Genomic DNA, 71432 nt, shown 5'->3' with positions numbered 1-71432 from the left:
CCATGAACCTCAAAATAATAATAAAATAAATTTTTTTCTACCTCGAATTTGTGGTTTCGCAACCACTGTTCCGTTTAGGCCCTATTTCAGAATGTTACATTTCTCCCCCCCTTTAGGGATTTTCGTCCCGAAAATCATACCTGTGAAGAGATATGGGTACTGTTTTCGCATAGCCTCTTCGGGTTCCCATGTAGCCTCGTCTACCCCATGTCTATTCCATAGTACTTTCACAAGTACAATACTTTTGTTCCTTAATTGCTTTACCTCTCGAGCTAGAATCTTTACCGGTTCTTCACCGTAAGTCATGTCTGGCTGAATCTCAACCTCTGTCTGAGAAATCACATGTGACGGATCTGAACGATAACGACGTAGCATAGACACATGAAATACATTATGAATCTTCTCTAACTCAATCGACAAAGCTAACCGATATGCTAATGGTCCGACTCTATCAATCACTACAAACGGTCCAATAAAACGTGGACTTAGTTTTCCTTTCTTGCCAAATCTGAGAACTTTCTTCCACGGGGATACTTTCAAAAAAACTTTGTCACCAACTTGATATTCGATCTCTTTTCTTTTTAAATCTGCATACGACTTCTGCCTGTCTGAAGCTGCTTTTAAACAATTTCTGATAACTTTCACTTTTTCTTCTGTTTCTTTAACTAGATCAACCCCGTAAATCTGGCTTTCTTTAAGCTCTGTCCAATATAAAGGTGTGGGGCATTTACGTCCATACAAAGCTTCATAAGGTGCCATATTCAAACTTGACTGATAACTATTATTGTAGGCAAACTCTACCAATGGTAAGTATTTTTCCCAACTACCTTGAAATTCTAATACACAACATCTAAGCATATCTTCAAGTACCTGAATAACTCTCTCTGACTGACCATCGGTCTGAGGGTGAAAAGCCGTACTAAAACTCAACTTCGTACCTAAAGCCTCTTGTAACTTCTTCCAGAACCGTGAAGTAAATCTTGGATCTCTGTCTGAAATGATCGATAATGGCACTCCATGTAGTCTAACTATCTCTGAAATGTATAACTCGGCCAACTTGTCAAGTGAATAATCCATACGGATTGGGATAAAATGAGCCGACTTATTTAGCTTATCAATCACAACCCAAACTGCATCTTTCTTTTTCAGTGTTAACGGCAATCCTGTCACAAAATCCATAGTAACTCTGTCCCATTTCCATTCCGGAACTAGCACAGGTTGCAATAATCCTGAGGGTACCTGATGTTCGGCCTTTACTTGTTGACAAATCAAGCATCTAGAAACAAACTCTGAAATATCTCTTTTCATTCCTACCCACCAATACAATTTCTTCAAATCATTATACATTTTTGTACTGCCTAGATGAATAGATAAAGAACTGCTATGTGCTTCCTGTAAAATCTTTCGAATAAGCTCATCATTCTTTGGTACACAAATTCTGTCTCTAAACATCAAACAACCATCAGAACCAATCCAGAAATCTGATTCTATGCCTGACTCACATTGAACTCTTTTAGCTTGTAACTCATTATCATCTTTCTGAGCTTCACAAATCTCTTCAAGAAATACCAGTTTAGCTCTAAATTCAGCTAAAATAGAACCATCATCTGACATGCCTAAATTGGTATTCAAAGCTCACAATGTAAATAAAAGTTTCCTGCTTAAAGCGTCAGCAACTACATTTGCCTTACCTGGGTGATAATCAATCACTAACTCATAATCTTTAAGCAATTCCAACCATCTTCTTTGCCTCAAATTCAAGTCTTTTTGAGTCATCAAGTATTTCAAGCTTTTATGATCGGTAAATATCCGGCACCTTTCACCATACAAATAATGTCTCCAAATCTTCAATGCAAATACAATAGCAGCTAGCTTTAAATCATGTGTCGGATAATTTTTCTCATGTGGCTTCAATTGTCTAGAGGCATAAGCAATTACCTTTCCTTCCTGCATGAGTACACAACCGAGCCCATTCAAGGATGCATCACTGTAAATCATAAATTCTTTACCCGGTTCCGGCTGTACTAAGATAGGAGCTTCCGTCAACAATGCCTTTAACTTGTCAAAACTTTGTTGGCACTTCTTAGTCCATTCAAACTTAACATCCTTCCGTAGCAGTCTCGTCAACGGGGTAGCTATCATGGAAAATCCCTCCACAAATTGTCTATAATATCCGGCAAGACCAAGAAAACTTCTAACTTCTGATACATTTCTAGGAGGCTTCCAATCAACAATGGCTGAAATCTTACTCGTATTAACCTTAATACCTTCACCTGAGACAATATGTCCAAGAAATCTAACTTCTCGTAACCAGAACTCACTTTTACTGAACTTGGCATACAACTGATTATCTCTCAGAATTTGTAAAACTGTTCTCAAATGCTCTGCTTGCTCAGTCTCATCATGAGAATAAATCAAAATATCATCAATGAACACAACTACAAACTTATCTAAGTATGGTCTAAAAATTCGGTTCATTAAGTCCATGAAAATGGCAGGAGCATTAGTCAAGCCAAATGGCATCACAAGGAACTCATAATGACCATACCTAGTCCGGAAAGCAGTCTTCAGGACATCTGACTCTTTAACTCGCAACTGATAGTATCCGGATCTCAAATCTATCTTGGAAAACACAGTAGATCCCTTCAATTGATCAAACAAATCATCAATTCTAGGCAATGGATACTTGTTCTTTACTGTTACCTTGTTAAGTTGCCGATAATCTATGCACAATCTCATCGATCCGTCTTTTTTTTTCACAAATAGCACTAGTGCACCCCATGGTGAACTACTGGGTCTTACAAAGCCTTTATCTGTTAATTCCTGCAACTGAGCTTTCAATTCTTTCAATTCCAATAGAGCCATTCTATAAGGAGTAATAGAAATGGGCGTGGTACCTGGAATCAACTCAATACCAAACTCAACTTCTCTAACAGGAGGCAAACCTGGTAGTTCTTCCGGAAACACATCGGGAAACTCACATACCACAGGCACTGATTCAATTTTCAATCCTGGATCTTTAGTGTTCAACACAAAAGCAAGATAAGCTTCATACCCTTTTCTCAAGTATTTCCGAGCAGACATAACAGAAATTATGGGAAATGAACTATCTGACTCTTCTGAATTAACCCGAAGAATTTCACCATTTTCACACTTCAACTCAATAAATTTCTTTCCACAATTCACTATCACATCATGAGTAGTCAACCAATCCATACCAAGAATCACATCAAACTCATCAAATGGCAATAGCATGAGATCGGCCGGAAAACAGTAGCCTCTAATCATTAAAGGACAATTTCTACATACTTTATCTACTAATACATACTTGCCTAATGGATTCGATACTTTAATCACAAATTTTGTAGATTCTATAGGCATACTTATACTAGGCATCAATTTCATACAAACATAAGAATGAGTCAAACCCGGATCAATCAGAGCAATGACATTAATATCATGTAGAGAAAATGTACCCGTAATCACATCGGGGGAGGATGCCTCTTCGCGTGCACGAATAGCATAAGTCCTTGCAGGGGCTCTAACATCTAGTCTCACAGCCGAATCTCTAGAGGTACCTTTGTTACTTGCTCCTACTCCTAGTTGCCTCGGTGATCTGCCTCTAGTAGGAGCATTTCCGGATCTAGCACTCTGTGTTACCTCTCGGCTAGCCACTTCTGGACATTCTCGTACAAAATTATCTGGAGCACCACATTTATAGCAAACATTTTCGTCTGCCCGACAAGGACCATAATGAAGTCTACCACACCGTGGACACCCTGATCTACGCTGTCTGACATTACCTACACTCGTAGTCGAGGTGGACTGAGCCTTCGGATCCTTAAATCTGCTACCTCTATTCTGACTAGATTGCCCTGCCGAAAAGCTAGATCTGGTAGAAAACTCTTTGGGCCTCTTGGATGTAGCCTGAAATGATCTGCTCATCTGTCTCTTATTTGTATCTTGTATCTCTGTCTCAACTTTGCCTTTTCTTTTTAATAGCTCCTCTGCCTTACAGGCTCTCTCAACTAAAATAACGAACTCTTTTATTTCTAGGACACCCACTGACAGTCGGATATCATCATTTAACCCATCCTAAAACCTTTTACACATGATAGCCTCTATGGACACACATTCTTGAGCATATTTACTGAGCCTGACAAATTCACGCTCATAATCGGTCACCGTCATATTGCCTTGTTTCAATTCCAGGAATTCCTTTCTTTTCTGGTCAATAAACCTCTGACTGATGTACTTTTTATGAAATTCTTACTGAAAGAAATCCCAAGTGACCCTCTCTTTCGGTACAACTGATATAAGTGTCTTCCACCAGTAGTAGGCTGAGTCTCTAAGAAGTGATACTACACATTTCATACACTCCTCGGGTGTACAAGATAATTCGTCAAAGACTCTGATAGTATTTTCTAACCAAAATTCTGCTCTTTCTGCATCATCATCTTTTGTTGCTCGGAACTCTTCTGCCCCTTGTTTCCTGATTCTATCAACTGGTGGCTTTTCTCTTACCACTGTACCTGTGACTGGGGAAGCTTGAGCTGCATGGGTAGCCTGAGAATCATGAGGGGGTGGAGGTCTAACTGCCGGATTCGTACGAACGAACTCGGCAAACAAATCATTCAAAGCTCGGAAGAGAGCTTCTTGAGTCACTCCTCCCTGATCAACTATTACTGGCCTATTCTCAGATGGCGCTGCCCCTTCTGTGGAAGCAGGCGCATTACTTTCTACATCATCATCACTAGCTCGCCCGGGATCCATTACTATAAAACAAAATGTTTATTAAAAAAATTGTCAGGAGTCGTCACACTATCAAAATACAAGTATGGCATGTATAGCTAGACTTTTTCTCACACTAACTGTTCCGAGAACTGACTAAACCTGCTCTGATACCAATAAATGTAACACTCCTTACCCGAGACTGTTGCCAGAATCGAGCACGAGGCATTACTAAACTTAATCTATCACTTAAATAGTTTTAAATTGTTTATTTAAGCTTTTCGAAATGTGCTGCCATTCTGCGTCGTAGTCGCCTAAAAATTCATATCTTGAGTTCCAAAACTCAAAATTAAGATCCGTAAATTTTCCCTGAAACTAGACTCATATATCTATCCACTAATTTTTTTCATAGATTTTTGACTTGGCCAATTAGTACAGTTTATTAGTTAAAGTTTTCCTTGTTTCAAAACTCGACTGCACTAACCTCTTCTTGCTACAAACCATGTTTCTTCCTGTACAAAATTCATATCACTAAGCCGTTTGTTCTCTTAAAACTAGACTCAACAAGGATTATAACCATATAAAGTAAACCTTCTAATTAGTTTTTTACAATTTATGGTGAATTTCCAAAGTTGAAATAGGGGATCCAGAAATCGCTCTGACCCTGTTTCACTAAAACTCAGATATATCATATAATATAATACCTTTACCTATTTTTCTTATTCCATAAGAAAATAGACATAATAAGATTTAATTTAATATATTATTCATCTTCAAACTATATTTCTACAATTTTTAGTGATTTTTCAAAGTTACGTCATTTCTGTTACTTGAATCTGTTTTTAGGTTACTTTCACATTTTTCATAATTTTCATGTGATAATCACCATTCAATCATACATATTAATAAACATGCATATCATCGGCCATTTTTATTAGCTAATCTCTAGCAAGTATTTACACATCATTCATTGTTCATATTATACCAAAAGTAGCTAAGTTTCTATACATGCCATACACAAAACAAAACGTCTAATTATACCAAGTTATTTCTTTGATAGTGTGATCGGCCTCCGACGTTTCCTTCGATCCCCGAGTGGCTAGATAAGTACTATAAGAAGAAGAAAATAAAGAGATTAAGCACTAGGCTTAGTAAGCTTACAAGCAAATAAATCACAACATTCAACATAATGGATAATTATGCATAATATCATCTAACATCATAAATTTCTTTACTTCTCAATTTCTATCTTCTTCTTTATTCCCTTACCTTCTTTCTTACTTGACCTTTCCTTTTTCATAAATATAATCTACTTTTCCTTTGCTGTTAATTCACTGTAATTTAACTCGTATTTTGACCCGTTGAACCACTCGGAATACTAAGGATACTAGGGTCATTCCTGTCTATCAATACCCTGCCAATGCCATGTCTTTGACATGGACTTACATGAATTATTCCTGTCTCCAATGCCATATATAATATGGACTTACATGGCTCAATCCTGTCTCCAAAGCCATATTTCTAATATGGACTTACATGGCTCATTTCTGTTCTGTCCTGTCAACCCTAATATCCTAACATTCCTAGGGTTCAACCGGGGCTTTCTAACACTTTTCCTCTATCACTTCACCTTAAATTCGACTTTAAATATTATCATAACATAAATATATAAATGCTGGAAATTGACAATAATAATGTAAAATAAAAGAATATTGCATTTATTTACTGTAAACTTACCTCGATACAAAATGTGACTAAAGTTTACAATTTAGTCCTTTACTTTTTCTTTTCCCCGATCTACTCCCAAATTTCGCTCTTCTTGATCTATAATAGCAAATTTAGCTTATTTAATATCAACAATTATCAAAACAACCCTTTACTCAAACTTTGGAAAAATCACATTTTTGCCCCTAAACTTTAACATATTTGCACTTTTGCCCCAAGGCTCGTAAATTAAACTTCATCCTATTTTCTTATGTTTTATTACATACTGATCATTTTTCCCTTCTATGACAACATCAAATTCACACACTAACATGTACTTATGACTATTAGGTATTTTTACCGATTAAGCCTTTTTACTCGTTTTCACTTAAAACCAAGTAGCACAAGTTGTCTAACATAATTTAAAGCCTCATATTCCATCATAAAACATCAAAATACACAAATTTCACCTATGGGTATTTTTCCAAATTTGATTCCTAACTTAAATTATTGCTAGCATAAGCTTTATCGAGCTACCGGGACTTAAAAAACGTAAAGATCATTAAAAACGGGGCTTGGAATCACTTACTATAAAGCTTGAAAGTTGAAGAAACCCCAGCTATGGAGAGAGGTAAGGTTCGGCTGGTAACTTGAAGAAGATGATACAATTTTATCATCTTTTACCTTTTTTATTAATGTTAATAACCAAATGACCAAAATACCCCTCTTTACTAAACTTTCAAAAATTCCTTCCATGTCCTAATTTTGTCCATGAACTTAAAATTGGTCAAATTACCATTTAAGATCTCCTAATTAATATTCCAAAATAATTTCATACTAAAAACTTCTAGAATGCAAGTTTTGCAAATTATTCGATTTAGTCCCTAACCTCAACTTAAGCACTTTATGCATAGAATTTTATCACGAAATTTTCGCACAATCATGTAATCATACCATGAACCTCAAAATAATAATAAAATAAATTTTTTTCTACCTCGAATTTGTGGTTTCGCAACCACTATTCCGTTTAGGCCCTATTTCGGAATGTTACAGTGGAGGTGCAACCAGAGGTTCTATAGGCGGTGTAATACCCCCTACTCGTATTCGTCGCCGGGATAAGGTATGAGGCATTACCAGATTTTATCGAATTAATTTTCCATTATTACAAGTTAAATACTATTCATTTATCAAAACATGTCATGACGTCTTTTGGTTAGGCCGAAGCCCAAAACATACATCGGGACCAAATCGGGATTAAATCGAAACCATAAGAAATTTTTTTGCAAAATTCCAAAGTTTTTTTTTGAACTCAATATAACCCCTTTATAAATTTCTAACCTTCCCTGCAATTTTAAACCGAGACTAATCCAACACAACCCATCCATTTCAACATATTTTCAAGATAGATTTAACATATTGATAAGATAACCTCATCACATACCAAAACCAAAATTTGTTAGCCATACCAATGGCTAACCATACATTCAATTCAATTCACATTTACATTTACATTTACTTTACTAGCTTATGCATGCCATTGATTTCCAAAATAAAGTTTCTTTATATACCGAGATCTTGAGGTTGATAGTGTGATACGTCTCTGACCGAATCTGACCTCCGAGCTCTTAACACTACAAAACAGGGGAAAAAGAAACAGGGTAAGCACTTTGTGCTTTGTAAGCTCACGTAACAAGAATTATACTTACCTAATATTTTCAATACAATGCAATAAACATCCATACATCCATTCAATGCATTATTCCCTTAACATGCACAAACTCAACATTCAAGTTAGTTCAACAATTTCCATGTATCAATAATATATATACCATGATTGATGAGCTCATCAATTCCATGATTTCCATTCCCTTGTTATTTTTCCATATTTATCCCGTTGAACTTCTCAGAATTTCGATGGATTTTCACGGGTACACTTTAGTGTACAAATCCGGATCCGTCAATTCATATTCATGTGCGCACATTTCCATTTTAGAGAACACACTCCCACGAACCTCATCCTTACAGCAGAATTACCAGTCTAGGCTAAATCCCTTGTAATATAAACTCATAGAGTATTGTCGGGATTACCAGTCCAGGCTAAATCCCCTGCAATGACAAATACTCTAATGAGCTTGGATCTAAATTACCAGTTGAGGCTAAATTTAGACCGTAATTCGGATTACCCGTCAGGGCAAAATCCATTTTTCACATATTCTTCGGGAGGGCTATAACAGGATAGGTTCACCCGTCCGGGCTAGATCCTTTTTACCGTAAATTCCTTTTCAGAGATCCATCGAATTTTCCTTCCATTCAATCGGGATTTCTTCCCCTTTTTATCAAATATATCAATGTTTCATCAATTTTCATACGATGAACATTCAAATCATATTCACATCAATAACAAACATTTCAAGCATTTAAGAATATAATTCAAGTTACACGAACTTACCTCGATACTTGTTCGTAAACAAAAAAATCTACTAATTCTGAACTTTTTCTTTTCCTCGATCTAGCTTCGTATTTGAATTTTCTAGATCTAAATAAATGAATTTAATCATTAATCTAATACATTTCATGTTCATATGTAACATTCTCTATAATTTCATTATTATTTATAGTGCATTCAAAGCTATCTCACTGAGTCATAGTCACTAAATTATTTATATCTTGAGCTACGGAACTCCAAATAAAGATCCAATAATTTTCCCCAAAACTATACTCACATATCTTCTTACCATAAAATTTTAAAAACTTTTAGTTTAGCCAATAAGTAAAATTTATTCTTTAAAGTTTCCCCTGTTTCACTATTTGACAGTTCCGACCTCTCTTCACTTAAAATTAATTATCTTATTGTACAAAATTCGGATGATGTTCTTGCTTGTTTCTTTTGAAAATATACTCATTAAGGATTTTAAAAATATAAATTTAAGCCCATAATTATCTTTTTCCAATTTTTTATGATTTTCCAAAGTCAGAACAGGAGAACCCGAATTCATTCTGACCTTGTCTCACAAAATCTATTATATCTCATGATTTACAATTCCATTGCTTACATTGTTTCTTTTATAAGAAACTAGACTAAATAATATTTAATTTCATATTTTATTTATCCTCTAATTATATCTCTATAATTTCTGGTGATTTTTCAAAGTTAGACTACTGCTGCTGTCCAAAACTGTTTTAGTGCATGATGTTAATTACCATTTTCCCCTAAGCTTTCAATAAATGATAATTTTCATCCCTGCTCAATTAACCTTTCAATTGAGCTTATTTTTCTAAATTAACACTTTCTTCTATCACTTTAAACTACTTTATAACCTTTAGAAATCAGAATTTTAGCACTAGATTTTAATTCCAAACCTTTTCACAATTAGGTCCTACAAATCAATTTCTTTTGAAATTACCTAATAAAATCATCTAATAAACAAATTAAAGCTTCAATTTCATGCTATTTTATCATAAAATTATAGCACTCAACCATGGTGACTTTCAATTTTATTCATAAAATCAAAAACTAATGAATTTAGTAATAGGACCTAGTTGTAAAAGTATTAGAAACATAAAAATTACAAGAAAAATGTAAGGATTAACTCACTTGGTGCAAAAATTATGAAAAAACAGCTTGAATAAACCTTAGGACATTTTTGGCTGATGAGAATGCAGAAAAATAAAGAGAATTCTAGATATTCCAATTTGGACTCATTTTTATGTTAGTAAAATTTATTATTTTCCCATTTTACCCTTATTTCACCAATTCTCCTGATTTTTCTCAGCTTATGCCGCGCAAAATATCTATTTTTGGGATTATTTGCAATTTATGTCCCTCTTTATTTAACAATTGAGCTATTTAATCCTTCTAGTAACTTTTACATCTTCTTCAATTTAGTCCTTTTCACTTAATTGATTACCCAAACATTAAAATTTTCTAACGAAATTTTAATACCATATTACTAACATTTCATAAATATTTATAAAAATATTTTTGACTCGGTTTTACAAGATCGAGGTCTCGATACCTTGTTTTTACCCAATTTTTTCAATAATTTCTTTTTCTAACTAACCACTAAATCGGTAAAATTTTTCTATCAATATTTTCATACTATTTTCCTATCATATCAATATTCATGCAAAAATATTAAAATAAATTTCTCTTTAAATCGGATTTGTGGTTACGAAACCACTGTTCCGATAACCTTGAATTTAGGCCATTACAGGTGGTACAGTAGGGGGATGAGGTTGTTGAGCATGATTTCTCTCTTGCATAAATTCGTTAAACCATTAATTCATAAACCCAAAAAACATGTTTTTAAGTTCTTGAGCCGAAAGAATTGAGACGTTACTACTTGTCCCGTGTGTAACACCCCTAACCCATATTCGTCGCCGGAATAAGGTTACGGAGTATTACTAGAGTTTACAAAATAATTACAATTAATTCATGTCATTTACTATTCATATATGAAATTAATTATATTTTATTATATAGTATCTTTAAATGGGCCCTCAAGGCCTAAAATAGGCATTAGAAACAAATCAGGACTAAACCAGAAACTCAGAGAATTTTTCACAAAATTTTAAAATTTTTCCTAGGTGCAGGGGACACACACCTGTATGGCCAAGCCGTGTGGCTCACACAGCCAGGAGATACGCCTGTGTCTTAGGTCGTGTGAGCATTTGATGTGGGACACATGGTCGTGTCTCAGCCCGTGTCCTTACACGTGTAACTCTTTGACTTGGGTCACACGTCCAACCACACGCTCTTGTGTTAGGCAGTGTGAAAGGTGCAGGGGTCACATGACTAAGCCACACTCCCGTGTGCTATGCCGTGTGCAAATACCTGGGCATTCTGTTTTGAAATTTCAAGGTTCAGGAGACACACAGCCAGACTACACGCCCATGTGCATGGTCGTGAGTCATACTTGGCTGAGACACATGTCCGTGTGTCTGCCCGTGTGGACAAAAATAGGTCATTTTAAGGCCACTTTTCTCACATTTTTTGACATAAACTTACACACAACTTTAAATACACTAATATATCCCAACCAAGCAATCAAAACCAATCAATACATGTTCTAAACATAATATAACATTACATATACATCAATTACTTATACTTATCCATTTAACTCATTTCATTGATTTATCAAATTCTACTACTAATTACGCACATATAAACATTTAAGATTCACAACCATAATTCAAACTATTTCATTGCCAAACCAACCCTATACATGCCATATAAACCAAAATTTACATTTTAAAAACTACCAGATTAAACTGGATAATGTGGCTTGATGTGTTTATCTGATCTCTAGATTACACGTTAATCTACAAGAACATAAAACAACACGAGTAAGCTTAATGAAGCTTAGTAAGTTCAATAGATTAAACATTGATCTTACCGAACTTAATATAATAAACTAAATTGTAAATAAATCATACATTCTCTCTGTCAAATACAACATAGTCAGTGAACACACTTTTTTCAAATCAATATCATTAATAATTAATATATCTTTCAATTCATTCACATTGGTCTTTTACCAATTCTTACTGAATCGAGGAACGACTTACGGATATGAGTACACCTTTTTCTTTGTGCCATAGTCCAACTATGGTCTTACACATGCATTGCCATGACCTAGCCATGGTCTTACATTCGTAGTGCCATAACTCAGTTATGGTCTTATCATCAGAATGCCACATCCCAGCTATGGTCTTACTTATAAATACTGTCATGGTCCAACTATGGTCTTATGTTCAAAATGCCATAACCCAGTTATGATTTTTTCATTAAAATGTCATATCCCAGCTATGGTCTTACATATAAAAATTGCCACAGTCCAACCATGGTCTTATCCGTCAATTCATCCTTTGCTATAAAACGATTGTACACTATCCCGCGTTCTACTTGTTTTAAACATTCATTTCAATTTCATATTTTAACAATAAATTTTAATTTTAATAACAAAAATATGAATAAATACATTATATCATTCATAAATCAATAAATAATCATAAAATTTTAACCATACGAACTTACCTGGATTGAATTGTAAAATTGGTAGTAGTTCAAGGATTATTCAGCTAATTTCCCTTTTTTCTCATTGATCTATAGGATCTTGATCTAAAATGTAAAATTTTTTATTCATTAGCATATATTTCAATTTCAGTCCACTTCACAATTTATACCCTTCAAATTTTGAAATTACACAATTACCCTAACTTTTACAATTTTTACAATATAGTCCCTCACCAATTAACTTATTAAATGAGATAATTTTTCTCAATCAACACTTTATCTAAATGTTATAAGCTATTACACAACCTTTGATAAACAAAATTTAATACCAAACCCTAAGATTTAATCTCTTCCACAATTTTGTCCTAAAATCAATTTCTATTGAAATTACTTGATAAAATCATCATATAACAAAATTAAAACTTAAAATCCATGTTAATTCATCTTAAACATCCAGCACTCATCAATGGTAACTTTCAAAATTACCCATAGAATCAAAAACTAATAAAATAGATAGTTGGACCTAGTTGTAAAAATCTCAAAAACACAAAAATTTCAAGAAATAAACAAAAATTGAACTTACATGAAGAAAAATTATGAATAATTAGCTATTAGAAACCCTCCTTTGGCGTTTTGGGACAGCAATTTGGGGAAGAAATGTCTAGATTGTCCTACTTACTCCTTTATTTTATTTTTATTAATTTTCCTCAAATGACCAATTTTGCCCATCACTCACTTGATTTTTGTTTTTCTTTTCTACTTAAGCCATTTAAACCTTTTCAATTAGGCAAATTTACACTTTAAGTCCTCCCATATTTATATTTTAAGCTATTTAATCACTATTTCATCAATTAGCTAGTTTTGCACCTTTTCAATTTAGTCCTTTTTACTAAATTAACTATCAAAACGTTAAAATTTTCTAACGATATTTTAATACTAACTCAATGACACTCCGTAAATATTTATAAAAATATTTACGACTCGTTTTATAAAATCGAGGTCTCAATACTTCGATTTAGAAACTAATTAATTTAATAAATATTTCTAAAGCACAAATTACTAATTCATAAGCCTTCCTAAACTCATAATTTGTTCACAAGCACTAAATAATAAAATTTTTGAACTCATTCATCGGATTTAGTGGTCTTGAACCACTGTTTCTGACACCACTGAAAATTAAGTCATTACACCGTGTTCAGATGTCTGTACTCTACTATTAGCCTCATCATGTTTAGCATGTTCAGATCTATCTGACATCTTTACAATCTATAAGAAAAAACAAGGGTTAGATCGGATCATACACATCACACTATCACATATTTATATGACATGTATTTTTAAAAATTTTACACACTACGTTTGTTCTGAGAATCAGCTAAACTGAGCTTTGATACCACTAAATGTAACACTTCTAACTCTTATTCATCGCTGAAACAGGGTTACGAAACATTACTAGACTTTACGAATTAAATACGAACATTTCACAACATTTAATAAACATATCCGAAACCAATAATAAATTATTCATATTGTCCCTTATATGAGCCCTCGATGCCTAATATACACCTTAGAACTGAATCGGGACTAAACCAGATACTTAGGAAAATTTTCCCAAATTTAAAAAAAAAATTCTTAGGAGTAGGGGACACACGGTCGTGTGGCCGGCTATGTGACTCACATGGCCAGAAGACACGCCTGTGACTTAGGCCATGTGGGCATTCGATGTGAGGCATACGGTCGTGTCCCAGCCCATGTCCATACCCGTGTAACTCTCTGATTTGGGCCACACGGCCAACCACATGCCTGTGTGATAGGCAGTGTGTAAGGTGCAGGGGTCACACGGCCAAGTCACACGCCCGTGTGCTAGGCTGTGTGCAAAAACCTGGGCATTCTGTTTCAAAATTTCAAGGTGCAGGGGACACACGGCCAGACTGTATGCCCATGTGTCAGGCCGTGTGTCACACACGGCTGAGACACACGCCCATGTCACTGCCCGTGTGGACGAAAATATGTCATTTTAAGGTCACTTTTCTCACCCAATCTTGGTATCAACCTATGCATAATAAATTTTACACTCACAAACCATACAAGACCCTCAATTCAATCCAATACCAAGTTCTTATAACTAACATATCCACATATAATCAAATATCTTAACTTACCAAATTAACAACTTACACCTAGGTGTATATGTAACCATGCCTCAATAGACCTATTAATTGTCCATCATCTAAATATTTCAAACATGCTTCATACATTATTTATCTTTACTCATATAAGTTGGGTTGAAATGTAAACAAAATATAACTCTTGATATTTACACAAATCATTATCACCCTATACATGCCATATAAACTAAAATATACATTGCAAAAACTACCAGAATAAATTGGATAGTGTGGCTTGATGTGTTGATCCAATTCCTCGACCTCAGGTTAATTTACAAAGACATTAAACAAACACAAGTAAACTTAACGAAGCTTAGTAAGTTCGTTGGTTTTAAACATAAATCTTACCGAACATTGAACATACTATAATCAAATCAAGTAAGTAAATAATTCAAATTACATTTCCTGCGAACAACAACTTCAATTTATGAATTCTCTTAATTCATACCAAGATCATCAATAACTTTAAGTTCTCATATACTAATTTCATATGTCACTTATTAACCTTACTGAATCTGAGAACGACTTATGAATATGAGTACATCGTATACAGAATCCCGAAGGTTGCAAGAAGCACACAAGTGCTAAACGGAAACCCATAAGGGTTGAACGGAAGCTCATAAGAGCTAAACGGAAACCCATAAGGGTTAAAGTGCAGCTCAAAAGAACTGAACTAAAACCCATTAGGGTTAAACAGAAACTCATATGAGTTAACTGAAGCTCATAAGAGCTAAACGAAAAGTAAACACGAAAGTTTGCAACAAATGCTGAACCTCGATTTACTTGGGTAAATTGCTGTCAATTCTTCCTTTGCCACAGAACGATCATACTCAATCCCGCGTTCCACTTTAGCCGGATGTTCATCCCAATTCATAATATAACAATATTTCATTTTTATCCAATAATATATTAAATACATAATAAATTTAACAACATTCCATTTTTTAACAATATATTAAATATGTAACATCATTCATCAATTTCCATATAATTATTAAACTTTAACCATACAAACTTACCTGGTTTAAATTGTGGAATTTGTAGTAGTTCAAGGACTATTCTGCTAATTTCTCTTTTTCACAATTATTTACGGGCTCTTGATCTAAAATATAAAATTATTCATCCATTAGCATAGAATTTAGTTTCAATTCATTTCACAATTAATACCCCTCAATTTTTTAAATTACACAATTACCCCAAATTTTATAGTTTTTTGTAATTTAGTCCCTCACCAATTATCCTATCAATTGAACTAATTTTTCTCAATTGATAATTTATCTAATTATTCTAAGCTATCATATAGCCTTTGATAAATATAATTTATTAACAAACCCTAATATCTAACATTTTTCACAATTTGGTCCTAAAATAAATTTTCTATTGAAATCACTTGATAAAATTATCATATAATAAAATTAAAGCTCCAAGTCTCCAAATCCATGTTAATTCATCACAAACATCCAACACTCATCAATGGTAACTTTCAAAATTACCCATAAAATCAAAAACTAATGATACAAATAGTTGGACCTAATTGTAAAAGTCTTAAAACACAAGAATTTCAAGAAAATAGCAAGAATTAAACTCACATGAAGTAAAAACATGAAAACCCAGCTTTGAGGACCTTCAATGACGTTTTTGGACTGCAATTGGAAGAAGAAATGTCTAGAAATTTCTAGAAATTCAATTTAGTCTTTGTTTTAATTTTTACCTTAATTCCAAAATGACCATTTTGCCCTTAAGTCATCCAATTTTAAGAAAAGAGTAAGAATTGAACTCACATGAAGTAAAAATATGAAAACCCAGCTTTGAGGACTTTCAATGGCATTTTTGGACTGAAATTGGAAGAAGAAATGTCTAGAAATTCAATTTAGTCTCTGCACATGCCGTCTTACCCTTCTAATAGGTGTCTAATTGCCTTTTTGGTCCTCCCTTATTCACCACTTAAGCTATTTAATCACTATTTCTTTAATTAGCAAGTTTTTTCACCTTTTTCAATTTAGTCCTTTTTACTTAATTAACTATCAAAACGTTAAAATTTTCTAAAGAAAATTTAATACCGACTTAATGAAATCCGTAAATATTTATAAAAATATTTACAGCACAGTTTATAAAATCGAGGTCTCGATACTCCGTTTTCAAAATCAATTTACCTAATAAATTCTTCTAAAACACAAATCACTAATTCAAAAGTCTTCCTAAAATCACATTTAACTCATAAATACTAAATAATAAAATTTTTGAACTCACTCGTCAGATTTAGCGGTCTCAAACCACTATTTCCGACACCACTAAAAATTGGGTTGTTACATTAGTTGTGTTCTTCATTATATCCATTATGATGACAGAACCACCTCCCTCAAATTAGAAAAAAAAAAGGCAAATTGTTGAAGATGCACAGTTTTGGAGAATAATGCATGTATTATTGAATCCCTTCATCAATGCAGGTTGTTAAATGAAATGAATGTTGTACAAAATAGAAAGAGATGGAAGAAACGTGCAGGAAGCATTAGTTTTGGTTTCTCCAACCGCCTAGTCACTAATCAATGATCAACATCAAAGGAGAAGCAGCCAGACAGAGAGAAAGACTGTTTGCTTGAAAATAATTACGAATTAAAAAATTGGGGTATATTTACTAGATAATTGATTATTCTATGTCCGTGATATCATTAAATATCATATCTATTTTGGCGTAAATCAAGCATCAATTATCCAAGTAACAAGTTGAAAATGAAGGTCTGTTTAAAGGGTGGAGTGCGAATGGATTTCTTTTTTCTGCCTCAAAATTGTTGCCCCTTATAGAAAAATGTCAGTAATTGGAATTGTAAGCTGTGTGTGAAGCCATGGAAAAGACTTTGACAAGTTATGCCCAGAACCACCCACTTGGAGACTCAAAACAAGTTAGAATTAGCGTACCCTCATTGTCCACCTCCATATATGGTGTCAAGTAAGACAAAGGGTTGATAGCGGTCAACTTAGGCTATTTAGCATATCATAAATGTTAAGTCTTTTTATTTTTAAAATTTTAAAATTTAGGTTTAATTATTAATATATTTTAAAATTAAAAAATTATTTAATAACAATGTAATTAAAATAAATTGAATTTAATAAAATATTTTACCTGTGTTAATAATTGAAAATTTAAAATTATGAAGATTATATATACTTGTAAGCAAAAGGAAAGGAAAACAAATGGAAAGCAAAATCCTTCATTTCCTTAAACTAAGAAAAAGAAAGTAATTTTTTAAAATTGTAATGTATAATTATTCTTTCATAAATTATTCAAATAAAAATCATGAAAACTATATGCTTTCCTTTAGGAAATTATATAATTTTCTTCCCTTAACCATACTTTGATTTCCCCCTCTCTACTTTCTTTTTCCTTAGTTTAGCGCGTAAACATCTTTCCTTTTCACCCTTTATTCCAATCATTAACATCAGTGTTTGAGGAAATGTGAAAAAGGCATATATACATTAAACAAAGGGGTGAGGGCTGTCTAGGCTGTATATCTCTGCCCTCCAACTTTGTGTTCCCTGTTAAATCAGAGATTTTTAAAATCCAAAAGCCCCCCTCCTCGAATCGTGCTCTGCGTGGAAGCTAGTGCAGGAGTGAGTGACCTTCACGATCTCCCCACCTCTTCCCCCTCTCTCTTATATTTTTTTTTCTTTTTTTGTTTCATTTTATGATGTTACATATTATCTGATCGCCATCTCCTTCTTTTGCTATCCGTTCCCTCTATTTTCTTTTTTTCTTTGTGTCTTTTCTTGTTTGAAGGGTTATCCTATTCCTTCCTCGGTATTTGTTTTCCGTTTACTTTTCTGGGATTCTTTGACCCAATATACTTCTTTTAATACTAATATTATATATATATATTTTTTTTGAATTAGGTTTCCCTCATCTTTTGTTGTTTTCTTCTGAGATTCTTCCTAGTGTTTTTTCTTCTTTTTTTTTCTTTGGCTTATCTTTTCTGTTCTTTTGTGCTTTGGGGCAAACTCTGTTAGTTACTACTATTGTATATATCTTCGGTGAGTGTGTTTAGCCTCCTTTTCTCTTTGTTCCTGTTTGATGGGCTGTTGATGTCTTTGGCGGTTGGTGAGAATCCAAGTCCCAAAACCATGGGGTTTGATAAGGAGGGAAGTGCTACTGATAGTGAAGCTTCAGAGACAAAAACACCATCAAAGATTCCTCCCAACGAAGATGCCGTTGACGGACATCATCCCCCTGGAATCAATAGAAAAGCAAGCGAGAGTTCTCTTTGTCCAACTGAAGACGAAGACGATGATGATGAAGAAGAGAGGGAGATTGAGTTAGGCCCGAAGTGCACCCTTAAAGAACAACTCGAAAAAGATAAGGTTCGTTCCTTTGTTCCATCTCTTCCTTCATATACTAATCTTTCTTTTGTTTGAAACATTTTTAACGTTTAATCTTATCTGTATTTTGGTGGGAATTTGAGGGTTCAGGATGATGAGAGCTTGAGGAGGTGGAAGGAACAACTTCTTGGGACTGTGGATTTCGAGTCCGTTGGAGGTTTGACTTTCTCTTACTACATCTCTCTCTCTCTCTCTCTCTCTCTCTCTCTCTCTCTCTCTCTCTCGTCTTTCATTTTCTATTCTTTCAAACTTGAGGATTTCTTTCACTGTTGATGAAATTTATATTGTGTGTAAAATATCTGGAATATAATCCCTTGATCTCAAATGTTGCAATACTTGGTAGACCATTATTAAAAGGTAAGAGATGGGATGCAAGATCAATTTGTTTGCATATTGAATTTCAGCTTCTTTTAATGTAACTTTTTTGTTGGTGGACAGTTTATCTTAACATTGTAGGCCTAGAGTATAGCTTCATACCTTCTTTTTGTCTATGATTTCATCAATAGTTTCCATGCTCTGTAACGTGTCCTTTCTTTGTATCCTGACATTTTCTTCTATTGTTTATGATGTTATAGAAAAGCTAGAACCTGAAGTGAAGATACTGAGCCTTGCGATCAAATCACATGGTAGACCTGATATGGTACTTCCAATTCCGGAGAACGGAAAGCCTAAAGGCTTGTGGTTTACCCTAAAAGAAGGAAGCAAATACAGCCTGCAATTCACTTTCCAAGTGAGCAACAACATTGTGTCCGGCCTCAAGTACACTAATATGGTTTGGAAAACTGGTGTCAAGGGTAATTCCTCTTTCTCTTTCTCTGTTGTTCATATGGAAGAATTGTACCCTCTCATGTTAACCATTGGATTTGATATTCTTCACCATGAACTCTTGTACCAGTTGATAGCACGAAAGAGATGATTGGAACCTTCAGTCCCCAGGCAGAGCCTTACACACATGAAATTTGTGAAGAAACAACTCCATCTGGAATGTTTGCTAGAGGATCTTATTCAGCTAGAAGTAAGGTAAAATCAATGATAAAATAAAAAACCATTTAAGCTTGTTCATTAATGTCCATAGTGGTTTGTATGATTCTGGTTCTCTGTTGCTTTTATTACTTGATTTTCTTGTTAGATGGTGTCTCCGAATTAATATACTGATTAACATCCCATTAATGAGTTGTCAGGATCCATGTGAAACAGGCTTTTGAGATTCAAATTTGTGGGTCATTCTCATGTTATAGATAATGAAATCATAGTTGAAATTTTGTACCATCTTGATAGTGTGCATTCATACAAAGGCTTACTGATATTGTTTCCATTAACTTATTTCTCTCCTTACAGTTTGTGGACGATGACAACAAGTGCTACTTGGAGATCAACTACACTTTCGATATCCGTAAAGAATGGCAATCGTAGACTACATACGAAGGAATCATTGTCAGCGAATTGGTTTGCTTTGTGTCCATTGTTTGTCAAGTCTCCTTTAGGTGTGACCATAGTTCATTCATTTACTTTGTTCTTATTTTGCCACCCATATCCTGTGTGAGAGTGAGACTAAGAATGGTCTACACAATGAAGAGAGTTTAGTCGAATAGCTTTCTGTTTTGCTCCGAGTCCGAGTTGCAGTTAGACATTCATTTCTTTAGGAATGGATTAATAAAAAAAAGTTAAAGCTTTTGCTTTTTAACCTTCCTTCACGGGAACCACGGCGTTAATCTTGCACTGTGTTAAGCTTTATTATATCTGCCATTCGGAGTAATTTGATCTGTAATGGAAAACAATGAAAAAGTTGAAAACTTTTTAAGGGGGGTCGGTACATAATTGTATGGTCTCAGTTGTTTTCCTTCACCGTGGAAAGTAAAAGTTAGCCAAAGCATGTGTAAACGCTTTTGTCCCTTTAACTTTATTTGGTCCTTGTTCATTTTTGTTGTCACAAGCCAATTTACCTTGTTTCTTTTCTGTCCCAATCAAAACCCACTATTAAATGACTGTTCAAGATCCAGTTTTTGTATTTGGAAAACGGACTGAGATTCTAACTATGCTGAGATGTGCAATGTCTAATTTCTTTTTAGGGTAAAAGCACATTTTATATATTAAAACAAATGCTAGAACAAAAGAAAAGCATGCAAGGGTTTGTACACCCAAATTTATGTGACTAATATTTAGAGGAATTTAAAAAGCACTTAAGATAAAGCTATATCTTAATCCGCTATTGAGTTACTTTGTTAATCTTTTTTCTCATCCAATGGAAGGATAAATTGAAAAAGAACGAACTGAGATAATAAATATATTGAATTCAAATACATCAATTTTTATTTGAATCAAAGCTATGATAAAATTCTTGCCATGCCTAATTTTTCTTTAAATTTTTCTCCTAACGTATGGAATGGAGATCAAGAAACTAGCTTTGCCATATCTAAGGCCCTCTATATGATAAATCCTCATCCACATGTATGAACACAAATATTTTTAAATATTGAAAGAGCCCCCCCACTATATTTGATCATATTTGCAGTGGACTTGACATGCATGTACGTGTTCTCTCTTTCTTCTTCCAGCGTAAGGGAAGGGCAAAGAGACTGAAAGCTACAAACATGGCAAGCTTGTGTTGTGATCAATTGGTATTTGCACTGATTATTACAATATATTTCCGTGATTAATACCCCAGAGCTTCGCCATTCCCAACGATTAGTGCCCTTTTCCTCGGCATTTAAAGCTAAATATTGCAGTGGTTCCTAGAGTCGGATGTTACGTGATTAACACCATTCCATGCAATTTTAGTGGTGGAATTTGTTGTCATAAATCTTCAATTTTGAACAATCCATATCAAGAAAATAAGCATTGACCGTCGATTTCACTCTAGAAAAAACAATCTTTCTAGTGACGGTCTCATGGATTAATCTCCATACCATACGTCCTTGACTTTTAAGGAGCTAGTTGGAGATTTCTAACATGAAAATGATGATGAGAAAATAGTCTTCAGTTATCAGCCTTGTAAATAGAAGGGTCTTCCAGGTAGGTATTAGGTAGTCTCAGTGTCTCACAACTCAGCCTGAGTTAACTCGTATCATTCGTTAAGCAAATAATGGCCTACTTACTGAAACGCTTATCATTTTTACTGCTCTCTCTGGCATGTAAGAGCAGTGGAGCTGTTGGAAGCAAAAGCTCTTCTTAGATGGAAAGAGAGTCTCCCAAATCAATCCTCTCCCCAAACATGGACACTTGCAGTAAACAACGAAAACCTTACCAGTCCATGTAACTGGTTTGGAATTTCATGCGACAATGCTGGAAGCATAATAGGAATTAACCTTGCAAGCTCACGTATTAGAGGTAATCTTAGTAACTTGGATTTCTCGTACTTCCCCAACCTCGCTTGTCTAAATCTCAGTTCCAATGTTCTCTCTGGTCCAATCCCATCCGAGCTAGGCTCACTTTCAAAACTAACCCACCTCAATCTCTCCATGAATTATCTTTCTGGTTTTCTTCCTCTTTCGTTAGCCAACCTCACTCAAATTTCACTGCTTTATGTGGGCAATAACTTGATCAGCGGCGAGCTAGACCCACGATTATTCTCCAACTGGAACAGGCTCCGATTTCTTGAGCTCCACAACAACAACTTCACTGGGATGATTCCTTCGGAAATTGGCCTGCTTGTTAATCTCGTGGAGCTAGCTTTGTCTAGCAATCATTTCCATGCCTTGGCTTTACATCGAAACCATCTTTCAGGTCCTTATCCCTTCATCTTTTGGTAACTTGACCGAATTAACAATGTTGTTTTTACACCAGAATGAGTGTTCTGGAACCTTCCCTCATAGTTTACTCAACTGTAATCTTCTTGTTGAATTGCTGCTGTTCACGAATCGGCTTTCGGGTTTTGTACCTCAAGGATTAGCAAACCTCACTTCTTTAAGAGAATTGCATTTGAGTGAAAACAACTTTTCAGGTCCCTTACCACAAGTCTGTCAAGGTGCAAAGGTTCAGCTTTTCACTGCAGCGTTCAACAACATTACAGGTCCCATCCCGAAGAAACTTGCGTGTACCAGCCTCGTCCGAGTACGGCTCCACAACAACCAGCTTTCGGGATCTTTGGACCGAGACTTTGGAGTTTATCCGAATCTGAATTACTGTAAGTTGAGCCACAATAGATTGGAAGGGTTGCTTAGCAGAAACCTGGAACAATTAAAAGTTGCTGGTAATATGATCAAAGGAGAGATACCTGAAGAATTCGGCAAGTTGAATCGACTAGCGGTACTCGATCTTTCTTCGAACCAACTTGTTGGAAAGATACCAAAAGTATTGGGCAGATTAACCTCTGTACTTCCTCAACTTGAGCAATAACCAATTATCACATGTGGTGCCACTTGAGATTGGAAAGCTCTCGAGTCTTGAGGATCTTGATCTTTCAGAAAACAAGCTGAATGGGCAAATTCCAGGACAACTTGGTGAATGCTCGAAGCTACATAATTTGTGCTTGAGAAAGAGCTATTTCAATGGGTCAATCCCATTCCAGCTTGGCTATCTAACTTTGCAGGGTTCACTTGATCTTAGTCAAAATTTGCTCACACAGCAGATACTTCCCGAGCTAGCAAAGTTCACCATGTTGGAGCATTTAAACGTCTCACACAACATGCTGTCAGGTTCAATCCCCTCTTTATTCGGTACAATGACTGGCTTAACGTCGATTGACTTCTCGTACAATGACTTGGAAGGACCGGTTCCTGACAGTGGATTCTTTCACCGTGCTTCACCTGCCGCATTCAGCAACAACAAAAACCTATGCGGTGAAGTCCTAGGTTTGAAGCCCTGCAGTAATACATCAGTGGAGAAGGAAACTCGTAAGAAAAATCACAATGTTCCGATAATCATTGTCAGTGCTTCTTTATCATGGTTGATACTTTCTTTAGCCCTGTTTATTCTGTATGCACTCTCCCGAAGAGCAAAAAGGAGCAGAGAGTCGAAGGAAGCTATGGTATCGGAGGCCAGAAATCCACTTTCGGTTGTGAACTACGACGGGAAGATTGTGTATGAAGATATAATCGAAGCTACCGAGAGTTTTGATGAAAAGTATTGTATTGGATCTGGTGGAAGTGGAAGAGTGTATAAAGCAAAGTTAACACTAGGACCTATTCTGGCCATCAAGAAACTATTGTGTCTGGACGGGGAACAGATGGAGAAACTGAGAAGTTTTACCAACGAGATCCGAGCATTAACAGAAATAAGCCACAAAAACATAGTCAAGTTTTACGGATTTTGTTGCCACGGGCCGCACAAGTTCCTGGTTTATGATTATATCGAGAGAGGAAACCTAGCTGATGTGCCAAGGGATGATATGAAAGCCAAATAATTGGAGTGGAGCAAAAGGATCAAACTTGTGAAGGATGTAGCAAATGGCTTGTCCTATATGCATCATGACTGCGTACAGTCAATAATTCATAGACATATCAAGCAAGAATGTATTGTTGAATGATGAGAAGGAGGCCTGCATTTCGGATTTCGGCACTGCTAAGATTCTGAACCCCGATTCGTCTAATGTAACAGTCCTTGCAGGCACATTAGGATATGTTGCTCCAGGTAATTTAAGCCTCTCTATGCACTCCATTTTCTGCTTCTCTATTGTATCTAAACTGTTTGATTGACATGGAAGGTTCTTACAAGTTTCCGACTCTGGCATCCAGATATAGAAGTTATTTATATTAAACTGAAGGGTTGATAGGCTTTTTTTTTGTGGTGGATGCAGAGTTAGCTTACACAGTTAGCGCGATGGAAAAATGTGATGTCTACAGTTTTGGTGTTGTGGCCTTGGAAGTGATGATGGGGAAACATCCAGCGGAGCTTGTTTCTGTTCTGAATTCATGTTTGGATCAAAAGGATGTACAACTAGTACTAGACCCTCGTATTCGAACTCCCGCAGATGAAGAAACCGCTCTGGAAGTTGCTTCTATAGTGAGGCATGCTGTGTCCTGTATATGTGTTGAACCAAAATCTAGGCCCACCATGCGATGGGTTTCCCAAGCACTATCAGAAGCTCGAACCAATGTTTGAAGGATGTTATACAAAATTTGCTCTTTAAAATAATAAATCTCTTTCCATGGAGTCATTGAGAACTCGCTGACCAGTAAATAATGCCACTTTCTTGGATCATGTCGAACCGGGGTATGGTATTGTCCTCTTTTCCTGGTACTAGTGTTGCAAAAGAGATTCTTATATGAAGAGATCCTAGATTAGGATATGCAAAAGGAAAGACGCCTCAAAGTGACAAAATCTTGAAGGATTGGTGAATGTAAAAAAGGACGATATCAATATTATACTCACTGTAATTGTGTCACATAACTTAAGAAATTAATACTACCTTACAAGTCATTAGACCATGATAGTGACAAATATTAATAAAAATCTTTTATGAGTATTTATCAATTATCAAAGACTATGTTTAATAATAGTATTAATTAAATAAAGTATTTTCAATAATTCTTTTTACATCTTAATTAATCTTCTCAATCAACTCCAATTTATATGATCTAGTTTCCACTTTTCAGGATTAATGGAACACTTTAGGCAACTTGACCTAGAAAATGTATGAAGGAAAATGGATTTTTGTTCCCAAATCATAAACTCCATGACCCATCAATCTGGAATATTTGGTGAAAATTTGCGTAACTAATTATTTCACCCTATAAATTTAGTTACCATAGAGAAGTAGGATTTGCGTTGGATCTATGGATGTGGGATTCAAATAAATCAAATGGGAAAGTGATACGGGGTTGCGCGCGGACCAAGATCGAGTTGCCAAGTCACGAGAAACTCCTACGAAAACCCTAAACAATTAGATCTGAAACGAAACAGAAAATTAAAAGATTAGATTTTTGAATTTTCAGATCTGAAATAAAATCCCCAAATCAGCAAAGAATCAAATTGAGAATAGAAATAAGTGTTAGGGTTCTTGAAACCCTCAAGGAGATTGTGATTCTGCCCAATTGAACACCAAGATAGTTTTCCCCAAATTTCGACAATCTAATTTCACCCAAAACGAGTATGGAAAAACCCTAGAAATTGGGGATTTTTGGGCTGATTCCTTAAGATAGAAAAAAGGCTGAAAACACAATAAGAACAGAAAATAGATTAGATAATGATTCAGCACAAGTAGAAATAAAGAAAGAATTGACAGTAAGAAATTAAAAGATAAGTCCTAAGAAGCCTTGAAATCTCGAAAGATCTCACAACTCCCTTCAAACGGCTCTAATCTCCCCTCCAAAGAATATCAATGGCAAGAAGAAGGTTGAAGATGGCTCCCACAATCAAAAGATTGTTAAAACAACTTCTAAAGAAAACTCAAGAGAAAATCCTTGAAGAACTCAAAGAGAATTTTCACTCAAATCAAATCTGAAATTTTCAATGTAATTGTAATGTTATGTAGGGTGGCTGGCCAAGCCATATAAATAGGCCTTTCAAATGTTTTCCTAATTTAATTAGAACACTAAAACTACAACTAAAAAAAAACTCCTAATTATTTTAATATGGAAATTCGGCCAAGGGTCTTTTATTTGGGACTCTTGGATAAACATTTAAACTAAGTAAAATAAATAAATAAATAAATAAAAATAAAACTTTACAACTTGGGCCACTTTGACAATTTGGCCTGATTTTCAACTAAGTATGGGTGGATTTCTTGATTGGGCTTGGAATCTTCTTATTGGGCCTTGCCCTCAAGAATTTGGGCTTTTGTGACTCGTATCATTCCCCCCTTCCTCAAAAAGATTCGTCCTCGAATCTGAAAAATCAAATGAACTCGACTTTCCTCTATCGAACGGGACTAATGGCAATTGAGTCCACTGAAAAGAATAGCCATGAGATAGTAAATAGCAACGGAAACAAGCTTGTAGTCCAATCATAAGCATAACAGAACAGGTATAACGCATGTGAATGGACAGATTCAGATTACCATGCAAACAATCTAATTTACTCACCACTGCCTCGTCAAATATTTGAAACAAAGATGGACATGTTTTAAGGCATTCAGTCGTCTCACATTGTTCCCACAAACCATGAATAAATTGCGAGTAATAAATCAAATGGTAAACATAATCGTCACAAGTAGGTATTTGAAAAGATTTACATGGTTCACAGAGTTGCATAATCATACCATGCATTAATCGACGGTCTATAGATTCACTCACACATGCATTATCAAAAACAAGAATCTTTTTATCAACCATCAAAACAGATAGATCATCAATAAATAAAATAGGACAGTCAAGCATGTTTCGATCTAAGTGTTCATCAACACGATCTTTATCACTATCCGAGGAGTACAAAAGTGTTTCAAAGGTTTCAAGCATCTTACCTCGATAAGCAAAAGAATAAGGGTCGATTTTACCTTTTTCATTTAAAACAAACCTTCGTTCATCGGGGGCATAGTGTAGTCGAATCTCCGTTGTTGAGTTAACCTTTGTCAAATGGAACTCAAACTTCATGTACAACCACATAAACTGTTTAAGGCAAGAATATAAATTGAAAACAAATTTGGCAAATTTCGTTACCTTATTCTCCAAAACAGATTTGGACAAATTCAAGGATTTTACACAAGGTAAATCAAGAGAAAAACAAATCACGCTTCTTTTCGTAATGACTTTATCAACCACAATCGAAGAGTAACAATTAATCGGATCAAAATGATGGGATCTTTTAAGAACTAAGTCACCAAAAGTTTTATCAATAATTTTCAAATCTGCACTGGACTCGGTTTCTAAAATTTCCTTACCTCGCTTACCTTCGAGATCATGTAGTGTGATTTCATCTTTGCTTAAGTTGATCGTATGAAAGCGTCTTTCATTTGAGAGGTATTGAAGTTGAAAGTTATCTTTCGATCTTTCGGGAACCTGAAAAGTAGCAACACAAGAAAAATTCATATCTTGGTTAGTGGAAACATTCCTCACTAGCCTTTCCTCGTCTTTTTCTTTTGTTTCTTTTTCTAACTCATTTTCTCTTCTTTCTTCAACTTCTTTTTCAATTTTCTTTTCTGTTTCACATTCCTTTTCACTCTCAATCTCTTTTTGCTCTTTTTCATTCTCTTTTTCTTTTTCCTCACTTGTTTTAACAGAATTTCTCAGTTTGATTTGGTCCTCATGGACTTGTTCCGGAGTGAGCGGCACTAAGGTAAGTTTCTTTCCTTGATGCTTGAAAGAATACCTATTGGTACGACCATCGTGAGTGACTTTTCGATCCAGTTGCCATGGTTCTCCTAGCAACAAATGGCAGGCTTGAATAGGCATTACGTCGCACACAACTTCGTCTTGATACTTACCGATAGAAAAGGCAATGCGCACTTGTTGAGTGACCCTAAATTGGCCTTCGTTGCTAAGCCCTTGTAGTTGATAAGGTTGTGGATGCTTGGTAGTGGTTAAGCAAAGCTTTTCCACCATCGTCGTGCTGGCTATGTTCGAGCAACTTTCACCATCAATAATAACTCTACAAAGCTTACCTTGTACATGGCAGCGAGTATGAAAGAGATGTTCTCGTTGCTGCTCGCTCATTGGTTTTGCCAAAGATGATTGTCCACGATCATGAAAATCATCATCCATTCTAGTGACACGTCGAGGGCCGCGCCTTTGGGGTTGGTTATCCCTATCTTCCTTAATTGAATCTCGATATTGATGTTTTTGATTCACTCGTACCTCATTCAAAGTAGTATTTAATGCTTGAAGTGTAGCATTTATTTGTGTGATTGCAGCAGTATGTCCATCTAACTGTTGTTGGACTTTCATAAGTGCATCATTATTATCACCTTTAGACATCTTCAAAACCTGTAAAAAATAAACACTCAACACTCAAAATAAAAGTTAGCAAACCTCACCATTAATCACTCAAAAAGAAAATTCAAATTCTCAATGAGGTCGAATTCAATCTTGTGAGTTCTTTATCAGAGTTTATATCAACCAATTAGAGAGTGTGAACCAAACTACCAAAGAATCCTAATTTGCACTAGGATGCCAAAAACTGACGAGACACCAATTGATTCGTGTTGCACCGAGGAAGAAGTTGTGCACACGTTTAAATCCTACTAACACAAGAAACAAGAAGGTGTTAGATAACGTAAAGGAAGAATAAAGGTAAACAAATGAAAACCTACAGCTAAGAATCAATAAAAATTGCTGAAAACAGAAAACCCGAAAAACTGCGGAGTAACTTGACAACTTCGTTCGAGGTGTTCCCGATCTCCAAAAATCACGAAATTAAATCTGGAGTGTTCTTATATATTTAATTTTTGATCTGGAAAATTTGGGCACCAAATTCAACCCGCTGAATATTTTTTTAATTTTTTATTGGATTTCGTCTTTTTTCAATTTTTTGACTTTTTCGACTTATTTTTTTGCGGGAAATATTTTTGTATATTCAATAACAGTGCCAAAAATATGTATGTAAAATTTCAGATCAATCAGAAAACGTTTACCCACTCAAATGAATTTTTTTCGAAAATTTTTCTGGGTAAAACTGCTGTTTGTAATTTAAAAAATAGAGATCAGTTTAGAAATCAACCAAGAACACCCAAAACGCCCAAAATCTGATACCAAATGATACGGGGTTGCGCGCGGACCAAGATCGAGTTGCCAAGTCACGAGAAACTCCTACGAAAACCCTAAACAATTAGATCTGAAACGAAACAGAAAATTAAAAGATTAGATTTTTGAATTTTCAGATCTGAAATAAAATCCCCAAATCAGCAAAGAATCAAATTGAGAATAGAAATAAGTGTTAGGGTTCTTGAAACCCTCAAGGAGATTGTGATTCTGCCCAATTGAACACCAAGATAGTTTTCCCCAAATTTCGACAATCTAATTTCACCCAAAACGAGTATGGAAAAACCCTAGAAATTGGGGATTTTTGGGCTGATTCCTTAAGATAGAAAAAAGGCTGAAAACACAATAAGAACAGAAAATAGATTAGATAATGATTCAGCACAAGTAGAAATAAAGAAAGAATTGACAGTAAGAAATTAAAAGATAAGTCCTAAGAAGCCTTGAAATCTCGAAAGATCTCACAACTCCCTTCAAACGGCTCTAATCTCCCCTCCAAAGAATATCAATGGCAAGAAGAAGGTTGAAGATGGCTCCCACAATCAAAAAGATTGTTAAAACAACTTCTAAAGAAAACTCAAGAGAAAATCCTTGAAGAACTCAAAGAGAATTTTCACTCAAATCAAATCTGAAATTTTCAATGTAATTGTAATGTTATGTAGGGTGGCTGGCCAAGCCATATAAATAGGCCTTTCAAATGTTTTCCTAATTTAATTAGAACACTAAAACTACAACTAAAAAAAACTCCTAATTATTTTAATATGGAAATTCGGCCAAGGGTCTTTTATTTGGGACTCTTGGATAAACATTTAAACTAAGTAAAATAAATAAATAAATAAATAAAAATAAAACTTTACAACTTGGGCCACTTTGACAATTTGGCCTGATTTTCAACTAAGTATGGGTGGATTTCTTGATTGGGCTTGGAATCTTCTTATTGGGCCTTGCCCTCAAGAATTTGGGCTTTTGTGACTCGTATCAGAAAGGGTTCAAGTGCAAAGGTAGACTTCAATGTAGGGGATGTAAAAGTGGTTTGACCATTGCGAATTTCTGTGTCACGTTGAGGTATGGAATCAACCAGCCAACGAAAGGTCCTTTAACTTCAACTGTAGTATAAGGCCCTAGTGTGTTTAAGTGCTTAGTTTTCCTTCAAAATTAATAAATAAAAAAGTTGGCTCTGCTAGCTATAAATATTATTACTTAATAGGCAAACCCAGGTTCCAGCATACCATCAAGTGCTACAACTATATTAACATTGTAGGAGAGATCAGTCAACACATATACAACAAACACACCATTTTGTCAGCTCTCTGAATTTCCAGTATGATCTCTTTTAAATCAACGACGACTTGAGTGAGTGGCACGTGATCTTCTTTTATCTCCAAAGTAAAAAAGTTTCCTCAATCGCGTGGTGGGACAATCTTACCAGCACAGGTTCCAAAACCAACATTGTAACCATCTCCCTGTATGCAATTTATAATTCAGAAATCAATCACTCTATACTACTCCACATGTTCCTGTTCCTCCTATTGGAGGTAAAAGATTTTGGGAAACAATACATGACCATGACTTTAACATCAAATGACTCCACGTTCTATATAGTAACTTTCACTTTCAGCACGGATTTGGAGATAAATAAATTTAAATTCTCCTTGAGCTCAAACCTTAGATTCTAAACCCCACTATACTAAGCTTCTGAATTCCATAATTTTAAACCCCATCACTTCCAAAACTTCAACCAATAACCCAGAACCAGAAAGATATCCTAAAATATTGTGGCTTTATTTCACCTGTTTAAAATTCCTTCAAGGCCAAAGACTCGAGCCTATCTATAAATTGCATGATAGGGAGATAAATGAGTTTGCAACTTAGTTTTAAAAACCATGTGGAACACAGGAAGTACCTTGCAGCAACCAGAGAAGGTTACTTCATCTCCATCTTCTAAGAATTTTCGAGTTGTCCCATTTAATGGCAATGATTTTTGTCCATTCCATGTTAGTTCCAGCAAACATCCAAATGATTCAAATTCCTGCCCAAAATATAAGAGGCTAAACTTTAAGCAAACAGTACCAGACTCATTTATAGTTATTGCTTGAAGAATAAAAAACATCAGACGCAGTATGACCGAATAATCATCATATTGTGACTCACATACCAAACAAGCAGCATGATCAACACTATACCAGAACTGACTCTCAGTTATTTTTCATTTCATCCAAGGCAATTAACATAAATACAGAAAACTATTGGAATATTCAAGGAAGGATTACATGCATCACTTTAACCCAACTCTCAGTAGCATAACCATTCTATTCAATAAAAACTCAACTCTTAGTTTTCCAAAAAAAATCAATGCAACTCTTCCATCTCATACTTTGCTTTAAAGGTAGTTGCAATAAATAATTAAGAGAATTGGTTTAAATAAGCTTTTCTCAGGGAATGGCCAAATGTAATGTCCAAAGACCCATTTGGCTGTCTTATTCACTGCATTGAAAGAACACCAGAGGCTAGGAGCAGTTGATAAAGTTGGGAAATTTCTAACACATAAACACATTCATTACTTGTGCATGTTTGTGTGTGGATTGGTAGATACATACATGCAAAGCAAAAAGGATACAAAAGTGAAAGGTAATGTACTAAACATACAGGCCCACTAAGGGTCCCAGTTCCAAGGAGATCGCCTGGCCTCAGGTTGCAACCATTGATTGTGTGGTGTGCTACTTGTTGAGTCACTGTCCAATATCTGTTACAAGAGTTCAACAAAAATCAGCATATATTTGAAAAGCAACAAATCAGTATGTTAAGTACAACAAGAGATGCAACATCTTCAAGTTCAAAAAATACTCAAATTTTCTCCCAACATCAAATAATGAAATAATTTGATTCTTTCTTTCATAACATCATAAGGGAAAAAGCAGCTATCATCTGAAAGGACTTTCAAAAGAATAAGAGCAGCAGTGAAGTAGAATCCCTTACAGGTTCTTGAAATTACTTCTTGTAACCACGCATGAATCAGTTTGTCCAGAAGGTTTAATTTGAACCTAGAATCAAGAAACAAGTTCACCTTGAAAATTTTATAAAATTTAAGCACCCGTAACTCAATAGCGAGAAAATAACTTAAATTCACAATACAACAAACACATCATATCAAACTGGGAAACATCCAATAAAATAACTAGTGAAATACTGAAAATCAAGAGGTAAGCTGGATGCTACCTCCAATTCAATATCATAGTTTTTGGATATTTTCTCTGCCAAATATGGCAATGGATGGGGATCCTGAAATGCAGAACATGCGTTTTTAGTTAGTTCACTAAAATAACCACCATGAAAGAAAATTAGGGAAAAAAGATAGAAACTCAAATGGCTTTAAGATCTAAGACACCCAGTATAGATACCTACCTGCTTAGGAGCATGACATGCAAAAGGTTCAAGAGCATCAAGTGTCACAATCCAAGGGGATATTGTAGTACCTAAAAGATGATGGAAATAAAGTAAATCCAAGCTGTAACAACCTGTGGGCTCAAGAAAAGATACAGCACATGCACAATCTTCACTAGCCTACCTACTTTTAGCCCAGTAGAGTCCATGACTTCCCCAGATTTATCTAATCTTTTCTCACCAAAATTAAGATGGTTAAGAGATCTCATTCCCTTATATTGGATTATATATTGATTCCTTACTATCTTGTTCATTAATTTGGGTCCCCCTTTCAAAATAAGCTGTGGTTTTGCCATGAGTAATTAGACATACTGTTTGTAGCCTTAACTCAAAAGAAAAGCAGGAATACATTGTCTTACCAAAACTCTTTCCAAGAAAGGGTCCAAGAGGAACATATTCCCATGCTTGAATATCTCGAGCTGCCAAAACCAAATTTGTATTAAATATGGTATTCAAAAAGGGGGGGAAATGAGGATGATGAAGTGAAGCAACAAAAGGTAATTATACCACTCCAGTCGTTCATCAAGACAAGTCCAAAGATATGATCTGTAGCCTCATTAACATCTATGGCTTTCCCTAATTCATTTCCTGGACCAACCACAGCAGCCTGCCAGTTTGGTAAGAACCTATGTCAGAATAAAATTTATAGCAAGATAAAATGAGACAATAACACGACAGTAAAACAAAATGCTGACCATTTCGAGTTCAAAATCTAGCTTCAATGAAGGTCCAAAATATGGTGGAGATTGACCTGTTGGATAGCCTTGACCCCTAGAAGGATATAGAATTAAGCCAGTTAGTGTCCACAGCAGAGTGGACAGTTCTTCTAGTATCCCAGTCACTAACTGCAATATATGGAACAAGTTATTGAACTTCTAACCTTGGTCTATTAATGTTTGTTCCAGAGATGACAATAGATGATGCTCGCCCATGATAGGCAATAGGAAGATGGAACCTGAATAGTGCACAATCGTCATGCTTCCAAGTGAGAGAAGGTATGATATATAAAGCTTTTCATTCAACAAGTTCTCACTCTTTATTTGTCAAAACTTTAAAAATCAGCATACCAGTTTTGTGGAATTGCATTTTGAGGTCCACGAAATATGGTCCCACAATTCTTTGCATGATGCATGGATGAATAAAAGTCCGTGTAGTCTCCAATTTCCATAGGAATAACCATTTCTACCTTGCTCTAAAGAAGCATGAATAAACTGAAACATTAGGAAATTGAACGACAAACATCTTCATTCAGATCCTGTATTGGAACTTATTGTATATTCTTACCATCGGCACAAGTGACTTCTGCCTCAAGTCTGCATTATCACGCAAGGTTGGCTCCGTAGCTGCAAGATCCAATAAGTGTCAACCGTTCCCTTCCATATCTCAGAAATGTATTTTCATTTCACTTGAAAACTATATTGTGCTTTTGAAGGACCAAAATACGGCAACTTCAATAATATCAAGTATAGCTCATGCTATCGCCTATTAGTATAATCTTCACCAGTTAACCTCAATCCATTACATGTTTAAACCAAAAAAAAGAAAGATAAGAGGATAAGTAAGTCGTTAACATACATGACAAAAGCTTTTGAAGAGTAGCACGAGCTTCCTTCCAAGCAGGCCGTCCCAGCGCCAAAAAATTGTTCAGAGTAGGCTGGCACCACCAAAACCAACCAAATAGCAAGAAATTGATTTAGCTAAAGTTCTCAAAAAAAAAAGAAAGTAATAATAATATAGAGTTTAATTATCTAGGCAACATCAACAACTCATAATCTTATTTCGCAACTTGATTATGTGATTAATAACGTGAATTAGGCTACGACGATAATTTCAATTACCAATTTTATGGTTAGTTACGATTCAAACAAGAAGCTTTACTTGTACAATTTATGTAAAAACTGCAAATTATGAACTGAGCTACCTCTCAAGGTGAAGAGAAGGAGAATTGAGAAACGAACCTGCAGAAAGCAATCGGAAGCGGCGAGTATAGGGCCGTTGAAAAGACCGGCTTTGGCGATCTCGGAGAGATCTACTACATAGTCACCAATAGCGGTGGCGAGACGGGCAGGTGCTGTAGGATGGGCTTTAAACGCTCCATACGGAAGGTTTTGGATGGAGAAGTGGGAGTCTGGAAGGACTTGGATGAATGATCCCAAAGCCATGAATGTATACGAAACGGCGTTGCAGATAGATGGGGCTAAGGTGAAGCAGAAGCAGACTAGCAGAAGCCGAGAGAAGGGGAGAAAACGAGAGTCAAAAGTGGCTGACCAGAAAGATAATCGCAGTGTCCGGTTGGAATGATTTTATTTATTTTATTTTGATAATATAAAAATAATTTTCCACACTCTTTTGGTCGGTTTTTAGTTGATCTTAGTTAATGTGCTACAATAAAAAAAATTAAAGATTGCCTCTTCCTTTTCGTGACATGAAAAATGGGACAGCAACAGAAGAACCATGATTCTTTACCAAAATTTAATTTCTACAACTGTGTTTCTTCGTTATGCGTATTTCTTATTTAAATTTAATTAAATTAGCAATGACTAAATTTTATACGGACTCCTTTAGGTACAAATAAACAAATTGAGAAAAGATTAGTACACCAAAGTTTTGATTGAGATGATATTACTCACTAGTTAAGTCTTAACTTAACATGCAATAATAAAAAGATAATCTTTTCTTCTGAAGTAATATATTCTTTTGAAGATATTTATGTATTTGTCACTTTAACTTTATTACATTTAAAAAAATATCATCCATTTTATAAAGTATTTTAACATGTGTCGCATTTTTATTGGTTAGTATCGTAATTTGAGATAAAATAAAATAAAATAAAATATATAATTTAGATATCACATTTGACAAAAAAAAATATCCAAGTAAAAAGGAATATTACATACATAAATAATTATATTTATTCAATATAAAAATAAATTGATGTATTTATTTTTTTAAATGTGTATGATTAAATTAAAATTAAAATTTCAAATATATATTTAAACCACAATTAGAGTTTCACGTGTATAATTATATTAAATTAAAATTTATATATAATTACATATTAAAATTTATTGTTGCTGTAACCATGGTTTCCAAAAATCCAAGTATAACCTTTGGATGTGACCAAAGATTTTCTTTTTAAAAGAAAAACAATCTGGAAATGGTAATAAAAAGATAAAAAAAATTCATGGGATTCGCAAATGTTTTATATGAAAATAATAAATTATTAAAAAATATTTTTTATAAAAAATATTAGAATCATTTATGAAATCAATATATTAAATATTAACCCTTTAATTATTTTTTCCGCATAAAATTAAAATAAAAACATTAAACCCAGCGGAGAACAAATTTTAATAATATCTAAATTATCAATTTAAAATTTAAAATTCATATTTAGAAAGGAATTATGCTTATCAGCTATGTATATGTTTTAATTGTTTGAACAATTTTCGTCCGAAAATTTAAGGGCTCTACCACTGAAGCAACATTTTCATAATCTAATATTATGGTCCTTCAAGGCCAATTCTTGAAGATATCAAGTGATACACATAATTTGAAATTTAAAGTAGATTCTCGTACAACAATATAAAGCAGAAGGTAAAGTCTAAAGAGGAAAAAGAGTGCAGAGAGGTCATAACTGGTACAATTAAATAGCCATATGGCAAAGCCATAACCCAACCAATAATAACACGGAGCTTCCGTAAAGCCGGGCTGATCCAGAAGGAGTGGTGGGCGCTGCAGCAGCCACTGCAACTCTGGGCTTTTCGGGCTCGGGGTTCCCAAAAGGCATCACCTCCACATGTAGCTTTAGACCGTTCTTGCAGCTCTCTTCCTTGCCGCTTACGAAATAACGGATCCCTTCCCCATCCAGCGGGATGCCATCTATGCCGTCCGTGTACATTCTTATGGGGTTGCTCACATCGCACGACTCATATTCTTCCGGGCTATTCACCTCAGCAATGCTCTCCTGTGCTGCGGCGTAGGCGAACCCTGTGCATCAGTGTAAAAAAGATCGTAGAAAAAAGAACGAAAATAAATTAGAGAAAAAAGAGAATACTGCCGATTAAAATCGTGGATCTCACCAGCTTTACAGCTCGATCCTTTCATATGTATATATTCAAGTAACATATGTGGGATCTTAGTATAGATTAAGGTTAAGAGTGTTTGGGTTTTGATGCGTTATAGGAGAACATATTTCTATTTTACTCAATGTTTTTGTAACCCGATTTTACAATAAGAGTTCATAGTTCGATACGAATAATTAATGCTAGGGTTTATGATGCTTTGATTTTCTTTTTTACACACTAAAGGCAACAAAATTGAACAATGATAGATTACTGTATTAGTGTTTTTCTTTTTACTCATTCAACAAAACAATCAATTTATCATCGAAGTTGAAAGGGGCTTGTACGTGTTTCTCTATGACAAGCTAGTTTATAAAGAAAGAGTAAAGTAAAAGCTTACAGATTTTGTCTCCAACCCTGAAGCTCCTACCGGAGGACCAAGATGCCACGTCAGAGGAAAGGTCCCACCCACGGTCACCTCCGACCACATGGTGTACTTGTGCTGCACCCAATTTCCCTCCGAGGGTCGCTGCCATGATAACCACAGCCATCACCATATTCACAATCGCCATTGTCACTGAACAGCGAAACTGGGGGGGGGGGGAAGTTGTGCTCCCTAAAATTTTTTGCTTGCCTCTTTGAGTGAAAAAAAATGAAAAGAAAGAGTAGGTGAGTGAATGAATGAATGAAGTTTGTTAAGCGCAAAAGAAGCGGTTTTTTTAGTACAATAGAGGAAAGGCCATCCTGGCAATTTCCTACACGAAACCAACAGAAGCAGATGAAGGAATGGTTGGTGTGAGCCCAAAATAAAGTTCCCTTTCAACTGCCAAAGCGTTTGCCATTTGGAGTGTCCTCCAAGGACTGGGTGTTGGCGGGTTCTTGATGCACGGCCCGTCTATTTCTTATTTTCTTAGCTCCTTTCCTAGTCACTAAACCCCCCCCCCCCCCCGAGTTACCATTCACAACTACCGTTCTAATTCAACTTTTTCTTTGAAAAAAATTGGGAATTTCATTCAATGTATTTTTCTTATACTGCAACTGCACATTGATCACATTTACCATGTCAAGAAAGTAACATGATGATAGTATGGGATGTATATACAATATGTTACCGATAATATATGTTCTTTTTTATATAATATTTAAAATTATTCATAATTTCTCTTCAACTCATAAATAAGATAATAATATATTTCAACACACTTAAACTCACACATTTTTATATTAACAATAATATTTATATCAATTGTACTAAAATTACTATATTAAAATTACTAATATAGTAAATTTTGACAACACTGCATTAGTAGCTTTTATATTGTGTGAACCTATTAAATTTTGACAGTGTACCTACACCATAGTACAGGACCATACTGACGGATGCATTAATTTATAGAACATGGTGAATTCTTTTTACTCATCAGGCTGTTGATTTTAAACTTTTTTTATTGAGAACCCACGTGTACAACTCTATTACGTTTAATAATTGTGTCATACAAGATTTTAAAATACTGTAAAAATTTCAACTCCAAATATCTTTTTAATGGTTACTCTTGTTTAATTATATACTCCTGTTTGGTCAAAAGCAGATTTTGGGTATACTATTTTCTAGTAAAGTAGTAAAACCCAAGCTGGTGTATTTAATGTAGTTGAAAGCAAAGCATGTGGAGGAAACTTCAGGTCTCCTTGGAAGCATCGTCAAAAGAGCTGAGAAAAAAGGAATCGTCATTAAACAATTAGCAACCATACTTTTCGCTTTTGTCATTATGTGAGCATGGGTACATACATGGCCCAGAAGGATCCAAGTCCAACCACACCCAACACATGAAAGATCTTAGGAGTAAAATCGCTCTATGCGGTCCTCGATTCAAGCATGGTTTGGAGCCTTATTTGATGTTGCCGTCTGTACTAGTAATATTTTGAACCCTGTAACTTCCTCTTTGTCCCTTCCATGGCATTTCATATACCAAATTTTGTTCCCTTGGAGTTTACCCATAGATGATCTAAGTACCCTTTTTCTTTGTTTGGATATAGGTTTCTACATCGTTGGAAGATCCGCCTAGGTGCCCACTTTTTTTTAACTCTATACAACCGTCATCTGCAGCCCATTTTAACCCTCTATTTATGCCATTTATTTATATAGAAACCTTGAAACGTTGCTAGATAGGTTTAGAACTTAGGGTATTTTAACCTTCCACGAAGAAGGTGAACCAATGGAGTAACTTTGGCCCTTAATACAAAATTTTATATTAAGAAGTCAAAGTTAAAATTATAAAAAAATTTACAAGGATTAAAGTTAAAATTTTGGTATAAAGATGGTTTAAACTGAATTATTAATTCTAAAAATTGCAAATATTTCATTTAACTAAGAGCTAAAATGAACTTAAATTAAATTATTAATTATTGGAAGCTTAAAAGTATAATGGCTCCATTTTATTAAGGGGCAATTTGAGAAGTCAATTCCGTGTTAATATCACTCGTTTTGATAGTATATTAGAATAACAAATTCTAATTTTCGTTTTAGTGTAAATTTCAATCAATACCATTAATACTGGTGTATTTCAATCCATTTTGATCAATACAAATTCGTACTAACTCGTACCGGTTCATATAATATTTTAATATTTTTTATTTTAACTATTTTTATAATTACATTTAAAAATAAACATAAAAAGTTTTTTTACACGAGTTAAACTTTATTGTACCCAATAAATTTCAGTTGAGAAAAATTAAATTTACTTATTTGTCAAAACTTCACTGGTAATGCTTAAAACTCCACCAAAATTGTAACCTTCATACTTTCTACCTAAACTTTGCTTTATTATATACATAAAATATTAAATTAAAAACAATACGAGGACGGGATTCAATCCCCGTTTATAAGAATAAAACATATTTAATCACTAGTCGTTTAAACAAAAGGATTAATCACTATTATTAACAATAAACACTTCAAAATAATTTTAACTCTTAACTAAAATTTTGAAGATACTTATTGCTTAGTGTGATTGTTAAATTAGAATGAGATTTAAATCCATTTTACCTATGTATTTTATGCAATGGACATTAAGAATTTAGGTTCTTCCATTTATTGTTCTCACTAATCTATTTATTTATTGGAGTCGCAGCTACATTAAAATTATAATTGTGGTTGAAAAATATTTTGTAATTTTTTTTTGTCAAATATTTAGTATTAACATTAAAAAAGAAATTAAAAAGTTAGTTTATTTTATTTATGATATTGAGAAGTAAAAAATAATTTATTTTAAATTGTATCAAAATAAAAAAATTATTTTAAATAACATTTTAATCCATTAACATTTAAATATTTTTGAATAATTAATAAAATTATTTGTAAACTTTACTTTAAATATATAAATCATATTATATATATATATTAAAATCAACTAGACACATAATTTTTACAAAATTCAAATATATAATACTATTTATTTATTATACCCCATCACTCAACCCCTCGCTAAACACCTTATAACGACCCATATCACCAAACAAGATCACCAACAATATCTTCGCACACATTAGTTGAGTCCCATGCACAAACATTTCCATTAATTTTTGAAAGGGTGTGTACTTTGCCAACACCACCTTGCTATGCTTGATGGTGTGATATGTATGCTTATCTAACTCTCAATCATGGTTAGACAAGTCACACCTTGAGATTAGAAAAATTTATATCTAATTTGGATTTCGAAAAATGAAAGAAAAGAAAAGAAAAAGCTAGACTAAAATGTTCATTTGCCTCCGACTAAACAAATAATTATCAAAGTACCTTCAACCACCACACGGCTTTCCACCCGTTCATGTATTGGATTGGGTGAATTATAAACAAATATTGTATCCCTCTTTATGTATCAAGACTGTTTGATATAAATTTCAAATAATAAAATAATTATTTGTTTTTTTTAAAATAAACTATGTATTCAATACCCAATATAAATTAAGAACAATTTTATAATCTGAAGTCAAAACTAGCATTTCTCTCCCCAAAACCTGATTTGGTTGAAAAAGCATATAGATTTTCCTTGTTCCATCATTCGAGTGAAATAAAGCAAAAAGGAAAAGGTTTCCATCATGCTGATAAAAGATGGTGGACACAAGATTTTGGTCAGCTTTGAGGCATTTAGATATGTGCTTGTTCTGCTTCTTTCACATTTTATTCAGGTACCAATACCATAGGTTTCCCACGCATAACAAAAGAAGCATAAAGCAGGGTTTGCTATTTGCTTCATGTCAACTTTGAAATAGACTTGGAAAAAGAAAAGAATAAATCAGGGGTAGGGAAATAAAGTGAGACAGATTGTACCAGCATTTTCCATGTGAGCTTTGCTTTAGCTATGCTTTTTAATCAAAATATCATTTTACATATAAAAGTCTTTTGGTTTGTGAGGAACATAAATTGTCAAAATCAGTCAACTGTTATGGATAACTGTCATTTTGCCACATTTGATCAACTGATGGGGGTTATATATAAGAAAAAATTGAGGCCAGGGATGAAAAAACAAACTCCAAGTGATAGCCCTTTTCCTCTTTCAATATCATAAAAATGAAAAACTGAAATTTGAAATTTATTCATTATTTGATACTGTATTTTTAAATATCATCACTTAGTTTAAACAATTGAAATTATTAAATATTACAAATAAAATATTGACAATAAATGTCTGACATGATAAGTTGAAATGGTGTTTTTAATAAAGAATTTATGTCAACATAGTTAACAAAATTAACTCTATGGATTAATTAATTATGTTATAAAAATAGATGATTAAATTTCAAATTTGATTATAGTGACTAGTGAGGGACCAAAACCCAAATAAAAATAGTGTTCAGATAATAATTTACAAAAGTAGGGGGGTGAAAATGAAAACTGTGCAACAAGTTTCTACATGTGACCGGAACTATTTTGCTCTCCTGGAAAAGGGCAAATAAACCAAAAATTTCAATCAGCTGTGTTTATAGCATTTCCCTTCAAGTAGGAAAATTATTTTTCAAATATTATTATTTTACAACACAATTTACGCTTGGCCTTCTCAACCTTTTCTTTTATTTTTCTCTGTCACTCTTTCGCTTGCTCTCATTTTGTGGGTTTCCAAGTTTACTGCAACTGAAAGCTAAACCAAGGTTTCTAACTCTCTTTTACTCTCAAACTGCTTTAATGTTTGCAGCTCTAAATTTATCGCTGTTTTTTTCCCTGTTGATCCATTAGGTTCAAGAAATTGAGCTTTTTTCTGCTTCAGATTTGATTTTGAGTGGTTATTTTCCTTCTTTACCATGTCAAATTTTAAGTTTGATTGGTTTACTTTGATGGGTTTGTGTTATTGGATTAATTTTTATGGATTCCTGTATTTTAATTAGCTTAAGAGTTCCGAGTAGAGTTCTATTTCTTAAAGGTTGCTGTTGCTGGTGGAAACTGGAACTCGAAATTTTAAATCTTGGACATGAAAAGACGAATAGGAGTAAGTATATGTGTGCTGTAATTGGTCAACTTCTTTCTTGCTTTAGCAATCGTTTTATATCTGACATATAATTTCTCTTTTCAATATTCGATATGTAGATTAGGTTGTCGTTCAGTAAAGTTCACTTCATGATTTGTGCCTAATTTTTTATTTTGAGTTTGAACCTTTGAGTTTTCAATACTGCCTAACCAGAAGAAGGAATAACGATGTGGTCTTGTCAAGTATACCTACCCTGCACTTTCTTTGGTGCTCTTATCTTGTTGGAATATCACTGTTTGTCTAAAAAATGTCTCAAGCATCTGATTCCAAAATCTTTTTTGAATAAGAGATGCTTTTTGGTGTTTTTTGTTCTTTCTCTTGGGGTGGTGGGGGGCAGGGTGGCAACAAGGTATCTTTTTTCGGTGAGAATTTTCGGTCGGGGTACTGGTATTTTCTACTGGTTTAAACATAATTGCCCAGTGAGAACAACTTCAGTTTGAGGTTCTATAAGATAATAAAAAGCCCAATTATTTGGATAGTGAAAGAATACATGAAACCGTAATATACATGGTTTTTTTCTGGATGGAATTTTCATAGCTTTTTGAGCTGGCATGTATTGAATAAAAAGGTTCTTTTCTGGCTGTGCTATGTCTATTTATTAGTTTAATGGTCAGTCATTGTGAAAGTGAGTCACTGGATTTAACATGTTTCAAAAAAAAAAAGAACAGGTTGAGGTAGTTATCATGACTGAACCTTTTGCTGCATGCATATTTATGAGATTTTGATGTGCTGATTTCTTTCTACGTGCATCTCTACACCTAGCTGATTATAACTTCCCTGCAAAAATTTTGTCACCATTTTGGTTGCCTAGATCTTTATCCTTTTATTAGTATAACTCATCTTCTACCTAAGTTGCTTAATAGAATTGTTCATGCTTCTTTCAGTGAGTCCCAGTTACTTCTCTTTTAGAGTTTGATTTAATAGCGGGGCAGCAATTTCCACTGCATCAGAAATATATGCGAGTTTTTTCATTTGACGATCGACATTAAAGTAAAGAGCCATGCAAAAGGAGAATAATACAACTGTGCCATCAGCTGCTACTCCTAGAATTCGGCACCGCAAAAGATCCAATGAGGTTGGTCACTTAAATATTAATATATTTTGTTTGGTTCCTTTTTCATGTCTATGGTCATGGTTCCTGTTGTTGTTGCATTTGTACAAAATATTATCCAGTCCAAGAAAGGGATTTCCCCCCCTTAACTTCTTAAAATTCAAACAAAAGGGATTTCCCCCCCTTAACTTCTTAAAATTCAAACATTCTGTCAGGTTATTGCAGAACCAAGTAAAGCAAATGGTGGAAATTTGCTTGTTAATGACCGTAACAAATACAAATCAATGTGGATCCGAACACACTCTACTGTTTGGATGATTGGGGGTTTTGCATTAATTGTCTACATGGGTCATCTCTATATTACAGCTATGGTGGTGGTTATCCAAATATTTATGGCAAAAGAGCTTTTCAATCTTCTCAGGAAAGCACATGAAGATAGGCATCTTCCAGGGTTTAGGCTATTAAATTGGTGAGATTACAACCTTTACCTTCCATATGGTGACCAAGATTTTTCTGCCATTGGAGTTAGTCTTAAATCTTACTTTCATCTGATTAGAATGGTTTGTCTTCGTTTTATGGGCACAGGCACTTCTTCTTCACCGCAATGTTTTTTGTATATGGCCGCCTTCTTAGCCAACCACTTGTCAATACTGTAACTTCGGATAAGTTTTTGTATCAGTTTGTTAGCAGCCTTATCAAGTATCATATGGCTATCTGTTACTTCTTGTACATTGCAGGTTAGTTAAGCATATCATTTGATGTTTTTGACTGAAAGCATGGAAGAATAATTATGTCAATAATTCATCAATCAATATAATGAATTTCAATTCTGACCGAAGTGGGATTCGATGCCTTCTATTTCTGTAAATATATTATTTTCTCATATGTTGTATGGTTTTCGTACTTGCTATTTTTAGTGATTGCACCTTGAATTTCCCTTTCCTGTAGCATAACATATGACCATTGGTATCTTCTATATTGTCATTTGGGTTTCGGGATCAGGTTTTATGTGGTTTATTCTTACATTGAAGAAGAAGATGTACAAGTATCAATTTGGCCAGTATGCATGGACACACATGATCCTGATCGTGGTCTTCACACAGTCGTCCTTTACTGTGGCCAATATCTTTGAAGGAATTTTTTGGTAACTTTTCTTTCTCAGACGCCCTTCCTACCTACCTACGATTTGCAGTCGTACCAGATGTGCACATAGTTTATAGATGTTAGAAAAGGAAAGTAAAAAGTCTTATTATGGTAACTTTTCTCATTAATAAAATGTAAGTTATTACCTCTTAAGTTTTACGCAATTAATTGAATGCTTTTGGTACTTTGACTGTGTTCTCTCCCATTATTCTTCTTCACCCAAAAGTACTTTCTTTTTTCCAGGTTTCTTCTTCCAGCATCGCTTATTGTTATCAATGACATTTTTGCTTATATCTTTGGTTTCTTCTTTGGAAAAACCCCATTAATCAAATTGTCTCCTAAGAAAACATGGGAGGGTTTTATTGGAGCGTCTGTTACAACTATCATCTCTGCATTCGTGGTGAGCATAGTTTTTCCATATTGGTGTTAGACTCCATCTCGTTTGTGATAAGGGTATCATTTATATTATGCCAGTTTTACATCAGTAGATTTGAACTTATCTAGTTATACGTGTCTGTAGAATGAAATAATCCAGGTGACTTGTAAATATTCAAGTTAATCAGGTTCTTTTTGAACAGATGATTGCAGTGGAAGTCTGTTCTAGCAATTTTAGCATTATTGATCCTTCTACTATTGCAGTAACCTGACATTTTCTCTATTTGTACCTTTTTTTCTTTTTCTCATGCTACTAACTTGAGGATCCATAGTTGATATTATATATGTCTGGACCGGTTTAATGGATTACATTTAAATGGACATCCTTCCAAAAGATCATTTGTGAAGAACTTATAAAATGTGTTGATCTCCTTGGCATTCGTGGGAAAGTTGATCCTGAACTTGTAATCCTGAGATCTAATGCTAATGCCTTGATTAATGTTGCTGAATCAAGTATATTAATAACACTTCCTTTTTTTAATTTTATTTGCAAATTTTCATTGTGCTTCAATAATGAGAATACATGCCTTAGGTGGAACTGGTAAAGTTGTGTTATTTTCCTGTTGTTTTATGTATAGATTTTTGTTGTAGTATGTTTTCATAAACATGTAGTGAGTTTATGCATATGCAGCTTGCAAACATCTTGGGTCGTTTCCGTTGGCTAACCTGTCCAAGGAAGGTAAATTATTGGATTTGACCTATTATTTGATCCTTCCAGAAGCATGCTGATTCCTTTTCCTGAAAACTTAGTGTGCGAGGGTAATGCTTGCAGGATTTATCAACTGGTTGGCTTGAATGTGACCCAGGTCTATTGTTTAAACCAGAGAATTATATCTTACCAGGATGGATTTCTCAATGGGTGAGCTTAATTTAATTGTCTTTGGATTTATTGTCCTAATTATTCCTTTTCAGTTAGTAAGATTTGATTCTCTTGAAACAAAGGATTAGTCTTCAACATCTCCATAAAAAATTGTCACTTTAAATTTCTGGTCTTATGGTTCAGAACTCCCTGGTTAGGGGGGAAAGACTAGATGTTCGAATTGTGATGAACGTTCAACAGGAAAGTTATCCATCTTTGGATATATTTCTTACTAATAATTTAACCATCTTAATGGACATGATGTCACATTCCCATTCTTTCTAGTTACAGATCACAAACCTTTGTAAAATCTGATTGTCTTCATCAATGCCAGTTGATGATTATCTCCTCAGCCCAAAGTGGTTGGGTCTTTTTGTGTCTTGTGGTCAAATTCTAAGGCTGTGAACTTTATTATGGATGCTTATTGTTGCCAATGGATTGGATATGTTAAAAAGATAGTTTTCTCATTAAAAAATTGAAATGCTATTGTCTCTGCTACAACGCTCCATCACTTGTTATACCTTTTATTTTTTAACAGTTTCCTTGGAAAGAGATCTCCGTTTTGCCTGTTCAGTGGCATGCTTTATGCTTTGGTTTGTTTGCATCAATAATAGCACCTTTTGGGGGATTTTTTGCAAGTGGTTTTAAAAGAGCTTTTAAGATCAAGGTGTGAACTCCTTCCCTATTCACTTTTCTGATTTTTGCATAGCTTTCTTCAAGATACCGACTCAAGTATATTATGTTAACTCCCACTTTTGATATTGGCACAGGATTTTGGTGATAGTATTCCTGGGCATGGTGGAATTACAGATAGAATGGATTGCCAGGTGAGAAAATGGAACCTTTTTATCTTAGTTAATGTTGTGATTTATATGTAAGCTAGAGATTGATATTTAGCTGTTACTGGGAAAAGAAGGGGGGGGGGGAGCTAGAAAGGAGTGGAAGGACGGATCACAAATTCTTTTACTAATTTACATCCTAAGTTTATATGTCCGGCTCTCACTTATTTGGTCATTTAATGTAGATGGTGATGGCGGTATTTGCATATATCTATCACCAATCATTTGTCATGCGTCAAGGCATCTCAGTTGAAATGATCTTGGACCAGGTAAATCTTTACTATGCTTTTGTGCTTCTTCAGTCTCCATTGCCACAAAATAAGTGATACTATAAGTAAACCTATACTGATTACCGAGGATTAATTGCGATGCAGATATTGACAAACCTTAGTTTCGAGGAGCAGCAGAGTCTTCTCGTGAAGCTGGGACAGATCTTGCAGGAAAGGCTTGAACATTCTTAAATATTCGGGCATAATTCTGTGCGAGCTACTGGAACGTATTGCTTGCACCTGGTGGTGTTAAGTTGTAACAACAAAAGAAGGAAAAGAAAGTGATTTGTATATGGTGTTCTGTTTCATGTTTTTCCATTAAAAAATTTTAGGCAGAAAAGTTTTCTTTATGCGCACAGTTTGTATAGTATATGTTAAGCCAATTAATTGTTAATTGCCTAATTGCCCGTCAGTCACCGCGTCCTGAATTGATCATTCTATGTATGCCGGTTTCTTTGTTCTTCCGAATCGAAAAAAGGAATATGAACTGCTGTATGTTGTCCTCATAAATCATGCATTTCAATATAAATGTTGTACGCTTTCCAGTTCTACAATAGCTCTTTAATCACACCAAGATAAATTGGAAAATGTATCAATCATTAGCTCTTTAATTGTAGAAAAATTGTCACACGTATCTGTAGGTATAGCACATAGTTTGGATGATCTACATTAGCTCTTTAGTCACACTGATGCGTATTCATCATATTTTAAGAGCAGATGTGATATTGCAAAGTACTTTCGGTAATACCAGAAAACTAGAACTCTTCACTGTTTCTTGAGATGGATGGATTGGCATAAAATGATTATAGTAATCAAACCCAAATATCACCACCAGTTTAGCTTTAGTCCCACCAAATCAAATGGAAATACCAAGAGCGTGATTCTAACAATATAGGAAACAAAATGACGCCTATATAACATGTTGCTCACGACAATCTAGAATCCGAAATGTCTGGAAAGTGTAAAGAACTCACTATGTCCTTGGAGACCAAAACATGCCGCTACAGTAGTGTCCTTACCTGGTGTGCCCCCTTCAACACTGAACTTTGATGCATATCCAAAATCATTAATTCATCTCTTTTGCCTGCTCCTTGATTTCTCAAAAGAACCCAAGAATGTCAGGGAACACCCTGTCATTTGATTACGCCTAAGCAGAGATGACTAGGGCTAATTACTGCTTTTAAGTTCTTTTTTAACAGATGATCATCATAGCAACATGTGCCATTGTGCGTGGTTAAACAACTTGGAATCCTTCCAAGTACCATATTAAACAATTAGTTTATTGAGGCATGGTGAAAAATACAACTCCATTTTCCCTTCATAAATTTCAAGTAATGTCAGTCTTCATGATACACACAATTGAAGAAATGATTATCTCATGCTAAACTCCCAGTGTTTTGATAGTAACTCTTACCCCATTTCTATTTTGCTTTTCTTATTCATCTTCTTGTCTCCCTCATTTCCAAACATAAAAGAACCCATTAAAGAGATTCCATCCAGCTATGCAAATCTTTGTCGATTTTCTCCATAATTCAACTAGGCAACCCCCGTTAAGCAATTAGAAGAATGCATGTTTTGCTCTAAAACAAGAAAAAAAAAGGTTCAATTTTAAACCTAAAAGAAGACCCAGATTAGGAATAAAAGTAGCTAAGAACATGCCTTGTTCTTGAAAGTTGAAAAAGCCTTTACTACACACTAGGACGAGTTCATGGGGCTAATTCTTCTGTTCTGATATCACAATGGATCAGGTTTATTTTCAGATCAGGGTAGTTGGCAACATTTTTCTACTAGCAGACTTGCATCATTATAGTTTTAACTGATATGTTTGCTATATGGTCCATGAGAAATAATGGCTAAATCCCAGTTTCCCATAAGGAATGTGAAGCCGACCAAAACTATTTTATGGTTGCCATTTGTCTTTAATTCTAAAGCTAGTACCCTAAACTTATAAAATAAAGGACCAATTTGAAGGGTTCATCATTCATGGACCCTGTTCTTTCCATTTTGATAACTATCCCTAATCTTTTAGGTATTAATTGTCTCAAACTCAAGACACAATCATGCTTAACGTAACCCACTTGCCTAATGAGCATAAATGATTATTTTGGCACAAATTTTTGCTTCAATGGTTCACGTCCATGCTAGAAGATGAAAGCCTCCAAAGAACACAAGCAGCAAGGGCTTCAACAGAGAGGATGCAAGGCATTGTGCTGCAGTTGCAGGCTTAGTGTCTCTTCTTCAGAAGAAGCAGAAAGCTCCAATTCAGATCGATACGCATCAATATCGAGTCTAGCACACGCCATGGTTCAAGAGAGATTAGACCAAATGATCAGAGAAAGGCAGGAGACAAGGCATAATGTCGAAAGAAGGCGGCAAAGTAGTGAAGGGACTAAATTCATTGTTATGGTAGCCATGGAGAAGTGTTCTTACGATCCAAGAGAAGATTTTAGTAAGTCTATGGTCGAGATGATTAAGGCGAACCGGATTCAAGAGCCAAAGGACCTTCGCAACCTCTTGAATTATTATGTATCTATGAATTCAGAGGAGTATCATGGCATTATACTAGAAGTTTTCCATGAAGTTTGCACTAATTTGTTCTTATGTTGTAAACGCCATTGAAAAGAAAACGCGATTCTTTTTTATATATTTTTCCTCAGAGAAATGGTCTAGTAGTCTTGAATAATTATGAGCAATGTATAATGTGCATGGGATGAGTATTTATTAAGCTGGGGTTTTCCAGTAACTCTGGCTAAGTAAATAAATAATAATGAGCAGTGTATAATGCAGTGTATAATGATGGATAGCGCAGCATGAAAACCTGTTGGTATCTGAGCTTTTATCTTATCGGATCTATGAGTTGAGAGAAATTGACATAACGTTTTCTCATATTGTTCCATCAATCTTTTATAGTGGTAACTATTAAGTTTGGAATGTTAGAATGACAGTCTATCTTGATGCAATGGATATTTGTAGAAGAAACTATGATGTTCCGTTTTTGCCAGCAAATCCAACGATGAATTAACTGAAGACTCACAAAGAGAAGAAGACAAGGAAGTCTAAAGCTAAAGCATGTCTTTTCCAAAATATTTACAAGAATCATGAATTTGGGGTCAGCAAAAAAAAGTTGGGACTAGCTCAAGAAAGAATACGAGGGCAATGAAAGAACAAAAAACATGCAAATGCGCAATCTAATCAGCGAGTTTGAAATGATGAAAATGAAGAAGACAGAAACTATTAAAGACTATTCTGACAAGTTGGAGGGCGTAGTAAACAAGGTAAGATTGTTGGGTAAGGATTTTTCCGATATCAAATAGTGCAAAAAATTCTTGTCACTTTGTCTGAAAAATATGAGTCTAAAATTTCTTCATTAGAAGAATCTAAGGATTTTTCAAGTATATCATTGGTAGAATTAGTGAATGCATTACAAGCTCCAAAACAAAAGAGAAAGATTGTAACAGCCCGATTTTGGGCCTAGTCGGAACAGTGATTTCGGGACCACAAATCCGACGAGAAAAAAAAAATATTTTTATTATATTTTTATGGTCTACGATTTCATGGAATGATTTTGTGAAAATTTTGTTCGAAAATTTCGACATTTGGGCACTCAATTTAGAAAAAATGATTAATTTGTAAAAAGTGCAAAAGTTGAATTCTACATGTTAAAAGTGTCCAATTGTTATGAAATTTTAAATTAGAGATCCTTAAATGGAAATTAGACCATTGGTTAACTTGTTGGACAAAAATGGACATGAGATTAGGGGTGAGCATTCGATCGAATCGAATCAAAAATTTTTGAGTTAATCGAGTTTTCGAATCTCATTTTATCATCCTAACTTTATTTGAAGTTTTCTCGAATCGAGTTGAGTGAAATGGAATTTGAATCGAATCGAATCGAATCGAATATATTTGTTCGAGTTAAATTTTAAAAAATAATTTTGGGTCCTTATAACTACTGTCACCCATCGTAATAAAATTTGTCTATCTTAATCAATTTTTTTATTAACTTTCATCAACTCATAATTTATTTATTAATTTTTTATATACTGGTTAGCTTCTTTGCTTGCTTAGTTGTTTCAATTATTTTCAAATTCTTGTCACTATGTATTTTGGAATTAAAAAATATATTAAATGTATGAATATGATTTTTTTAATAAAAGTTGTTTTAAAAACAAAATGTGAAATTGATACCATCCTAAAATTTTAACACGAATATTTTATGGCATAATTAATAATTCAATTTTAATATAAATATTCAATATGACTAAACAATTCAATAATATAAATAATATAAAATGTGAAATTTAATTTAATAATATAAATAGTAGATATAAATAAAATTATTAGTTTAGTGGTTTTTTTTGGATAATTTTGATTTTTTATTTGAGAGTAAAGGGTGAGAAGTAAAAGTTTAGGGGGAAAATAAAAAGTTTTGGGGAATAAAAGTTTGAGGGAAAGTAAACAGGGGGAGTAAAATTTTGGAGGGAAAATATTAAAAAAAATTGGAGGGGGGAGGGTTTGGGGTAGATGAGAGGTCGGATGGGAAGGGAATAAAAGTTTTAGGGGTGAGAGGGAGTAAAAATTTTGGGGAAAAATAAAAGGTTTTGAGGGTTTTTGGGAGTAAAATTTTGAGAAAAAGTAAATGGGAGAGTAAAATTTTGGTGGGAAATGAATTTTGGGTAGATTGGGGGGTTGGGAGGGGAGGGAAGTAAAAGTTTTGGGGGGAAAGTGGGAAGGAGTATAACACCCCTTACCCGTATCCAACACCGGAATAGGGTACGAGGCATTACCAAAACACATACACTTGTAAACGTATTTAACCGAGTTATAAAATTTCATCAAAATTAAAACTTTCAAAATAATTAACATGTTTCTATAACTTTTCACAATATATCCTCAAAATATTATAATCATAATAATTAGGGCCTGCGAGACCCGATACATACTCATGCAATTTAATGCTTCATTTCCATTTCATTCAATTCGCAATTTCTCATGCTCATAATTTAAATCATATCACTAGCAATTTCCATTTAATTCACGTACAATTCAATGACATCAAATTCAAAACTAATACGTATTTACCATTTAACTCAATGTTTATTGATTATACCATTCAATAACACATTTATGAAATTCTCAATTTAGCAATGAAAATATCACTTTAGTTTGAATAACAACATCGTCCTGATATAAATACACTACCACTTATCCATTTACTTTAATTCTTTTGGGCCCATTTGTCACTTACCATCCTTAATCAAATTAGGGAACGGTCACGGAAAATTGAGTACTTCACTTTCACTTTGCCATAGTATAACTATGGTCTTACGTATGATCACTTATCACTTGTCCCTGATCAGATAAGTGTAGCCACCTATCACTTTGTTTCTTGATCAGATAAGTGTAGCCACTTATCACTTTGTTTCTTGATCAGATAAGTGTAGCCACTTATCACTTTGTCTCTTGATCAGATAAGTGTAGCTAAAGCTATCACTTATCACTTTGTCTCTTGATCAGATAAGTATAGCCGAAGCTATCACTTATCACTTTTCACTTGTCACTTGATCAGATAAGTGTAGCCGAAGCTATCACTTATCACTTTGTCACTTGATCAGATAAGTATAGCCGAAGCTATTACTTATCACTTTCCACTTGTCACTTGATCAGATAAGTGTAGCTAAAGCTACCACTTATCACTTTGTCACTTGATCAGAAGTACTCAAATCCGGCGTTCCGCTCAATTTGATCATTTATTCATATATCAGGCTTACCAACATGTGTTAATTCATAAACCATTCATGGTATTATTTCATGCCAAATCATATACTGAATATACCATACACACATACTATGAAACTTTATTTTCACACATGAGCTTAAACCATGACCAATAATGCACAAAAATAAGCATCATTCATATTTCATCGTTTATGAGTTATAATCAAACATATGACCATTTATACACGAATCATTCATATATTTCCCAATTTTCCTCCTCCTCCTCTCCATTCCACATCCTTAATGTGTATAACACACTTAAACAACATTAACCATAATTTCAATATTCACTAACATGTATATTCAAAGCTGTTTATCCGAGTCAGAGTCACTAAATTATTTTTATCCGGAGCTACAGAGCTCCAAATTAAGATCCGTTAATTTTCCCTGAAACTAGACTCACATATCTTCATACCATAAAATTTTCATAATTTTTGGTTCAGCCAAATAGTACAGTTTATTCTTTAAAGTTTCCCCTGTTTCGCTGTCTGACAGTTCCGAACACTCTTCACTAAAAATTAATTATCTCATTGTACAGAATTCGGATGATGTTTTAGCTTGTTTCTTCTAAAAATAGACTCATTAAGGATTCTAACCATATAAACTATAACTCATAATCATTTTTGTACAATTTTTAATGATTTTCCAAAGTCAGAACAGGGGAACCCGAATTCATTCTGACATTGTCTCACAAAATCTATTATATCTCATGATTTACAATTCCATTGCTCACATCATTTCTTTTATAAGAAACTAGACTCAATAAGCTTTAGTTTCATATTTTATTCATCCTCTAATTCAATCTCTACAATTTTTGGTGATTTTTCAAAGTTACACTACTGCTGCTGTCCAAAACTGCTTTGGTGCAAAATGTTGATTTCCATTTTGCCCCAAATTTCACAGTTTATACAATTCGGTCCTTTCTCAATTAACCCCTCAATTAATCTAATTTTCTCAATTAGTACTTTACTAGACATTATAAGTTGTTACACAACTATTGAAATTCAGAATTTCCACATATAACTCTATCTTCAAACTCTTTTACTATTAGGTCCCAAACATTCACTTTCTATTCAATTCTTTCAATAAAATCAGCATATGAACAATTTAAAGCTCTAATTTCATGCTAAATCATCATATACTTCCAGCACATATTCATATCAACTTTCAACTTCTTTCATAAAATCAAAAACTAATGGATTTAACAAGTGGGCCTAGTTGTAAAAGTCATAAAAATACAAAAATTTCAAGAGATAGTAAAGAATTGAACTTACTTGTAATAAAAATATGAAGAACCAGCTTGAAGAAGCCCTTCCATGGTGTTTTAGCTGATGAGAATTCAGAAAAATGAAGAGAAATCTAGATAATTCCACTTGGGTCCTAACTTTATTAAGCAAATTTTACAATTTTCCAATTTTGCCCTTAATTCTCCTTACTTTCTTGCTGATTTCATGCCTCTGCCGTCCAGCCCAAATAGACCTTGGGTCTATTTGCCTTTTAAGCCCTCTTCCTTTTATCATTTAAGCTATTTAATCATTTCCCAAAATTTTGCATTTGTTACAATTTAGTCCTTTTAGTTCAATTAATTATCGGAACTTTAAAATTTCTTAACGAAACTTTAATACTAACTTTTTAACACTCCATAAATATTTATAAAAATATTTATGGCTCAATTTAAAATCCCCGAGGTCTTGATACCTCATTTCGATTCTAATTATTTTAATATTTATTTCTAGTGCACAATTCACTATTTCAAAAATTTTCCTAACTTCATATTTAACTTATACTTACTAGAGTAATAATATTTTCTACCCATTTGTCGAATTTAGTGATCTCGAATCACCGTTCCGACACCTCTAAAAATTCAAGCCATTACATTTTTTTTTCGTCAGATTTGTGGTCCCGAAACCACTGTTCCGACTAAGCCTAAATCGGGCTATTACAACTCTCCCCCCCTTTAGGGATTTTCGTCCCCGAAAATCTTACCAGATGGTAGGTTAATGATTTACTTCCACAGTATATTTCAAATTCACACATGATTTTGGATTTTCATATCTTTTATAGATAATCACATAGATTCATAAGAAAATCAGGATAGCGATATTTCAGCATCTGAAGCTACACAAAGTATCGAAAAATTACAATCCATATAGAATGATATCCATTTTGATAACCTGAGTAGTTTTCAGAACTATCAAATATTTCTCTCTTTTTATATTGTCCTCATTTTCTAATTCATTCACTTATCCGACCACATTATTATTCTCCCGTACACGAACTTCTGTAACACTACACTCGTAAGCTTATTCAACCAAAATCTCACAAATTTCATTGTAACATTTTACTAATATGGGGGTGAGTGTAGTAAAGCCTCAAATTTATCTTACACATAAATGCGCATAACACATACCATCACAAATAGCCAATTCATTACTAAGTTCACATTCTCAAAGCATTTAATAAACATTTGCTTTTAATCACTTTTATTCCCAACACAAAATTCTAACTCAAATCACTAATTCACAATCAAAATTTCTATATAGCATCATAATCCAAATATCATAACTCATATGCTTGTATAATTATAACATTCATCAATAAAAAAAATGTTTTATTCTTTGATCCATACCTTTATGAGTTTCAACTCATAATCAATACATTTTCACTCAAACATTTTAATATTTATTTCTATACTATTAGAATTAACTCAGTTGAAAAATATATCTGTCTCATCAAGATAATTTTCGTCATAGAACAATACTGATAAGGGGGTGATGGTAAAGTCATAAATCTTTCAACTTGCTCTCATAGATACATATATATATATGATTTTGTATTCATCATCAATGTAATACCATCATAACCACGTAATTCATTCCAAGCAAATTAACACATCTATTTATTACAAATGTTTTCTGTCACTCACAATTTCACACAACGAATTTACTTACTCAAGCTCAACGTTAATATCTATTTAAATTCCAATACTTGGCTTCTATTTTACTTACCGACATTTGCCAAATTAGAGAACGTCTTACGGAATTGTGTACTTCGTTTTCTCGATGCCATAGTCCAACTATGGTCTTACACGTAATCACAAATCACATACCGATGCCATAGCCCAACTATGGTCTTACACGAAATCACATATCACTTACCGATGCCATAGCCCAGCTATGGTCTTACATGGAATCACATATCACACATATCACTTACCGATGCCATAGCCCAGCTATGGTCTTACACGGAATCACATAATCACATGTTCACATGTTGCCATGGTCAAACCATGGTCTTTTCCGTCAATTCATCACATATCACTGAACGAAAGTACTCATTCCTGCGTTCTACTCAATTTGACTTCCAATTCAATTTTTCATACTATTATAATATTCATGGTTTAGACATAAAACAAAATATCTTATTATTTTTAATTTAACAATTAAACATAAGATTCTATCATATGAACATACTAATTTCACTTATTCAAGCAGATGTACATACACACGTTCCATCTATTTAAGTAAATTTGCTTATCATATTCACTTAATCAAATATGTTGAGCACATAGCATTATATAATCACCAACATACTTGGATGAGCTTGTCACAACATCAACTTTTTTTTTTAACTTATAGTCATCTCTTTTCATACATGAACACATCCATATCACAAATTTTTATACTTACCTTTCCAAATTCCAACATAACGTGAGTATATTTCATTTATCTCAATATCATTTTTAGCATTATCGAAAATAGCTCGATTGAAAATCATCTCTGTCTTAACAAAGCAATTTCGTTAGAGCCCGGAGATATCACATCATCAAGAGTAATAACATGGCATGTATAGCTAGGCTCACATATGCTACGTTTGGTCCGAGAACCGACTAAACCGTAGCTCTGATACCACTAAATATAACACCCCTTACCCGTATCCAACACCGGAATAGGGTACGAGGCATTACCAAAACACATACACTTGTAAACGTATTTAACCGAGTTATAAAATTTCATCAAAATTAAAACTTTCAAAATAATTAACATGTTTCTATAACTTTTCACAATATATCCTCAAAATATTATAATCATAATAATTAGGGCCTGCGAGACCCGATACATACTCATGCAATTTAATGCTTCATTTCCATTTCATTCAATTCGCAATTTCTCATGCTCATAATTTAAATCATATCACTAGCAATTTCCATTTAATTCACGTACAATTCAATGACATCAAATTCAAAACTAATACGTATTTACCATTTAACTCAATGTTTATTGATTATACCATTCAATAACACATTTATGAAATTCTCAATTTAGCAATGAAAATATCACTTTAGTTTGAATAACAACATCGTCCTGATATAAATACACTACCACTTATCCATTTACTTTAATTCTTTTGGACCCATTTGTCACTTACCATCCTTAATCAAATTAGGGAACGGTCACGGAAAATTGAGTACTTCACTTTCACTTTGCCATAGTATAACTATGGTCTTACGTATGATCACTTATCACTTGTCCCTGATCAGATAAGTGTAGCCACCTATCACTTTGTTTCTTGATCAGATAAGTGTAGCCACTTATCACTTTGTTTCTTGATCAGATAAGTGTAGCCACTTATCACTTTGTCTCTTGATCAGATAAGTGTAGCTAAAGCTATCACTTATCACTTTGTCTCTTGATCAGATAAGTATAGCCGAAGCTATCACTTATCACTTTTCACTTGTCACTTGATCAGATAAGTGTAGCCGAAGCTATCACTTATCACTTTGTCACTTGATCAGATAAGTATAGCCGAAGCTATTACTTATCACTTTCCACTTGTCACTTGATCAGATAAGTGTAGCTAAAGCTACCACTTATCACTTTGTCACTTGATCAGAAGTACTCAAATCCGGCGTTCCGCTCAATTTGATCATTTATTCATATATCAGGCTTACCAACATGTGTTAATTCATAAACCATTCATGGTATTATTTCATGCCAAATCATATACTGAATATACCATACACACATACTATGAAACTTTATTTTCACACATGAGCTTAAACCATGACCAATAATGCACAAAAATAAGCATCATTCATATTTCATCGTTTATGAGTTATAATCAAACATATGACCATTTATACACGAATCATTCATATATTTCCCAATTTTCCTCCTCCTCCTCTCCATTCCACATCCTTAATGTGTATAACACACTTAAACAACATTAACCATAATTTCAATATTCACTAACATGTATATTCAAAGCTGTTTATCCGAGTCAGAGTCACTAAATTATTTTTATCCGGAGCTACAGAGCTCCAAATTAAGATCCGTTAATTTTCCCTGAAACTAGACTCACATATCTTCATACCATAAAATTTTCATAATTTTTGGTTCAGCCAAATAGTACAGTTTATTCTTTAAAGTTTCCCCTGTTTCGCTGTCTGACAGTTCCGAACACTCTTCACTAAAAATTAATTATCTCATTGTACAGAATTCTGATGATGTTTTAGCTTGTTTCTTCTAAAAATAGACTCATTAAGGATTCTAACCATATAAACTATAACTCATAATCATTTTTGTACAATTTTTAATGATTTTCCAAAGTCAGAACAGGGGAACCCGAATTCATTCTGACATTGTCTCACAAAATCTATTATATCTCATGATTTACAATTCCATTGCTCACATCATTTCTTTTATAAGAAACTAGACTCAATAAGCTTTAGTTTCATATTTTATTCATCCTCTAATTCAATCTCTACAATTTTTGGTGATTTTTCAAAGTTACACTACTGCTGCTGTCCAAAACTGCTTTGGTGCAAAATGTTGATTTCCATTTTGCCCCAAATTTCACAGTTTATACAATTCGGTCCTTTCTCAATTAACCCCTCAATTAATCTAATTTTCTCAATTAGTACTTTACTAGACATTATAAGTTGTTACACAACTATTGAAATTCAGAATTTCCACATATAACTCTATCTTCAAACTCTTTTACTATTAGGTCCCAAACATTCACTTTCTATTCAATTCTTTCAATAAAATCAGCATATGAACAATTTAAAGCTCTAATTTCATGCTAAATCATCATATACTTCCAGCACATATTCATATCAACTTTCAACTTCTTTCATAAAATCAAAAACTAATGGATTTAACAAGTGGGCCTAGTTGTAAAAGTCATAAAAATACAAAAATTTCAAGAGATAGTAAAGAATTGAACTTACTTGTAATAAAAATATGAAGAACCAGCTTGAAGAAGCCCTTCCATGGTGTTTTAGCTGATGAGAATTCAGAAAAATGAAGAGAAATCTAGATAATTCCACTTGGGTCCTAACTTTATTAAGCAAATTTTACAATTTTCCAATTTTGCCCTTAATTCTCCTTACTTTCTTGCTGATTTCATGCCTCTGCCGTCCAGCCCAAATAGACCTTGGGTCTATTTGCCTTTTAAGCCCTCTTCCTTTTATCATTTAAGCTATTTAATCATTTCCCAAAATTTTGCATTTGTTACAATTTAGTCCTTTTAGTTCAATTAATTATCGGAACTTTAAAATTTCTTAACGAAACTTTAATACTAACTTTTTAACACTCCATAAATATTTATAAAAATATTTATGGCTCAATTTAAAATCCCCGAGGTCTTGATACCTCATTTCGATTCTAATTATTTTAATATTTATTTCTAGTGCACAATTCACTATTTCAAAAATTTTCCTAACTTCATATTTAACTTATACTTACTAGAGTAATAATATTTTCTACCCATTTGTCGAATTTAGTGATCTCGAATCACCGTTCCGACACCTCTAAAAATTCAAGCCATTACATTTTTTTTTCGTCGGATTTGTGGTCCCGAAACCACTGTTCCGACTAAGCCTAAATCGGGCTATTACAAGGAGTAAAAGTTTTGAGGGAAAAGTAAAAAAGTTTGGGAGTTTGGGGTAAAAATGTAAAATATTATAGTTTAATATTCGAATTATTCGAATTCGAAAACTCAACTCGATTCGAACTCGAAATTTGAAAAAAAAATTCGAGTTGATTCGAATAACTCGATTCGTTTAACTCGAAATTCGAATTTTTTTTCGATTTTTTCGAGTCAAATCGAATTTTGCTTACCCCTACATGAGATAAGTGAAATAGGATATTTTTAAGTTGGGGGCATTTTGGTCATTTAGTAATTAAAAGAATTAAAAAAGCCAAAATAGCCAAAAAAAAATTGTCCATCTTCAAGCCTTGGCTGAATTTCACAAGGGGGGAGCCATTAGGGTTTTCAAACTTCCAAGCTCCATAGTAAGTGATTCCAAGCCCCGTTTTTAATGTTCTTTACGTTTTTGGAGTCCCGGTAACTTGATTTAGCTTATTCTAGCAATAATTTAACCTAGGGTTTATATTTGAAAAAATACTCATAGGTGAAATGTGTTTATTTTGATTTTTTATGGTAAAATATGAAGCTTGAAATTATGTTAAACAACTTTTGCTAAGCGATTTTAAGTGAAAACGAGTAAAACGACATAATCGGTAAAAATACCTAATGTTCATAAGTAAGTGTTAGGGTGGGAATTCGATGTTACCATAGAAGGAAAAAATGTTCAGCATGTCATAATACATAAGAATAAGGGATGAATTTTAATTTACGAGCTTTGGGGCAAAAGTGTAAATATGCAAAAGTTTAGGGGAAAAATTGTAATTTTTCCAAAGTTTGGGTCAAGAACTGTTTTGATAAATGTGAGTATTAAATAAGTCAAATGTGTTATTATATATCAAGAAAGAAGTGAAATCGACCTTGATCAGAGAAAAGAAAAGATTAAAGACTAAATTGCTAAATTTTTATATTGTTGTACTAAAATAAGTTATGTGTAAATAATAGCAATATATTTTTATAAATTATGAATTATATTTGATATGTGAATTAATATTGAATTTGGAAGGAAAATTTTTCATGAATTATTCAAGTGATAAAGTGTTTAAAATAATGTGTTAAGTATAAATTCCTGGTTGAACTTAGGAATAGAAGTGGATACAAGTGACATGTCACTGGAGACCAATGTTACAATGTTACAGTGAGTCCCCGGTCCTGGGTGATCTAGCATGTGTTACAGACACCTGATAGCTTGTGTGAGCAGGCCCGTGGACATTTCCAGTGTTATTGATCAGTGGTAGCTTCGGCTACATTTCAGTGGTAGCTACGGCTACCACTGACTACATATCAATGGTAGCTTCGGCTACATATCAGTGTGGCACTTATGTGCTAATTCTCTATGTATCTGTGTATATTCCGAGTGTTCAACGGAAAATTGACTAAGTGAAAATACATGAGATCATGTAACGATTAAGTGTAATTGAATGATGAATATATGTGTGGAATTGAAATGAATAGTGATCGAAAGTGAAAAAGTGAAATTATGAAATAGTAGAATTAGCAACAAAATAGTTTTAGACAGAAACTGTTGTGTGACTTTGAAAAATCACCAAAAATGGTGGAAATCGAATTATAGAGTGAATAAGATATGAAATGAAATCTTAATAAGTCTATTTTTACATAAAAGAAACAGAGCAAGCAAAAGACTTATATATTTTGAGATATTTTAAGTTTAGTGAGACAGGATCAGAATGAGTTTGGAATCCCCTGTTCTAACTTTGAAAAATTGTTAAAATTGTAACAAAATAATTACAGGCTAAAATTTATATGTTTAGAACCCTGAATGAGTCTATTTTCAAGTGAAATAAATGTAAGTACCATCCGAATTCTGTACATTGAGATAATTAATTTTTAGTGAAGAGAGGTCAGAACTGTCGAGCAGTGAAATAGGGGAAATTTTAAAGAATAAACTGTACTTATTGGCTAAGCCAAAAATTCTGAAAATTTTATGGTAAGAATATATGTGAATCTAGTTTCAGGTAAAATTAACGGATCTTAATTTGGAGCTCTTTAGCTCCGGATAAAAATAATTTAATAACTCTGACTCGAATATATAACTTTGAATATACCTGTGAGTGAATAGTAAAATTATAGAAAATGTTATTTATAAGAGTGTTATGTATATTAAGGATGTGGAATGGAGAGGAGGAGGAGGAAAAATAAAATATATGAATGATTTGTATATAAATTGGTCATATGCCGATTATATTTGATAAATGTTGAATTAGAAATCACATAATGTTTCATTTCAATTAGTTATTATGAATTGAATTGTAAATTCATATGGATGAAACCAAACAATTATTTGTTAGTATTATGCATGACATAATGTATTATTCTATATATATATTCATGGTTGAATTATGATTGTTGAGAAAGATAGATAAATTGGAAAGAAAGTTCAAATTGAGTAGAACGCAGGGTTGAGTACTTTCGTTCAGTGATAAAGACGAATTGACAGAAAATACCATGGATGGACCATGACAATAAGTGATATGTAATTTCGTGTAAGACCATAACTGGGCTATGGCATCGGTATATGTTATGTGATTACGTGTAAGACCATAGTTGGACTATGGCATCGAGAAAATAAAGTACTCAATTCCATAAGACGTTCACTAATTTGACAAAGTTTGCAAGTGTTACATGGACTCACACTCAAGTGATAGATTTATTGTGATTGTTGAAGTTGAATTCAATTAAGTGATTTCACCAATTGGATATTGTATTTGGCAAGATGTGTTAGTGAATTACATATTTATGAAATGATATTTGAAGTTCAGTAAGTGATATATGAAATTAATATGAAAAGATTTATGATTGTTATTAGTATTGTTTTTGACATAATGTGGATTCTTCGATGCTGAAATGATTTAACGGATTTATTGAGCATATGAATGAGTATGAGACTCATACGAGTTAGTATAGATTTGTACATGTGTCTTATAAGCTTTGAAATGATAAGACTTGTGAATTGTGAATTAATCTGTGTGAAAGTATATGGGATAAATTAACGAATCTTTACAAGATATTGAATATTTAATATATTACAATGGTTTAATAGGAAAAATATGACGATACAAGAATATGATGATACGGATCAATTCAGGTACTTGCGAAAAGCAAGTAATAATTGATAAATTCATATGACGAGAAAGTGAAGGATTATAAGTTCATATATGGCTATGAAATGAACAAATGGTGATAGCTATAAGGCTTGGATCGAATGAGTATATATATTGGGCCTTGTAAGCCCTAATTAGCGATTCGAAGATAATATTTTGAAATTTTTTATTTGTATGAAATTTTATAACTCAGTTTAATACGTTTATAAATGTATGTGTTTTGGTAATGCCTGGTACCCTATCCCGGCGTCGAATACGGGTAAGGGGTGTTACAATGTGACATCGCCAGATTCGACCATAACGTTTAGGTCGGGTTTGGGGTGTTACAAAGATGAGACAAGAAGCATCAGTAGAGGGTGCTTTTCGAGCAAAGTTTGAAAATTCAGGAGGCAAAAACAAGAAAATTAAAGATGAGACCAGCAATAATAACAACAACGAAACATGTTTCTCCAACGAGAAAATGTGGTAGTATTGGGCACATAGAGCGGGTCTGTAAGTCTCAATAACATGAAGAGGCAAAAGCATCTATTGAGCAATAAGAAGATGAGTTCCTTTTTGTGGCGACATGTTTCTCCAATGATTCTTGGTTGATCGATAGCGACTACACAAATCACATGACCAATGACCCAACACTTTTCAAAGAACTTGATAAAATTATCATTTCCAAAATAAAAATTGGAAATGATGAGTTTATTCCAGTTAAGGGAAAAGGAATGGTTATTGAAAGTTTAACAAGTTTGAAACACATAATTGATGTTTTATATGTGCCTAATATTGATCAAAATCTTCTAAGTGTTGGGCAGTTGATTGAAAAAGGATTCAAGATCATATTTGAAGACAAATGGTGTTTGATCAAAGACTCAAAAGGTAGAAATGTATTCAAAGTAAAAATGAAAGCGAAAAGTTTTGCTCTAAATCTAATGGAGGAGAAGTCAACAATGAAGTAATTGCTAGAGACTCCTCAATACTTTGATGACAACACCGATGATGTTCCAGTTCGTGACACAAAATCTTTATCTAAAATTTATGAAAAGTGAAATATTGTTGTATTTGAGTCTGCTAAGTTTAAAGAAGTTGAGAAGGATGACAAACGGATTGAAGTAATGAGAGAAAAGTAACCCGAGGCATTCCAAGTCAAGGGATAGGAGGAGAAAGTCTACACATTAAATAATGCCTCATGTGGTCTTAAACAAACTTCTAGGGCCTGGTACAACAAGATTGATAGATATCATTTGAAAGAAGAACAAAAAATTGGTGAAATCAAGTCTATTTTTTGCAAGACTAAAGATCAAATTGCAGATATATTAACCAAGGCTCTTTCAAAAGTTAGATTTAAAGTTTTAAGAAATAAATTAGGTTTTTGCAATTATTAATGCAAGGAGGAGTGTTGAGGATGTGCCTTAGACTTGCTTAATAATAAGTATGTAGACCAAGTTTTAGGGATTTAAATTTTTGTTACATGATTTTAGGAGTAAGTTAAGTGTTTGTGGCATGCTTTTTAGGAGTAAGTCTTGCAGGTTTTTGTTATTTTTTTGCTATATAATATGAACAATACAATAGATTATAGTGTGCTTTCAATATATCTTTCTTTCATATTTTCTGTGTTTTATATTATTGCTAAAATACCAACAAAACCTCTTCATGCTTTTGCTTTCCCTGGCATAAGAGATAACAAGCATAGACTCCTCTCTTTATATATTTCAATATTTTCTATTTATCAAATTTGATTGCAGCCTACAATCAGGTTTTATCCTTGTGTATCAGTGTATGTATGCTGACCTAATCATTTCAGACAATAAATAAAGCCTTAAGCATGTATAAGGGTGTTCTTCACCCGTTGTTGTGCAGATTGATGTTGATCTTTGTGCCCTTTGTTATAACTTCCCTACTTTAAAGCCTGGAGTTAAGGATACACAGAGTCGAATTAAGACCATGCCAATGATACGAATAACCTGCCTTTCTTCGTAGGTTTTCCTCACAGATCGACATATAACAGCATACATACATGCAGAAACATCAATAATAAATTTTCAAGACTACCCAAAACATTCATCTTTCTTTGCACCAGGAAATGTACCAATTAATCTCGTATTCAAGAAGATTAATAATAAATTACTGATTAGTGAACTAAAAGTATCATAAGGTGAGATATAAAGTTTGTCCGCACATCCGTCACTTAAGGGTGTCTATCTAGCTTTCAGAAGGGAAAAATGGAAAGTGGGACGACAATGTGGTCGGTTTGCTTTGGTGCTGTTCCGGAGTGAAGGCCTGAAACATTTGGTTGAAGATACATGAATAGGCATATATATAGATGATATGTCTATATGTTTCAAGTAGTATATACCAACTCTTCCTTGCTTGAGACAGCAAGTTGGAACCAAGTGTTACAACAAATAGAGTCCATGACCATGTATTACCCATATAAGTGTATAGTTCTGACATTCTGTCTTAATAAAAACCACGACAACAGATAACTCTAATACATAGCTGAGGAAGAAGAAGAACCGGAACCCAGAGTTTAGTTCAAGAGAGCGCTGCCCTCCTTGACGAGCACAAACACACTCCCAGCATCTCCCCTTGAAATCCGCAGTTCATCGTCAAGGTATGTTGTAAGCAACCATGATTCAGCATTGCTGTTTGATAATGGGATCTTCAATGGCGGTTGGCTGGAAATGGTCTTTGCAACAGATGAAGCTGTGTCTTGCACAGAGGTCAGCAAGCCCTTAATAGGAGTGAGATCAATTTTTTGTCCTAGAAATTCCACATTTTCTGGTAACACTATGGAGTCTGTCAGCTGGGGAGTTCCAATTATGCCTTCTTGAAACTTGATCTGCATAAATATTCATAAAGAAACAAGAGTAAATTTTTAAGTTACATCCAAAGTCCAGATCTTTAATTTCTTTTGCATTAAGCAAAGCATAGCAGTTTCCTCTACTAGCATAGTCATGATTAAAGAAAACTTAGATACACCAGATAGGCTCAGTTACGTTCCAAATATTGGTTGTGAAAGACAAAAACAACTTCACTATTAGTTTTAACAGAAGAAAAGTAGAGCGGTAAAGAACATACCTGCACACGTTTGGGGCTTCGAACCTCGAATTTAGCACTGGTGCTAATAGAACTTGAGGCCAATGGTCCAGCGAACTGAACAGAGTTCTGCACAGTGAGACTTTCGGCATCAATGGTCTGTGATATTTCCTCCACCTTAACTAAAGGAAATTGACCCCTTGACAACAGTGGAAACAGACCCGGGAATGATGTGTACCTGAACCACAATTCAATACATCAAACATCAGCATGCGTTAGATTGTCCAACACTACGTCTGCTTTTTTTATGATTTTATTTTTCATAGTTTTCTTTGGTCTAAGTTACATATAAGTCTATTAACCAAAGTCCATCAACCGAAGTTTTTTTATTAGCGGCAAGGGCAAGACAAAAAACTTACTTGAGAATCCATTTGCCATTGAGAAGAGGCAAAGCCTCAGTTGGTGCTGGAGTCGGGTTCTTGGCCTCGAGCTGAGTTATAAGCTCAACAATCTCAGCTCTGGTCTCACTGCTAGCTTTCAAGCCACGATCCGTCCCATAAAACGAATCCACCAAAGCTTTCTTCAAGCTCTCTATTTCCCCCGCATCGTCAGGCTTCTTCTCTTCCGCCACGGCCACTCCAGGACTCTCGATTACAACTGGCTCCTCCTTGTCCGGGCCCCATTCGTCGTCGGCGTCCGAAGCACGGACCTGGAAAACAGGCCTTGGCTGGACTGATTTCTGGGTCAAAAATTGAGATTTCTTGATCGAATTCTGAGTTGGTTTTGTAGAGTTTAGAGGCAGAACCGGAAGTTTTGAGGTAAAGTTACTGTTTTGTGGGGTTATTAAGAAGGTCTTGCATGGAAAGTTATTCAATTGAGAAACAGTAGCCATGGGTGTCTAGGTTCCAAGTTATAAAATTTACAGAGAAGAAAACAGGGGAGATCGATATATGCAAGTATGACCATACAATTTCAACAGTGACCAAATTAAAAGAAAACCACGACGTAATGTCCTAAATAATTGTCAATGAGCATCTTGGGGGAGATTTTATGCTTGTCATGTCCATGTTTTTGACACGTGGAGTCTTGCAGGAAGAAGACAACAAAAAAGAAGGGCGAGTGGTGAGGAGGGATTGTGTATCGCAATTGAATTCAGTAACTTGTGATGTGTCGGCAAATTGCAATGGCAAGTGAGCCTTATTGGCGTGAAAACCACTCCTCGAACCTTCTAACCCTAAAATATCTCTCTCCCAACCTATTCCTTTGAATTGAAAGTTGAAGCCGGTTATATGATTGGTATACTAGACAAAATGATAGGGGATTCTAGAATTTTTCTTTTTCTCAGAAAAATTATTTAATAATGTTTAATAGATCTACAATTACAAAACTGAAAAAGATTTAAATGTTCGGAGAGAAAATAGAAAACGAGATTGGGTAGACAAGTTAGGTTTCCAATTAATGTTCAATCAATGGCTGTAACATATTTAGGGTAAATCTTTGTCAGCAGAGCAGTCCTTCTGACTGAAGCAACAGAGTTTATAAGGAATTTGGTGCTTCAGTTTTAGGGGCGCTTCCATAGTGTGTTGAATTTGGAAGTGATGTGAGTGGGTGGACATTCGGGGCTATAATTTGTAGCAGTGGACTTAAGCATAAATGCTGATAAGGAGAGATGGGGATGATGCAATTTTGTTATCAAATCAGATTTCAATCATCTGCATAATTTTAATATCACACACTTGAATATATAATTTATGATTTCTTTTACCTACTTTGCTCTAACAGCACAAAACTATGCAGCAGTTATTACATAAGGTTTAAGAACATTTATATCACAGTTAGTTAAATGCATAGTTTGTTAATACTCCTAACCAGAGCATTCTTCTCATTCGGCATATGGATTCCCAGTGAAAAACCCATCTCCAATGCCAGCCCATATTCCAACTTAGTAACTGAACAAGAACCAGTGTTTGGATTGTATCCCATTAACCATCGACCTGAGGAGTCTCTCAAGTCAATTCCCTTCAATGCTTCATCTGAATTCAATTTCATCCAACCAAATGCATGAGCTAACCAGCCAACAAGGCACAAGCTTTACAGTTTTAACAGCCTGGTGGCTGCTCGTAACACTACTGTTGAACACTGACTTTGCCTAAGCTAGCAATGCCTTGCGCATGAGTGTTATAGGAACCATAATGGTCTCTTCTAAACACAAGCAAATTTCTTTGCTTCCATATTTTCCAGCAAAGAATACAAAAGAGTGTGTCCAATTCAAATTATCAAACATAATATTGTGAGTATTTTTGAATGTTCTCACTAACCCAATTGAGTAGTGAAGATATAAAATTTTAAAAAAAAAAACTGAAAGTTCTATCGTGAGGTGCAACTTTCCTCCATATGCTGGCTGCATTGGGACAATCTCGGGTCACGTGGAGGGTTGATTCATGGTTGTCTCCACAAATCTCGCACCGAGCATCGTCAGTGAGTTACCGTCGATTCCTTTTGACATTTGCGAGAAGCTTACCTTTAAGCACTAGCCACATAAATTGCTTAACACGATGTGGACTTTTATTCCCCCGTATTAGTTGCCATAACTTATTAGGCTGCTCCCAGATTCTTGGTTAAAAATTTATAAGCATCAGTTGTTGAAAACGTCCATTACTCAGATCAACGCCAGGTACAAATAACTAGGCCTACATTCTCACTTAGTGGGTTGATTTCCCGCTATTGCAAGAACAGCAAAATGATTCAATTTATCCTCGAATTCCAATCCTCAATGCTAGCAACCATGGCATTCATTAACACGAAGGTCCTCCTCTCCCCTTTATCCATCAGTTCGATGATCATTCAAAGGTTTCAATTCATGTATCGCTCCATATTTTGGGTTTTAGCTCGTTGCTTATGGACCAACTGATATTTTCTCCAATCAAACGCCATACATTAGCTAGCTAATGAGCTCCATACAAATGAGTAATTTCTTTTATCAATGCAATTCCAACAAACCTCCTGGGATCCTCGATCTACGCAATCCAACTCATTTGCTAATTGTTGGCAGCAGCTTTCCCAATTAACGAGAGTATACTTTCTAGTTCCATTAATAAGTCTCCAAATAAAAATTCCTCACAAGCTTTTCTATTTCATCACATAACCAAATCGAAATCAAAGCAGTTTGCATAAAATAGTTTGGAACAATAGAATCAATTTCTCTAAAATAATCCGGCCAACCAAAGAAAAAGTTAAAATATCTCATCCATTCAGCTTTTTGCGAACCATCTGAAGAACATATTGAATTCTTATGGAGGAGAGGAATTACCAAAGACCTCTCCAAAATCATTAACCATTCAAAATCGAGGGTCAAGTTAGGATCAGTATTCATGGAGAAGAAAATGTGTTTTTTTTTTTTAATTTATTTTGTGACAAGAGGGTTTTATGGGTTATGCAGCCTGTGAGTTGGATTTGGTTTAGTTTTTTAAACCTTGGATCGGCCCAACCTACTTCATTATTCAAAAAATTTAAAAATTATGTAATAAATTTATATTAATATTTATATATTTTTGTAATTAAGTTTAAATTTAAATAAAAATATTTTATTATTTTAAAACTGTTAAATGGATCATTTAGGTGAAAAACTCGGACTTAAATTTTTTCTGAAAACAGGCTTTTCCAACCCATGAAGACCTTTGTGATCCGAGTAGTAGCAAAACTTGTCTAAAGACTCTAGACACCTCTTCATCCTTCTCCAGCTCTGCCTATCCGCAAATATAAATTTAGATGTTTACAAATGTATACTATATGGTGAAACCTCAAATTTTCGTGGCATGGGATTATACTACTCGCAGCGTTTGGGTTTGAAAATTGCAATTGGGGGCCATATGGTGAGGTAGGAAGGAGGAATTGGCGAGAGATAAACAGAGATGCCTTTGTGTTTAGTCTTCGGTGGCTTCCATGTTGATGGATAAATAATGCATTGCAGACTTGATGCACCAATCATTCTTTGTTTTTTATTTGACTTGACCTGTAGAGGTTTGGACTATTGCATGGGGGCAACATTTATTATTTTCAGTTCTGTTTTAAAAATTCATCAATCTCTCACACCCGGAAGAAGAGGTTTGCAGCTCATATGAGCTCCACCTCATTGGAAACTGATAGCCTGATTGTTTATTATCTATATAGAGAGAGACAGAGAGAGTTAATTTGGACTATTTCGTTTAAATATAAATATATAATTGTCCGAGAGTGGAAGGAGTATCACTTCCATGCATTGCACAAACTCAGGGAAATTAGCTTTACTTGATAAAAATGCATGCAGAAGCAATGTTGATTTATTTATTCAACATTTCAACTTAATTTATCCCCATGTTGTATATCTAATTAATTTTATAATTAAATCCAAGTTATCCAAAACTTAAATATTTAGAATAAGAAGGTTTTGTTTGTTTCAAAAAGCTAACAAACGAAAAGGATAGCAAAAAAGGAATTTTCATGCAAAATGAAACACTTGGCAAACGGAGACGTCGGTTGCAGCAACCCTTTGACTTGGGTTTTTGGCCGGCGAACGACAAAAACCAAAATTAGTCCAATCTGAATAATTAAACCCAACCAATTAGAAACTAATCAAATTCCAAAACTAAACACCCACCAACTCCAACAAAAGCCATTCCCCCCATAAGCAACCCTCCTCATTTCTTTCTTTCTTTCTTTCTTTCTTGCCCCATCTCCGTGTTCCTAACGGAAATTTGGAAAGCTTAATACCGTTGGCAATGAGGGAGGAGCGGTACGCTCTAAAGTACAAACTCTGGGGAACCAGTTTTATGTAGTACCCATTTTGTTTAATTCTGTCATTTTCAGCTGTGTGAGTCAATGCCAGAGGTGGGATTCTCTTAATTGTTTGTTTTTCGAGTAATAAGCTCACGGGACTTCCATGCTGTACGTATGCCTCCTCCTTAACAATCTTCACACTCTTTTTTCCCTTTGCTTAAAACACCTTATTCTTTTTGTATTCTTCTTTGTTGGTTTCCTAGTTGTTTTCTGGGTTTTCTTTGCTTTTGCCGTAATCGTGTTAATTGCTAAAAAAAAAATGAGTCAACTCAGTGCGTTGTTGCAGGAATCATTGCAGCGGGAGAGGGAAGCAAGAACAATCCTGAGATTTCTTAGAGAACAAATGGACGGTGTAGATAGGGAAAGGAGGAGATGGAGGAGTTTCAAGGAACGGCTAGGATTTAAAGTCATGGGTTGTTGTGGGACCGCATGGGGTTTTGGGTCAACCGAAATGAGCGTCACGGACGACGGTATTGTTGGAGCTGAAGGACGAGTAGACCCAGGTCACAACCCGGATCCAGGTTGCATTAACCCGGCTCCCGTTTCGTCGGGCATGAATCTGGCGGAGGCTTTAGCAGC

The 71432-nt window shown here is 34.3% G+C and overlaps 8 protein-coding genes across 13 annotated transcripts in view; 5 read left to right on the top strand and 3 right to left on the bottom strand.

Moving 5' to 3' along the window:
• The first annotated feature begins 17900 nt into the window (after positions 1–17900).
• On the top strand, positions 17901–20677 carry LOC107907411 (rho GDP-dissociation inhibitor 1). The gene is made up of 5 exons (XM_016834783.2): positions 17901–18975; positions 19084–19150; positions 19569–19787; positions 19889–20013; positions 20332–20677. Exons 1-5 carry the CDS (start codon positions 18700–18702, stop codon positions 20404–20406), a joined length of 762 nt encoding a protein of 253 aa, XP_016690272.1. The 5' UTR covers positions 17901–18699; the 3' UTR covers positions 20407–20677.
• A 2003-nt stretch (positions 20678–22680) lies between these two features.
• LOC107902865 (MDIS1-interacting receptor like kinase 2) lies at positions 22681–25087 on the top strand. The gene is made up of 2 exons (XM_041093977.1): positions 22681–24561; positions 24728–25087. Exon 1 carries the CDS (start codon positions 23588–23590, stop codon positions 24332–24334), a length of 747 nt encoding a protein of 248 aa, XP_040949911.1. The 5' UTR covers positions 22681–23587; the 3' UTR covers positions 24335–24561; positions 24728–25087.
• Positions 25088–30724: 5637 nt separating this feature from the next.
• LOC107907412 (fumarylacetoacetase) lies at positions 30725–35386 on the bottom strand. Of its 2 annotated transcripts, none has more exons than XM_016834784.2 (14): positions 34961–35386; positions 34578–34656; positions 34287–34345; positions 34070–34194; positions 33883–33957; positions 33698–33773; positions 33510–33609; positions 33362–33421; positions 32964–33034; positions 32778–32840; positions 32538–32602; positions 32208–32304; positions 31465–31590; positions 30725–31024 (listed from the first exon to the last, which is right to left on the bottom strand). In XM_016834784.2, exons 1-14 carry the CDS (start codon positions 35162–35164, stop codon positions 30962–30964), a joined length of 1263 nt encoding a protein of 420 aa, XP_016690273.1. In that variant the 5' UTR covers positions 35165–35386; the 3' UTR covers positions 30725–30961. The 2 variants fall into 2 exon arrangements, with proteins under 2 accessions (XP_016690273.1, XP_040949910.1); XM_041093976.1 differs by having other exon boundaries at positions 31489–31590.
• Positions 35387–36479: 1093 nt separating this feature from the next.
• LOC107907413 (mavicyanin) lies at positions 36480–38000 on the bottom strand. Its single transcript, XM_041093975.1, has 2 exons — positions 37467–38000; positions 36480–36992 (listed from the first exon to the last, which is right to left on the bottom strand). The coding sequence occupies exons 1-2, from the start codon at positions 37636–37638 to the stop codon at positions 36649–36651; spliced, it is 516 nt and encodes a 171-aa protein (XP_040949909.1). The 5' UTR covers positions 37639–38000; the 3' UTR covers positions 36480–36648.
• A 3966-nt stretch (positions 38001–41966) lies between these two features.
• LOC107907414 (phosphatidate cytidylyltransferase 2) lies at positions 41967–47710 on the top strand. Of its 4 annotated transcripts, XM_016834787.2 has the most exons (13): positions 41967–42211; positions 42446–42546; positions 43470–43660; positions 43852–44105; positions 44222–44373; positions 44639–44780; positions 45023–45179; positions 45846–45893; positions 45987–46073; positions 46612–46740; positions 46844–46900; positions 47098–47181; positions 47287–47710. In XM_016834787.2, the coding sequence occupies exons 3-13, from the start codon at positions 43586–43588 to the stop codon at positions 47371–47373; spliced, it is 1272 nt and encodes a 423-aa protein (XP_016690276.1). In that variant the 5' UTR covers positions 41967–42211; positions 42446–42546; positions 43470–43585; the 3' UTR covers positions 47374–47710. The 4 variants fall into 4 exon arrangements, with proteins under 4 accessions (XP_016690276.1, XP_016690275.1, XP_040949908.1 ...); XM_016834786.2 differs by lacking the exon at positions 42446–42546 and having other exon boundaries at positions 41986–42211; XM_041093974.1 differs by lacking the exons at positions 41967–42211; positions 42446–42546 and adding an exon at positions 43044–43153.
• Positions 47711–49329: 1619 nt separating this feature from the next.
• LOC107902866 (probable transcription repressor OFP9) lies at positions 49330–49800 on the top strand. Its single transcript, XM_016828977.1, has one exon. The coding sequence runs from the start codon at positions 49330–49332 to the stop codon at positions 49798–49800; it is 471 nt and encodes a 156-aa protein (XP_016684466.1).
• A 15499-nt stretch (positions 49801–65299) lies between these two features.
• On the bottom strand, positions 65300–67406 carry LOC107905894 (plastid-lipid-associated protein, chloroplastic). The gene is made up of 3 exons (XM_016832676.2): positions 66458–67406; positions 66081–66276; positions 65300–65841 (listed from the first exon to the last, which is right to left on the bottom strand). The coding sequence occupies exons 1-3, from the start codon at positions 66928–66930 to the stop codon at positions 65530–65532; spliced, it is 981 nt and encodes a 326-aa protein (XP_016688165.1). The 5' UTR covers positions 66931–67406; the 3' UTR covers positions 65300–65529.
• Positions 67407–70607: 3201 nt separating this feature from the next.
• Positions 70608–71432, top strand: part of LOC107905895 (E3 ubiquitin-protein ligase ORTHRUS 2) — a 1354-nt gene continuing 529 nt past the window's right edge. The window contains exons 1-2 of one of the 2 annotated variants that reach the window (XM_041093973.1): positions 70608–70965; positions 71140–71432. The exon at positions 71140–71432 is cut by the window's right edge and continues 529 nt beyond it. In XM_041093973.1, coding sequence (XP_040949907.1) covers positions 70957–70965; positions 71140–71432 — 302 coding nt within the window. In that variant the 5' untranslated portion in view covers positions 70608–70956. The remainder of the gene's footprint in view (positions 70966–71139) is intronic. The other variant, XM_016832678.2, reaches the window with a different exon arrangement.

Source organism: Gossypium hirsutum, chromosome D05 (assembly GCF_007990345.1).
Source record: "Gossypium hirsutum isolate 1008001.06 chromosome D05, Gossypium_hirsutum_v2.1, whole genome shotgun sequence".
In the NCBI taxonomy this organism is placed as follows: Eukaryota; Viridiplantae; Streptophyta; class Magnoliopsida; order Malvales; family Malvaceae; genus Gossypium; species Gossypium hirsutum.
This window is presented reverse-complemented; position numbering and strand designations above follow the sequence as displayed.

Coding starts and splice junctions, on each gene's coding strand:
- LOC107907411 (XM_016834783.2), top strand. CDS start 18,700: ATGTCTTTGGCGGTTGGTGAGAATCCAAGTCCCAAAACCATGGGGTTT. Junction 19,151..19,568: donor GGATTTCGAGTCCGTTGGAG/GTTTGACTTTCT, acceptor ATGATGTTATAG/AAAAGCTAGAACCTGAAGTG. Junction 19,788..19,888: donor TTGGAAAACTGGTGTCAAGG/GTAATTCCTCTT, acceptor CTCTTGTACCAG/TTGATAGCACGAAAGAGATG.
- LOC107902865 (XM_041093977.1), top strand. CDS start 23,588: ATGTTGGAGCATTTAAACGTCTCACACAACATGCTGTCAGGTTCAATC.
- LOC107907412 (XM_016834784.2), bottom strand. CDS start 35,164: ATGGCTTTGGGATCATTCATCCAAGTCCTTCCAGACTCCCACTTCTCC. Junction 34,657..34,960: donor CTTCCGATTGCTTTCTGCAG/GTTCGTTTCTCA, acceptor TGGTGGTGCCAG/CCTACTCTGAACAATTTTTT. Junction 32,603..32,777: donor ACTATGATATTGAATTGGAG/GTAGCATCCAGC, acceptor TCTTGATTCTAG/GTTCAAATTAAACCTTCTGG.
- LOC107907413 (XM_041093975.1), bottom strand. CDS start 37,638: ATGGCGATTGTGAATATGGTGATGGCTGTGGTTATCATGGCAGCGACC. Junction 36,993..37,466: donor CAGGGTTGGAGACAAAATCT/GTAAGCTTTTAC, acceptor ACTGATGCACAG/GGTTCGCCTACGCCGCAGCA.
- LOC107907414 (XM_016834787.2), top strand. CDS start 43,586: ATGCAAAAGGAGAATAATACAACTGTGCCATCAGCTGCTACTCCTAGA. Junction 46,074..46,611: donor CAGGATGGATTTCTCAATGG/GTGAGCTTAATT, acceptor ATTTTTTAACAG/TTTCCTTGGAAAGAGATCTC. Junction 47,182..47,286: donor TTGAAATGATCTTGGACCAG/GTAAATCTTTAC, acceptor ATTGCGATGCAG/ATATTGACAAACCTTAGTTT.
- LOC107902866 (XM_016828977.1), top strand. CDS start 49,330: ATGAAAGCCTCCAAAGAACACAAGCAGCAAGGGCTTCAACAGAGAGGA.
- LOC107905894 (XM_016832676.2), bottom strand. CDS start 66,930: ATGGCTACTGTTTCTCAATTGAATAACTTTCCATGCAAGACCTTCTTA. Junction 66,277..66,457: donor AATGGCAAATGGATTCTCAA/GTAAGTTTTTTG, acceptor ATTGTGGTTCAG/GTACACATCATTCCCGGGTC. Junction 65,842..66,080: donor GAAGCCCCAAACGTGTGCAG/GTATGTTCTTTA, acceptor ATATTTATGCAG/ATCAAGTTTCAAGAAGGCAT.